This window comes from Pyrgilauda ruficollis, unplaced genomic scaffold (genome assembly GCF_017590135.1).
Source record: "Pyrgilauda ruficollis isolate IOZ18807 unplaced genomic scaffold, ASM1759013v1 scaffold55, whole genome shotgun sequence".
NCBI classification, from domain to species: Eukaryota; Metazoa; Chordata; class Aves; order Passeriformes; family Passeridae; genus Pyrgilauda; species Pyrgilauda ruficollis.
The window spans coordinates 8,209,260-8,280,230 of record NW_024527155.1 but is presented as its reverse complement, the minus strand read 5'-3'; the positions used below and the strand labels follow the sequence as shown (position 1 = coordinate 8,280,230).

The following is a 70,971-nucleotide window of genomic DNA, read 5'->3' as shown; positions in this document are numbered from 1 at the left end:
CAATGGCTGATTCGACCCTGACCTCCATGGTAGTGGAACCAGGCCAACACTGTATGCTCCAGCAAATCCTCCCCTCAGGCTCTGTAAATCCTGTGCTATTGTCCTGCTTCTGGGGCACTGAGAGAACACCCTATGTCACTCATGCACTGAGAGCAAACTATGCAGTAAGGGTGGTGACAGTGCTTTAAACTGCTGCACTCAGTGTGCAGGGATGGAGCTGGATCCCTAATTTTGGACTATCAATAGCCAGACCACTGCCAGTGAGACTTGTCTGCTTTGACATTTGCGGAAGTGCATGTGCCACGCTATCTGCTGAACATGAGGCTGTGGAAAAGAGAGGCCTCCTGAGCTGTGAATCAGAAATAGAGCAGCTGACACCACGGACTGCCCATATTCCCAGCTGGAAGTACTATTTGCTGCAGTTCAAACTGAACACAGCCTCCCAGCCCTTCCTGCTCTGTCTCTCCTCTGCTCTTACAGTCAGCATGTACAAACCTTTTTGTTACAAACTGAGACGCTGTGTGAGAACACAATGTCTCCACCCAGAGCAGAAAGGCAAAGTCTCTTTGCAAAGACTTCCACTTATGATGGACATCAGAAACACTGGTCCTGTAGCCATGTTTGAAAGCTGTTGTTTCTCCTATTTCTACCACTTTCCTGCCTTTCAGCTGTTCTGGAAAGGGATAAAGACTGGGTGAGTTAGCAAGAGACAACAGAGAAGGTGAGTGGCATTTGCATGAAAGATGATAACAGGAGAAGGGGGGAGGAGGTAGAAAGAATGGAACAAGCACAGAGGTAAGAGTAACCTTGGCAGGAGAGAATAACAGACAGTGATGGCCCAGGAGAAGGAAGGGCAACAGACAGTAGAAAGGGGAGACCTTGGACAGATTAACGAGACTCAACTGTGCTGAGGCGGAGGGACATTGCACTGAGATTTCCAGGCAACTGTGCAACCATTTTCTCATGCAGTGAAAGACATAAACAATCACACCATGTGGTAGAAAGCAGAAATACAAGAGTAAGGGATTTTTCTGTTTCCTCTCCCAATTTGGTGGAAAATTTTGCCCTTTCTCTAGAATTGGGTTTTCTTCTAGAAGCCATTTCTTCAGAAGACATGATCAATTTTGCAGTTCCCCAGAGTCTGGATTTTAACTATACATACAGTATAATGCCTTTGTTTGAAGAAGTGTCGTGCACAAACAGAAATCTGAGATTTTATGACTGGTAGACCGATAATGATTTAAAGGAAATTCCTCTCTCTGTACAAGTTAAGACATGTCAAATTAACTCCTCCTCTAACATTTGTGGCACCATCCATACAAACTAGTCTGAGCAGGTAACATTTTTCATCTTCTTTGAAGTTCTAGTCAGTGGCAGACCCACTGAGAGACTGAGTGAAATACTGTCCTACCAACTCCACCACCCACTCGGCAAGTTCAACAAAGCCTGTAGTGTGGATGTCAGTGCAGTGTTGAGTTAATAAAACCTTGAAGCTGCCCTAATTTTGCTGATGTAACTCTCTCTTGGGCCCCAGAAGTGGTATGCAAGAGCTCAGGTGGCTGTTTTTTACCTTTATCTTCAAGTTCATTCCAGTGTGCATGGAGGACAGGCCCTACTTTCCCTTTAGCTATCTAGGCAGGGCCCCATTACTCAGCTTTGTTTCAGGAGAAAGTTGAGGATGGATTCTCTTGCCTACAGGAGTACAAAATGAACAGGAAGCACCCCACTGGGCGCTGCCCATCCTGTTGCAGTTCAGAGCTTCTCTAGATGTGTCCTTGGCAGATGGATTTCTCCCTTTGCTCAGGATTTGTGTGTGACATTTTGTCCCAGAGGAGTAGCTGCAGCACAGCAGTGGTGTTCTCTGTGCAGGGCATGCTCTGTACAGTTTGTCTCTGGGTACAGCATTTGGGAAACCTGGCCAAGGCAGCTTGCCTGGCACATTACAGTCCTGGACGTTCCTCAGCAGTGCTGGGGCTGCAGCTTCGGTAGCCAGGCTCCTCGGCTCAGGACTGCAGCTCTGTCCGCCTCTAACTGCCACGCTGGAGGATCCCCAGCCCAATGGCTTTGGCAGAGCCCCCTTCCTGCTGAGCCTCAGGCAGCAGCAGCTTGTCTCAGGATTGGTTTCATGATACTGAAATGGAGGCACCCTATCCAACAAGCCTTTCCAAATGCCCTCCATGCCTGGGAAGGATTGAGCTGCCCTCTGCCAGTGCTATAGATCAACAATGACAATGAACGGGTTGAACATTGGAGGCATCTCTCCTTTGAACATCAAGATTATTGCATTTTAGTAGATTTCCAGCATAGAGAAAATTAGAGTTAAATTAATTGATTTCTTCCTTCCTCTCATATTTATACGTTCAATTAATATTTTATATTCAGCAAGTCAATTAACTGTGCCTGTAACTGTGTATGAAACACTGAAATTTGCTTTAATTCTTCTTTCAGAAGACTCTGCACATCCTGCCTGTGTACAAGGTATGTACCTACAGCTTACTTAGGAGACCCACGTTTGCACAGGGTGAGTAAAAGGTATTTTGGAATAGCTGGTTCAGTTGTCCATGGTCGTGTCCTCCTAACACAAGTCTCATGAATGGGACAGATGGTGGTATAGAACCTCAAGTGTTTGATTTGGTTGATGGCATCTTGTTTCAAGTAATACAAGTGAACCTGGAGACAAGCAAGGAGATGTTATTGACTGGTGTTTTTCCAAAGGTTTGCACTGCTAAGTTGGCAACTAGCCCTGCTTTCATTTCCCCTCAAATTGACATCTCTACCCTTCCTGTCAATTTAAGTGCCAGCTACAGTGATTTACATTCTTCCCTTCTAGAAGTGAAGTTTCTTAACCAATTATAAATGAGCGAAAGATGTTTCTTGACTGTCATTTTATCTGTCCAGAAATTATAAGAATTAATCCAAAGGACAGGATATTTCACAGTTAGAATAGTTCTGGAAGTGCTTTGAGGATGTATTAAAGAGGGCTCCATACTGTATCTCCTTTCCCACAACAGCCCTAGATACTGGAGAGCAAGTCCTTGATATGCTGAGCTGGTGATTAGTGTGGTAGGGACAAAGGTCTTTTACCAAGTACTGGTTTGCAGATGTGGGAAGTTTAAAAGATACAGGAGATCAGAGAAGTGCTCATCAGAAAATTTAACTCAGAGTGTCTGCAAGGTGTTTCAGTGTTGGATAGGTAGGGGAAGATGGAGACAGCATAAGAAAGAATATTACAAAAGCAGAGATGGTCTTTAATACTATGATAGCTTTTCTTGCCTGAAACAGGCAGATGAGCAACTTCTTTTTCTGGCTGTTGGAAGCTGTTGAATTGATGGGTTGCAAGCATTTGGTCCCACAGCTATGGAGGGGATCATTCTCTAAAACCAGCCTGCCCTCCAAGGTTGTATCCAGACCCACAGCATGTTTAGAAAGACATTGGTATGTTGCTGATCTGTGGAATTTTCATTTCCCATGGTGATTTTGCCTCACAAAGGGGAGCTGGGGTTAACACTGGAGCTGGAGAGAAAATTTTTTATTTGCGTGGGGCTTGGAGGGGAGAAGAGGGAGCCCACTGTTACTGTCTCAGAGGGGCAGTGGGCTGGGGAACTACTTCTTTGAGAAGTGCAGGCATTTTCTAGAGAAGGATCTCTGAAGTACCTGCTGACTGAAACATTCCAGGCATTCCTGCACTGTGCTGCTAAGCTCCCACAGCAGCAGCTCATGCTGCTCAGGCTGCAGTAGCCTGGCCTCAGCAAGTGTGTCCTGGTCAGGGACTGACATACAAATCTCATTATTATCAAATTCGCTGTGTGGAGTAGCACTGTAAGCTGTGAATTTGCAGCTGCAAGAGAAGATGGATGTGATTGTAGTGTGCTGCTGTTGTGAACAGACCTGCCAGGAGCAGGTGAAGGGCTTGCAGTGGGCTACCAACCACGGTGTTTCCTCCAAAGATTTCCTGGGTGCTTTGTGCACAGGCTGGAAACTGTACTTTTCTGTAGCCCTTACCCCTCCTATAGCTGCTCTTTCAAGTTGTGTTTGCATCTACTGCAAGGGGCAGAAACTCACACCATCTCAGTGTCAACAAGCTTGTAAATCATCTACTTAATAGTCACAGGTGAGATAACATATTAAATACTAAAGGCACTAAAAAATCTTTCCCACCTCACTCACCCTCCCCTCCAAGTACTGAATCTTGTCCAAAGCTGCACAAACAGGATTCTAAGATAAAGACCTTGGGTAAGAATTACTAAAACAAACAGAGCGTGGCACGGTTTGTTAAGGGACTGGCTTCTCAAGGCCAGAGGGTGGGTGTGGAAGAGCACACCACACACCTCACAGAGAGGAAAGCTAAGAACATTTTAAAAGTACATCTTGGAATGAAGCCCTCCTCAGAAGTCTGTAATATTTTAAATAAGTTGATATAGCATTGGAGGAGAATCATACAAGTACAAGGCAAGATATATGGTCTGTGATTTCAGTAACTAGCAGCACAAAATCTTTCTAAAAAGTAGAGGGATTTTATGCTGCTTAGCATGCTGCAGTGCAGTGGAGTTATTCAGAGTTAATGCATTTCTAGCAAGGAAACTACATGCTCCAAGCTACATTTCTGTCTTTAAGAATGCTTTAAAAGAATTTACCATTCAGCTACAAACTACCTGATTCTGAACATAAATAAAAGAGCAGAAATTTCCCAGCTTACTTCTTCCCTGCCCTGCCATGTGCAGGAAACCTCTCCATAGCAGGACAGCTCCTGGGGGCATGTTAGTTCAGTCACCATGCTGTGCCTGTCTATTGATGGCTGGCTCAATGTCAGGGTTTCTTTCCTATTTTTGTTGTTGCACTGATGAAATCCACTGCTAGAGTATTATCTGCTATTGACAGGGGATACATTCTGAGCTAAAGGCAAAAAACTTTGTCTGTGATCTTGCTAGCCTGTGACCAGCACCTAGGGGAGATATTTGAAGGTGGAACATGATGAGCCACAGGACTACAGTTTTAAGTGAGTAACACCTCAAGACTTGTTCCTTTTGCAGGTTGATTTTTTCCCCAGAAGAATACGTGGTCTATAGCTTTAGTCAGTGCCTAGGGGTAATCTCTACATCCCCTTGACTCAAGGCTTGTTTAACTTTCCTATGCTGCTGCAGAGCTATTGTTAATTTGCAGATAAGGAAATTTTATCATTTTAGCACAGTCTAAGAGAAAAGGATAGGAGGGAGCTATTAGATTCTCTCCTGTGTTACTCTCTCTCTGGTGGCAAGATTGTCCTTCACACTGATCTCTCAAATGTGGTAATAATAACAGTAAAGTTTTATTTTTACTGGTTATCAGCCAAAAGCAACAACTAGGCTAAACCAGAAAATACCATCCTTTCTGTCTTTGCAGCATGTGTGCTCAATCTTTGTGCTGATGCTGATACTTCTCTAGCTCTTTTCTGAACAAACAAGGAAACACAGACACTTTCATCCCTCCCCAAACAACCTGGTCTACCTAATCCTGGCCATCATCTAAAAACAGGCCCTCTGCCCTCTTCCCAGCAGGCCAACACACCCTCCCAGTGCAAATCTGCAACAGCTCCCTTCTGTCCTAGCTTGCTTCTGCCATTAAGACATGGTAGATTTTTCACCATGGTAGACTTTTCAGTTTGAAACCAAGGAAGACAAATGATGTGTCTGACCAAAAAGCCCCTGTAAGGGCCAGAACTAGGAAAACACATGGACTGATCCTTGTGCGAGCACTTTGCATCCCTCTGCAGTGCAAATGCTCTTTAAGGACATAACAGAGACTGTCTTGTGTCTGTTGAGGACTATACAGAATTTAGGTGGCTCTAAACTTGTATGTTTCTCCTTTAAAAGAAAGAAATCTTGCTGCAAAGGTTACAAACCAAAAGGAAGCCTGGCCCTCCTGCTGGAAAAAAAGAGCATTCTCCTGGCACGCTTAGCTTTCCCTTCATTTGTGTGAACAGTGAGAATATAATCAGGAGAGTAAATCCTGTTCAGAAAGAATTCAGAGTCACTTTCCATGGTGTATATCATCATTCTAGATATCTGCAAAGTAGAGGTGTACACCAAGCTAGCCAGTCAAAGTTCTTTTAATAGCCAAAGGAAAGAAACTAGCAGTTGTTTGAAGAATTTTCAGGGTTAAGTGAATCTTGCCCTTGGTGCTGTTGACTGCCCCAGGAGTTTGGGCTGAGCCAAGACACAGGTGCCTGTGATGAAATCCCACCCTTGGTGTAATAAAATCCCAGGGGATTTTTTATGACCCAAGTCATTCTGCACTGTGAAAGGAAGATGCTGATCACAATAAAAGTGTGAATGAAAAATCTATTAAGAAAAAAAAAAATTCTTTTTAAGTTGTGACTCTACCAACTTTACATGAAGATGGATGGTTTTTCAATAGGGAAAAATGGGTGTAACAGACCCCTGTAGGCTTCAGTGTGGGGGACAAAACATTGCAGGCAGCAAGTCATCCATTTCAGGGCCAGCTTGCTGCACTGTGTAGTCTTACAAAACTGAAGCTCCTCTGAGACTTGCCAGTAGGTGCAAATGATGGAAACTGGATTTTCTAGGAAGGCAGGTGATGACTGCAGAGTGCTTCTATTTTTGTTTTTTGAGGTCACCCTATTTGTTTTGAAGTCATTCTAATCCAGGACAGGAAGGGACCAGGAGTTGTTTTCTTTGGCTACAAATTCAGTTTGAACTTTAACTGAGCAGTGTCTTACTGTGGCATGCAGCCATGCAGCCACGAGGAGTGATTTTGAAGGGCAGTAAGAGGCAGGATTGGCAGCATCTCTCAGGCTGCATTGACAGACTGGTCATGCACAAGTGCCAGAATGGCCTGACCCAACCTGGTGCCATCACTGCTGGACCTCTGCCTCTCACCTCCTTGGGATAACAGGACTGCTGGGGCTGTGCCAGGGAACAGCAATGGCCAGGCAGGTAAGGGAACACTGGTGTCCTTCTAAAGACAAATATAGGATGTCCCAGGCCAAATAGGTTAATAACAGGGAAGAGGTGGCCTGGTTCTGCTCTTGTGTTGACACACTATGTGGCTTTTGTCATCATGTTCTCAACAATAAACCTCCAGGAGGAGCGGAATTGTCCTCTTGTACAATCTTCTAGTCACAAGACAAGAGGATAGCTGCACAGTTCAAACATTCTGCATGGAGAGTATCTTACTGACATCCTGCACACCCTGTCAGTGTGCTAAGCAACTTATCCATCCCTGAATCAAGCCTTCTTAGCAATAGCCTTGGCAGCCATAGCCTTGGCGTGCACACATGAAAGAAGGAAAACTCTTACAAAGGTTTAAATAGGCTTTTTCATTATTCCATGAGGGAAAAAAAAAAAAAACAACTTATCCACTAGCTCTTCATTTAGCATAAATGCAGGTTTCAAAGAGCCTTGCAAAACAATGTGTGGCAAAATCTATGTGCAGGAATAAGAAAACAAATTTAGGACTTATGTTTGGAAGGGCTTATTCTTATTTGAATGCTCTGTAAGACACTCCTAAAACCTCCAAGTGACAAGAATCTTACAGATATTGTTCTTGGAGTCAAAATTAAGTAGGACTTTCTCCTGTTCTTGTGCAAACCTGGAATGACAACAATTTTTGATTAAATGGTTGATGAGCTAGAATTATTTCTCATAGCAGAGCCAATTGCTGAGATAGAGTATTTTGATACTTTGCATGCCCAGAAAGCACACTACTCTTATATGCTGTTGTTGAGAAGCTGAGAGAAAATCCTCTACATAAAGTAATGGCTGTGTCACTGGTACAAAACTGCCCACTTGAACCCAGCACTAGAGAAGAGGGGAGAGGAAATGACACAACAATCAATCACACCTTGCTTACAATACTTTCTCTGCTCCCATGTGGTGCCGAGAACTGCAAAGTAGCTCAGGAAATCTTTTGTTTTTCTCAGCAGAAAAGGTGCACATTGGATCCAGAGCAGCACTTCTTGAAGTTAGTTCCTAAATTAGTTGTTTCAGCATATGTCTAATGTAGCTGTGATTCTGTTGGGTACCACACAGCTTTGGTTCTCCAAGCTGCCACTGAATCTGCTGCTGGCATTTCTCCAAATGGCAGCACAAGCTTTCCCAGGCCACTGGGGCACAGATCCCACAATGATATGCAGAGGAATGAGTGTGTGGTCACTCTCATGCTCCTGCCCAGATGCAGCAATGAATCACTCTGTGCATCATCAGATGTCTGGCTGTGAGGCATGACATGCTGTGATGAGCTATATAGCTGAGATCCCTGATGTCCTACTGGAATTCACAACAGAGAGGTCCCATATGCTGCTGCTGGAGGTCCTTTGCTCTTCCAAGGCGGTGGATTTGCTAGGCCCATGTCAGAGTTTGAAGAGAAGCTAAGGCAGACCTCCACCTGGCCAAATCCTGTCCCAAAAAGGAAGCTCATTTTGAAGAGGACTGGCAAACTGAATTCCTGCAACTGCTATAGGGGAAAAAATACGGCTACAACAAGCTGGGAACCACCATGTTTGTTTCGGCTGCAGAAGCTGGATTGCAACAGCAAAAATTATCCTTAACACCTCACTAGTTCGTCAACCAGTGGACAAAGGAACCGATTGTGCAATTCAGAGCAATCTGCTAACTACATTTGTAAGGAAGGGGTTTAAAATTGCACAACATGCTGAGGAATGATACATGTAGGCATTTTGGCTTACAGCTATTGGCAATTAGAAGGAATGGAGGGATAACTGAATTTGCTCTGTTCTTCATTCCATGGACCATAGGGAGGCTCAACCACAGCAGATACTGCAGGACAAAAGTATTCAGTTCGGAGTGCATGGGATGTGTCCATGGCAAGGAGAGTTTGCACAGAGTTCAAGGAACAATTTTCTCCTATGTGCCATGGCATTGTGGAAAGCATATCACAGTAAAGATGCCACCTAAGAGAGTATTTTGTTGGGCTAGTTAGATATTAGAAAAAAGTTCTTGACTGAAGGGGTGCTCAAGCACTGGAACAGGCTTCCCAGAGAAGTGGTCATGGCACCAAGCCTGTCACTACTCAAGAAGCATTTGAGTAGTTAGATTGTTCAGCCTTTTTTAAGGTTGCTCTGCATGCAGTCAGAAGCTGGATTTTATGAGTCTCATGGGTCCCTTCCAGCTCAGGATGTTCTATTATTTTAATTAGTCTGAATTCAGTGACTAGTTAGGTATTATTTACTTCCAAATTTTATGATTTACATCATGCCTCATGTGGTGCAATGCTCTAAGCATTGATTCCAACAGAGTTGTTGCAAATATTATTAAGAAAACGGTATTAGTCTGAAAGCCAAGATAATGCAGAGATTTATTTTCTGTGCCTTTAAATAATAGAAACAATGAGCTATTCTAAGAGATAGAAGTAGGCCAGGTTCAGCTGTTTTTATGTAAATGTACTTATCTTAAATTGCACAAAAGAGGATCTTTATTTTTGTGGTATAAACCCTTTTCTTAGCAACTTATTTAGTCAATACTGCAATTACAGAGCCACTCTTAAAAAGAGCATCTACAACACATGAAGATTTAGAGCACCTGGCTTATGTTATTCATAGTCCACTGATTCAGACTGGTTTGAATGGAATATACATGCTCTTTTCTCTAACTGCTGTCTAAGGACTTGCCAAGACAGCAGTGCCCAAGAGACTGGGGAAACTCATTCTCGTTTAGATCTCTAACTGTGAAATGTATTCAGAAGGATCTGTGCTTGTCCTACTCAGAAGAACAGCTGGGATGCAACGCTAAGCGAGGGAAATCACTATATTGCAATGGAAGAGCAGATTGCCTGTGTAGATGTGGCTCACAATACTGCTTGTTAGAGTAAAAACCAATTGGATGCTGCACTCTTTTACCCTTCCAACTCCTTGGAGCTTGGAGCTTCCTCCAAATGATGAGAGACTCCTATTTTCCAAAGTGTTGAAGACAGTTTTTCATTTTGATGTTCAATGTTTCCTTAACTTCACATTCCTTTTTCTGCTTGTTCATTTGTTTTTGTGTAGCAAAATATATAAGCAGGAATCTATAAGCAGGAAAAAGTACTTGCATGTCCCCTTCCCTTCCTGCTTTTAGTGCCCCATAAAGAATAACTTCTTGTGTTTCACTCTCCTCTTCCCAGATGTTACATCTCTCTGGAGTGTAAATAACTGAATAACTTAGTACTTAAACATGATGTGATACCTTTGATTTTAGCATATCAAAACTAGGTTCTGATAGAGAGTGTCAGTATCAAAAGTGAAGGCAAACGCTCTGTTCTCGTGAATTTAAACTGAAGTGAGCATTTTGATGTCGATCTCAAATGAGCACGGAGGGAGCAGACCTCTCTGAAGTGGTTCAGTCAGCACCTGTAACCTCTTCAACTGCAGCCCTATCTCTCATGGGAATCAATATTTGAACCAATATTGACTTAGGACTCAGGCATGATTTATATGGCAGTCTTGGTATTGCAGCAACTGCTGTGTTACTCAATCAGATTCCCAGATGACTGGTTAATACATAACAAACCGGATTTGTAAATTCAGTCGGCACGTGTTATCATCAGAATGGAAGGGGGAAATTAATTCTGTCAGGTTGCATTTAATTCATAAATCTGTTAAATACCTGTAACAGACTACTATGTGTTCTGCTTAAAGAGGCAGTGGGTTCCATTCTGTTTTCAGAGAGTTTCTAATCTGGATTATTTCTTGGTGACCAGTATTTTATAGTTATCATGAGTAATTGTTATCATGAGCGTTTCAAAATGGAAACAAATTAGGATTAAATTAGTTACTTACAAAATTTCACATTAAAAAGCTCTGTAGTGTACAGCACTATTCTGGTAATAATTAACAGTCAGGTTAATTCTGGGGTCAAAAGCCAGTCTACAGCTGTTACGTTTAGGTAGTTTAGGCATATCACAATATCACTCTGGCTGTCTATAAAGTTACCCTCACCTCCCAGGCATTATCAGTGACTGTTTCTGAAGGAAGGCCATTCATCTGGATGATTCTGAGCGTTTCACACAAAATCCACTCCACTCATTTTATGCCAATATAGCAGTTAAAAGATTATTGAAAGTCTAAAGAACTGTACAATAACAAGATATTGTTAGTCAAAGATACTAGGTCAGAGGACTGATTTTAAAAATGTTATTTGATCTTTTGAGAGAATGTAAACATATATATATCTATAAGATAAATGAGCACAGAAAATTTAGAGTCGTGTATTTCCTCCTATAAATAGCAATATGACTTAAATCTCATCAGATAGGCTAAGAAATTGTCAGTGTCTATGTAAAACAGACAAGACCTAGTTTTCTAGGTTTCAGGCTAGAGCACTTGAAAATCAGTGTGTGCATGTGTGTGAGGAAGAACACGGGCAGCCCCTGAAATACTCAATCCTCTTTGTTCTGGTGACCCTCCTGTGTTTACCTTGTCTGCACTCCATGTGTGTGCTCCAAGTCCAGTGACCACAGTCAGTTTACCATGAATAATCACACTGTGTCTATTTGGAATCATTTTCTAAGTCAATGACCTTTCTTTAACCTCAGACTGCTAATTGGTATCACTGGCAAGGAACAAATGGGTCTGAGTGAGGGGAATAGGTGAAGCTCTTGCCTAGAACATGTGTCTTGCCCCAGGCAGAGTTCCACTGCTACCATTGCTGCAAGCTTGGCTCCCTAAAGATTCCAAAACTTCCCCCTACCACCTCCTTATGCTGACTGTTAGACATTTAATGGCCCATGAGGAAATAACCAGCTAGAAACCATTATTTGTCTTAAATTGGAAACTGCCAGGATGCCATAAAAGTGATGCCAATTGCTCAAGTATAATCAGCACCTGAGTCAAAACTATGGTGTCTGGAAACCATATCTGGAATCCACCTTTTTACATCCTAACATAGGGGCAAACTGCACCATGCTTGAATAACCAGCAGTACTGGAGTTGCAAGTTCCATCACAAATCAGTTATTTCAGCTTGCTATTAGTCCATTGCTCTGCATGCTTAGCATAGTGAATTGTTGCATAACAAGGAAAAACAGAGTGAAAAAAAAAGGTATTTTAGAAGTTCAAATCATTCTAAGATTAGTCAGTGACCTACCTCATTATTTGGATCAATAATATATTTTAAAATGTTTTAGAAATGTATGCACATTTCTATTTTACTACTGGCTGTTGTTCAAGCAACATATTGATGTGGGTGTGTTCTGAAATCTTTTTATTGCATTGTACTTAAATATAGACCATTTACTATCATGGTAATTGCAGCTACATGAACATAAGAACGAAGTCTTCTAGTTGGCTTGCTCCTGCCTAGTCTGTCCCAGTGTCCAGTCAATGCTTTTGGGTCCTTCAGAGCACACAGACTCTGAGCATTTAACACAAGCAGTGACAGTGCCTGTGCCTTGTTACAGTGCACTACCTGCTCTGTCCTACATGATTCTCTGCAGCCTTTTAGTAGTGGCATAACTACATCTACAGTAGTTAATGCTGTGGCTTTTTTCTCCCTCCCTATTCACCACATTATACCCTTCTGAGTCCTCTTGCTGTCAGGGAAACACGCCTCACTTTGTGCAGGCAATTTGTCCATGTCATTATACCCTTCTGAGTCCTCTTGCTGTCAGGGAAACACACCTCTTTGCACTTTGTGCAGGCAATTTGTCCATGCTGCACAGGTAGAACTAGAAGTGGGTCTGGAATGTTATTCCTTACAGCAGGTTTGTTTGGCTCCCAGCTATACACTTCCACAATGGAATTCATAATACAGAAGACTATTAATCTAATGCCTAGCCACAGCAGACATATTGGAAAAGATACAATTTAGCACAGTTTAGAATTTTCTCAGTGTCTTCTGGTAATTTTTAACCCTAGGAAGAGTTGCAAAAATGTGCTATCAAAGAAAAGAAACTATATTCAGTTTCTTTTTCCACTGAAATTTATCCCAGTGAGGCTGCAAAAGACATGTAAGGAAGGCTACAGATGGCAAGTGGAAGGTCTGTTCTTGGACAAGAGAGCAGTGGGGTTCCACCACAAGCTGGGGCAGGAAGGGGAAGCAAAGTGCCTGTCTCTCTGCAGCTCATGTGACTTTGTCACAAAAGCACTGTGCTGGCAACCCTCACACAAGACATTCTTCAGCAGGCAGAGTTAGCAAGCAACAACCACCTGATGGGTGAGGACCCCCTGCCCCCTCCAGTGCCTTCCACACATTCCTCCAGCCTGCAGAACCAAGCACAGCCCTGACCTGACGAGCTGCTTCTCGCTCAGAACTAATAAAACCAGAGATTAAGAGGGTAGAGAGAGCCAATTCCGTGCAGGTAGAGAACTGGTTACTATAGCAACTCTTCTTTGAGCATAGGCTGGGAGGGACTCCCTCGCAAGGGGATTTCTGTGCAGTCCCCAGGCTGGGGAGGGAGGTTCTACAAGATCTCCTTTGACAAAGGTTTCGTGGCTGCACTCTTGAACTCTGTTGGGATCATGGGGCGGTGGGGCGGTGCTGGGATAGGGCTGTGAAAGAGTTTGACTCTTGTCCAAAAGTAAAGCAGATGTTGGAGAGCCTGTATTTAAAAGTGATACTCACGTCACAGTGTATTGTTCTGTGGGTTGCAGCTACATCTGAAGCTGGTGTTGTACCACAGTACATGTCACGACCAGGAGTTTCAAGGCTACAGTTGTTAAAAGATGTAAGAGAATATTTAGCTTATTACTATTGGATTTTTAAATCTGAGGTCCTAAGAAAGTTTCCCAGATATATTTCTTCAATAAGCCCAAATTAGTGCAGAGTAAGAAATTAAGTATCTTGTAATACAATAAAGGCTTGGTTGATTTGACTCTGGGAAAAGTAATTCTCTGGGACTAGGGCCAGGTAATGTTATCTGAGTGTACAGCTTGGAGTACCTGGCACTGTACAAGCTCTAGGTCTCTGTGGTTACCTTAGACCAACATAGCAAATGAATGAGCATATTATCCTTTGCTAGGGCTGCTTTCTGGTGGAACACACCCCTTGCATTCACAGGAGACGAAAATACCAAGCAGTGCCTAGGGTAAATCCCTCCCCTTTACCCTCCCTTAACCCTGTGTGTTCTGGCAGGTATACTTCAAGGGCCAAACTTGCACCTCAGTTTTTTGCTAGTATTTGGTGCTGGAAACTAAAAAACACAGCAGGAAAATAAAACAACCTATGATTGTCTCAAATTTAGTCCTGAAGTTCTCTGTCTCACAGCGTCAAAGCACAGAAGATACAAATTCTTTTGGGAAGGGACAAGCAAAGGGGGCTTTGGGTGAAATATTATGCTCCCCTATTCCCCCTAGACTTCTTATTGTCTATTTTTCCATGCAGTATTTTTGCTGGAGACACAGATCTAGGAGAACGTTGTCTGCCATGATCCCACCACCCTTGCTACCACTGAGGAAGAGGAAAGGGGGACAGCGGTGCAGCCTCTGTCTTGCAGCTGCAGCTTGCCTAGGTGTCTAACACGACTGCAAACCTTCTGAATCCCTGTCCTTCAAAGTAGCATTTTTTTGGCCGTTGATGCAGGGAATAAGAAACAGCAGCCTTCATTTTTGTTTAAAATTCAGCAAGTGTTTTACCAGATGTAGAACCAAGGAATTGAAAAACAAAAGCAGGCTCCCTGCTCCAAGTGCAACCTGAATGCAGGACTAGTCTGGGAGTACTTTGCTATGGCAAAATCCTCCCCTCTAAGCAGTGCACTGAGGAGGTAAGCCAAGAGGCAGAGGGACTCAAGGACAGCCCCAAACTCTCACCCAGACTGGAACAACTGCACAGTTGCTATGTCTAAGTCTCGGGATCAGCCTAGTTTCAGAAAGGGGATTCAAAAACTCAGTATCAACCTGCTACTGGTCCATAAAGAATCAACAATTTATCATCAACTACTATTATGATGTCTGCAAGCTTTTCAGCTGAAAGAAGTATCTGCACTCCATCATTCTCTCTATGCCATGTGGCAGATCTGGCCTTAGATGGCATTTGATCTTGCCAGTAAAATCTGCTGCTGCTTGGAATAAAGAGAGACTTGTGAAAGAAAGTTGAGTGCTTTATGAGTCAGAATTGTAGACTTAGCTTTTTTGTGAGCAATAAGAAATATCTGCTGTAACAATACCATTGGTGTGAATAAAGTCACAAAAAATTGCATCAATCCCACAGCAGTTTCCTTTGCTGCAGGTATATAAGTTTTACAGAAAAATGGGAAAAATATCCCAATAAGCTTTCCTGAATTCCACAAATTAATAAATTAACAAAAGGCTCATATTACAGTGTCATAGACAAGAGACAAGATTGACTATTCCCTGATTGAATATATGATTAAGGCCACATTCACAGGCAATGAAAAATAGAAATTTCCTTCAAGACTTGCAGAAGTGTCTCCATTACTTCAAAGGACGTAGTGGATTCAGTGATGATTATATTCTGGTCAGCCACTGAAGTAACAGATTACATGCTCATGGTATGGAGTTGAAGGCAAAGTAAATTACAGAGGCAAAAAATGTGTTTTACTGTCTGAAAGGAAGGAGATTTCTGTGATGAGCAGTTTTGTCTCCCTCCATGCTGACAGCAGAGGTCATACAAAGTCTCAAGGCTCTGCTCACACAAGAAGAGGGGAGCTTAGTCCAGCTTGTACTTTGCTTACAGCAGAATTAGTCATTATGTGTTTGTCTGTAGCCTAACTTTCCTTATCTCAGTTACTTCCTTCACAGGCTTTAAAGCCAGGTAATCCAAGGGATACAGGCAGCTGAGGAATTATTCTCTCAATAGGTCTCATTTATTAGATGCTACAGCAAATTAACCTATGAAATTGAGGTAGAAGTTGAACATAAATACAGAACACACGTCTGCTGCACAAGTGTGCTAATGCAGCTTGGTTGCTATGGTGTAAAATGCAACATAAGGATCATGAGGACATGTTTGCCTTTTCCCGTTACTGAAGAAGATGGCTGGGTGGTTGACTAATCCATGGGATAGGATATTGCATTGGTCCTAACAACAATGTGCTTCTACATGGAAACAGACATCAGCTGCTGCTGAGAATGTAGGTAATCAGGCTTTGCCAACCCAAGTTCAGTACTTTAATTAGTCAGTCAGTCTTGGAGCTTCTGAGCCACTAATTCAGTACTTCATTCTCTTCTTTAAGGTTTTGGTTTTTTTCTGATACCTTTTAGGTTTCAACACATTCTGAAGTTAGCAGAAGCCTTAGTTTTGTTAAATTTGATTACAAGCATTACCCAAGTGTAACTGATTACTCCTCAGGAGCAGAAAAATATTGCACATATAAGTAGAAGAAATGGTTTTGTTTTCTTTTTTTGTAACTGTTTCATTTGAATGTGGACTTAAAACTGATGACAAGTGCATCTCAGTAGCTCTTTAAGGAGAGTATCTCACTCTGTTTATCTGTTTAATGCATACTGCATGAAGAAGAGCAGCATAAATTTCTGATGCATTGCTCCTCCTGAATGCTATGAGCCAAACTGGGGAAGTTCTTAGATAACAGCAGAAAATTTTCCTGGATAAAAGCAGATTTCATTTCCTATCTTTCCACATACTCTGCTGAGTTTTGAATCATGCTTTCAGACCATGGACTTCATACCTCTGTCACTGCTGCCTAGGATTTCAGTCAGAACAAGCTTGTGCCACAGCTGCCACAGTGCTTCCTGCCCACTCCAGCCAACCACACTTGAAATGCACAATGCAGGGTACCGTGGCTTAAAGAACTCCTACCCACAATGTAAACATGAGCATAATCTTAAGCAATAACCAATATTTACTTTTAGGCATAATGAAATAAAAATAATTTTGGCAAGTAACATATCTATTTGCCTTCATATCAACTAAAGCCGCAGTCCCTTGTGATTATCCACCTTATGCATATCACAGGTTCTCTTTGGAGTATTTTGTTCTTGTCTTTATTGTGCTGTCCACTCATGGCTCCCCAGGAGAGAGACCATGTTTGCTGGAAAACACAGTGAACTGTTTTCAAGTGAGTTACATCCTTTTGTAAAATCAACAATGAATGGCTGTGAGTTGCTCACTGCTAAGAAAACGTGAAACCAATAAACGGTGTCATGAGCAGAGCAAATGTCTGAAGGGAACACGCATGTGGCCCTCACATGGATCCAGGGTACTTATCAAAATGGAAGTCATTAAAGGACTGAAACCTGAGCTAAACTCACACTAAGAAAGGGTGTGTTGTAATAAAAAGGTTGTAAAAAAATAGTTCATCATTTTCTTATCTCCTTTTAAATTCTCTGATATATTGGAAGAGATTAATGGAGGTTTTGAAGCAAAGCTTTTGGACAACTGTCAGTGAAATGGCAGTAGCAACAAGATGGAGTTTTCTTATCTAATAAAAGTGGGTCGATTTCTCTATATCCAGGAAAAACAAATGTTTCTTTTCTCTGATTTCACTGATAGCAATCTAGAAAAAAAAAAATTAGTCAAATAACTCTAATTAGGAAAAACCCCAAGTCCTGCTATTCATGCTATCATGACAAACCAGTGTGAAGCTCAAGCACTTGGAAACAGAAGGGCCTGTGCGGAACAAAGCAAATTTTTTTGCTATTTTCACCACTTCTTCCCACATGTTTTTTTTTTCTGTTTAGCTATTTAACATCAGTAATGTTGACAGGTACTTGAACAGAAAAGAAAGGACTCTGAACTGAAAAAGAAAGGACTCTGCAGTCCTGAGTAGCCATCTCCAGCAGTAACTGCATGTCTCCTCTGCAGCATCCTAATCTGTGCCTGAGTTAAAGGATTTTATTTCATAAATGAAGAGCTGAGGTATAAAGACAAAAGAAATCTCTGTCTCTTCTGTCCCACTTTGGCATCCCTAACTCATACATCACTCTTCCTCTTAACTAGGGTGCGGTATGCCCCAGCCAAAACAGCTTTGGTTCTGCTGAAGCTGCTTTGCCAGCACAAAGCCTGTTCCAAAGCCAGTTCTGGAGCTTTCCTGCCACTTCCTAAAAAATCCTTGGGGGTTTTCCAGCACTAGAGTGCCGAAGTGAAGCATACAACAAAATGAGAGAGCAGTCCATGAGGTGAACTAGTTTGGGGAAGGATGAGGGAAGGAGCCTATCAGGAGCTCCCTCACAACCAGTAATCCCTAGCTTTAACAATGATCACCACAATAACGGCAACTTTTTTACAAAAGGCCACAAGTGTCTCATGTACAGAAAAACACCATCAAGGGTGAACAGCCAAAGAAGAAAAAAAAGAAATCAGGGAAGTGCAGAGGTAGTTCAAGGCATGAAGTGATTTATTGCTTTACTGCTCATTTATGACGAGGTGCTGTATGATATTAGGGGACAACCCCACCCGCTGAAGGGGCGGGAAAGCCGCGGTTGCTCCAGCGGGCTCTGACATCACCGCTCCCACACTCGGTGCTGCGGGGGAAGGACCGTGAGGCAGGTGCTGGCGTTCCCCAAAACAGGAAACCGTATTTCCAATGCCAAAACTATAAGAAACTCAGCTCGAAAGCACTGCGTGTTAATATTATTCTCGCTCCCGTAGCTTTACCCTTCGGTTCGGGTGCGATCCTCTCCCGAGCCACGAGAGACCAGTTTACCATGCGGGCAGGAGCCAGCCCTCACACTGTAACTAACTCGGTAACTTGCAGTAAGGAGCGGACTTTAAATAAGAGTATTGCTGGTTGCCGCGACCCACTTCGCACCGTGCGGAGTTTATTTTACACCGGAGTATTTCGGTGTCACGTCATGGAGTGAATAACACCGGCGCCCTAAGCAAGGCCAGCCCGGCCTGAGGGGGGAGTGCAGGCTCCATCCAGCACCGCATCACCGCGGACCCAGCGGCGGCAGCTCCACGGCACAGAGCACCGTGAGGTGTCCCCTCTCTCCTTCCCTCCTTTTTTTCTTTCCTTCCCTCCCTCCTTCCCTCTCTCTCACCTTCCCTCAGCGCTCCCCTCAGGCTCAGCCCCCGCCCCGCGGGCGAGCGCCTCGTGCTCCCCTCGCGCGCGCGCACCAATCACAGACGCCTGGAGGGTCCGCGAGCCGGGTGCGCGCGCCCGCCCTCTCCCTTTCCTACCCACCCCCGCTCCAAGGGCGGAACCGAGAGCCGGCTCCGGCCAATCACAGGCAAACGGGCGTGAAGCGTGAGGCGCGAGCGGGCCCGCGTGCGGAGACGCCGTATAAAAAGGGGGCCGGGCGCGAGCGCCGGGCTCACTCGCCGCCGGCGCTGACGGCGGAGGGACGCGCGCGAGCTGCCGCCCCCACCCGCCGCCCCAACGGCCGCCGCGCCCCCCCCACGCCGCGCCATGAAAACCAAGTTCTGCAACGGCGACGCCGACCCGTCCCCGCTCGGGCTCCTCCTTGGCCGCGGGTCTGCCGCGACCGGGCAGCCGCCCTCCCCGCTGGCTCACCCCGACCCCGAGGGGAAGGACCCCACCGTGGCGGGCAGAGGTGTTGGTGTCGCGACCCCGCCCCCGGCGCTGCCTCCGCCGCCCGAGGAGGAGTCGCCGCCGCTCGACCCCCGGACGCGGCGCCGGGCGTATCTGTGGTGCAAGGAGTTCCTGCCGGGGGCCTGGCGGGGGCTGCGGGAGGAGCAGCTGCGCATCAGCCCCATCAGGTCAGCGCGGAGGGGGAGGTGGCCCATCCAGGGGGCGGGGACGGGGGCGCGCCGCGGGTCCGAGCCGACACCGGCGGGGGAGGCGAGGGGCTCGGTCCTCAATTGAATTTTATTCTTTTAAATCCCTCCCGAATTCGGTTTAGTGGGCGGCGGGAGCGGGCTGGTGGGCGCGGGGGCGGTGCGGGGGTCCCGGGGGCGGTGCCGGCCCGGAGCGGGTGGCGGTGCGGGGAGGCGGCGGCTGCTGCTGCTGCATCGCGACGGCCCCGGATCGGCCCCGCGCCGGGGGAGGGGCCCCGCGCCCGGCCGGGAGAGGGATGGGGCCGGCTTCGGAAACCGCTGCACCGCGCCCCGAGCTCCCTGCCGGGGAAAGGGCCCCGATGGGCTGGCCCTGGCTGCTCCGCGCTGAGAAGTCATCAGGTAAACGCGGTGTACCGGCGATGTGAGTCATCTTTTACAGCACACAGTAACGAGAGCTTGTGACTCAGCACGTTGGCAGCAGAAATATGTAAATTGGGGACGTTCTGGAAGCCATATGATGTAATGTGTTGGAGGTCTTTGCCTTCTTTGCAGAATTAAGTAGCATCTTTATTTTGCTCTAACTAAACCGATGTCAGTTCAGTTTCCCCTTTACACACTGCTTGTCTCACATCTTCCAGACTTATCGTTCTACCTGATCAAACATGGAGTTGAGGACATGTTACTGTTATCAGTTTGCTTTCCCTATCTTTCTACTTTTGTCCTACACAAATCATGCACACATCTACCCTAGGTACCTAAAGGAGCATACACAGTTGACAAAGCTCTGGTGTGTAAAAGTGTGGTTAAAACACATCCTGCTCATTTCTAAATTTATTTTAAAAGCCTTATTGAAAAAATTAGCAACTCACTGAGACCCAGTGCAGGTAGTATGTGTTTTTCTAGATTCTCTTCACTTGACAGGCTCATAAGGAGTTACTGAAGGGAGAGAATTTTTACAAAACCAATACAATTCCTAAACAGTAGACTAGTCTGATATGTCTAGTTTGAGTTGCTTAATTAAATTTTCATCTGTATTAGTGTGTGTTGCTGACTTTGGTTCTTACTTTCTAAAGCCTTACATTTTAGCACAGTTATCTTTGCATTTCTTGGAAACCTCTCATGTGAGGCAACATTTCAGAATGGTTTGGTGGTTTCCAAATTTGGCAGAAGAGAGGATGAGCTGAAACTCAAGAATGTATAAAGCCATGCTAATTGGTAGTTGAGGTTTTTTTGGCACAAGTCTTCTCACCACTTTCATGTCTGGAAGATGCATTATATTGGTTTGCTGATTTTGGTTTCAGTCAGTGTGCATTCTCCAGTGTGTTCATTAACATTGCAAAATCATGTTCTTGTACAGCTGTCAGTTAAGTAGCTGGTAGCTGTATCTGTATGAGTGAGATGTGCCCTTTTGACCTTTAAGCAAGCTGTTGAGTCGACTGACCTTTCAGAAGAACAGTGCCTTTTATTATGCTCCTATATGGATTTCCTTGATAACTTTTCCAGGTAACCTTTGAAGTCTTAAATGCTATAGTGAACTTAAACTACAATGAAACTTCTATTGTATGGAGTTCAGCATCACTAAGGCACTCCGCTTTAGGTTGTCTGGTATAAAAAAAAAAGAAGAATTTCTGTGCTTTCACACGCTGTGCAAGCTGAGCATTTGTTTTAGTCATGTAACTATCATGAGCTTTAGTCCAGTATTTCTTGTAAAGTGTTTTTCAGTGTGCTTAATTCTTCTATTTAATTATTGATGTTTTCATTAAAGTTTTTGTCAGAGGCTTAGAAAAGGCGGCAGATGTTTTGGGTTTTTTTTCCACAAAAATCTGTCTAGCACAGTTCAGATAAAGCCAGAAGTGTAGTTAGTATAACTAACCAATTTTTGGATTGTCTTTGAGTACTGACTCTGCTCTTCCTTTGATATCCTTTCCATCTGTCTCTTGGGTTTTTTTCCAACCTGTTCACCTTCATGGTTCAAAGTTACTTCATATCTTGTCTCTAAACATCCTTTTTTGGGTGCCTGCCAAGCCACCTGGTTCTTTTCTGTCTCCTTTCTTAAGCATATTGTGCAGCTGCTGTTTTACCCTGTTTTCTTGAGATTTCTTTTTTTCTTCTCAGTTGTTGACTTTGGATATGTGGGCCAGCCACTGTCTCCTTCTTGGTAGCCTTTTTTTCCAGAAAGTCTTTTCTGCTTCCCCACTGTGCTGAAAGAGAGCCCAGAAGAATATTTGAAAAAGCATTGAAAGGAATGTCAGGTTAGGACTGAGAACTGCGTTTTAGCCACTACATTTTGGATCTGCTGTGGATTCTTGTAATTCAGGGTCACTGCGAGGTATTACATGTTATAGGCAAAATCACTTGCAGAATGAAAATATGAAAATTTCATTCATGAACATAAGGATAATGATAAGATTGCAGAAAGGCAAAGCAAAAGGTAAAGAAAATGTGGGTTGAGTTGATGGGTGTTCTTAAGAGCTACAAGAACCTCAAGAAACTTAGCATCTCATCAAGATAGACACAAACTAGGGAAATCTGTGCTTCAGTCATTCTGATGATACACAAATACACTGGGTTTTTAACATAACTACAGTTTAACAACAGTAGTTTTACAGGAAAAAGGTACAGCATTTATTTTGTTTTCCACAGCTTTGTTGATCTAGATGGATACTAGATCAGAGAAACTGTGATTTTACATTTGACAAATACATGAGCAGCTTATTTCAAATAAAGAACCGCTTTAACTGTAAAATTCAAAATTGAAAATGCATCCCTAAGAAAGACAGCAGAATTGAGACTTCCATCAGCATTGCTGTAGCACAGGTATTTAGGTTAAATCTTTATAGCTGAATTTTGTAGCTGCCAATCCCAGTGATAGCAGCTCTTAATTCAAATTTGGAGTTCTATATTTGCTGCATGGTTTTAAACTTTTTCTGCCATTGTTTTGCTTGTGCAGCCAAGTATATCTGACAAGACTCCAGCATCACTGAAAATAATTTACTTAGCTCTACATGGTTGTTTGTTGCCTTTTACATCCATTTGTTAATAGCTTGAGCTGTAATTTGGATCAATAGCTCTGGGTGGTGAACTGTACACTAAGAAGCACCAAGCTGCCATTTTTTTATTGAAGCCTCATATGAGTTATTGGTACTGTTGGAAAACTTCCTTGTTAGAGTAGACCAATTAATCACACCAAAAGGATGCTTACTCACTTCAAATCTGTTGGAAACAAAAGGTGTGCTTTTCCAAGTTAGCTAATCAATGTATTTCTGTCTCCAGAGGTGGTCTCAGCAACATGCTGTTCCAGTGCTCGCTGCCTGACACCATTGAGACAGTTGCAGATGAGCCACGGACAGTTCTCCTGCGTGTATACGGTGCCATCCTGCAGATGGTGAGTACATACAGTGCTTTGGGAGTGGGAGGGTTTCTGTAGCTTCACTCTAATGTTTGGAGATCTTCATTTGTGACACTATGCAGCTTTATCCTTTAGGGAATGTTTCTGTGGTGGGGGTAGATTGCAAGCTGAAAGCAGTTTTCTTTATGGTTTGTTATTGTCTGGAACTTACACTCCTTTCTACACAGATCCCGACTGGCGTGAATTAGCTGACGGCTCATTTGCTGTTTGTTTGGGCACTAATGTTTTGTTTATGGTCTTAAGTTTGGACTGTGGTGTTTCAGAAAAATTTGCTTCTGTACAGAATGTAGGACTTTTGACATAACTAGCTAGATTGCAAGGGACTAAATTGTTTAATTTTAATCTTGATAGCACTTGCAAATCTTGGAGATTAGTTGAAGGTTTTGTCAAGCTTATACACTACTCAAGCATTTTATTAGATATTATGGGTACTTGTGCTGCTAGAAAATTTGATCTATAGTTTTAGACTAAGAATGAACATCAATACTGTACAGTCATCTCATTCCAAAACATGCTTTTCTGAATGTGTGAAATGCATTATAGCTGGCACAGAAACTTAACCAGATGTTTTGTCGAACTCTTTTAATGTTACTTTTATTTGGTTAGTAAAATGTAAATAGTGTTGAAATTTGTCACACCTTAAGTGAAGTGGTTGGCAAATTTGTTTCAAATAGTAACATTTAAAAGCAAGACTATTTTGTAGTCTTCTAAAGCTGACAGAAAGTTACTCTAGCACTGTACAGCAGATCTCTTATCCATCTCTGCTACATACTTGATTATAATGTAAATATGCAATCATAACGTGTTTAACCTTATGAAAAATTGCATCTTCATAACATTACATCTGTGTGTTGGCAATTGTTTCTGTTTGACTTAGAGGGTCTGTTTTTTTATCCATTAATTTTATATTTTCCAGTACTCAGTCACATGCTTTGAACAACTGATCCAATATCTGCAGAAGATTTTCTGTTCCTGAGATTTCAGCCCATTCTTCCTGCTTCTGCTGTCTTGACCAAACTTAATATTAAAAGTCTCATTAGATACTGTTGCTTTACTGACTTTGAAGTGCTCCTTTATTATATTATGTGAGTTGTTAACTTTCCCGTGGTAACAAACTTTACCAGAAATATGTAAGATACCCCAGTGGTTTGGAATAGCATGAATTGCTTGGCTACAGCACTATATGTGTGTTGGGAAAGTTCAACAAGAAAAGTGTGTACAAGTTCAGTAATTCAAGCTTAAATAGTTTTTAGTTTCACTCTCACTAAAAGCAGAGTGAAACAAAGGGGGGTGTGAAACTTTGTTTTCAAAATGATTCCTAGGATTGATGCTAAGTTTGGGTTATTTTTAAGAATTATTACTGGTTTCAATGTAATGCTGAGCTAATATGTAGAAAGCTTGAGTAGGAACATGGGCTGTCAAGTTATTGTAGTGGTAGAGCTTCTGTTTCCCAAGAGCTGTAAAGAAATATGGCCTTTCCCTTATTTTTCAAAGGAAAAATAAAGTGGACTCTAGAATTTGGCTGCCCTCTTCTTCCCTCAGGGTATTTTTTTAACTTGCCTCTTCTCTGCCCCTATCCACTGAAGAAATCAAAATAAATTTTTGGGCTCTAAAATCAGAACTAATTTGGTTTGAAAATTGAAAGTGTGTTCATAACTTTCTAACCTTTCTGCTCTTGGTGTTGAAGGATCTTTTGAGATGTCTAACTTCCTTTATTTCCATAGTGGCAGTGAAATGACTGCTCTTGTTGGTGCAGTTCACTAATGGTTAAGTAAGCAGAGAAAGTCCCAAGGTAAAACTTTGATTGCATTGAGGTTCACAATTTTTGTCAACAAACATTTGTCTCTTCCAGCCCCTATACCTTAAATGCAAGTTAAAATATAAGCAAACTGTTTTATTGGGTATTTTGAAAACCTCACATAGGATTTCTGAGTTTCTGGGTGGCATAAGCAGAATGTTGTGACAAGCCTGTTAAGTGGGAGTAATTTGACATTTGTAGTAAAGTTGCTTAAGTTAAAAACTCTGTAGGAATTAAGGAACACTGCTTAAGTTGAGTTTCGAGTCCTTATGCTAAAATCACAACTTTATTCTCAATGACTTAATTGTAACTGCCACTGGGTATTAGTAGTTACCACTTGTTTGTTTGAGCCTTTGTAGCATGTCTTAACTCTTGTCCATTTTACCTTCTGTTGGAACTGGAGCACAAACTAGTGATATCAGTTCTTTATACCTTTACTGTAAGTACTGTGTATCTATGGCAACCTGCACCAAATTATTGTACATACAGAAGACAAGTTTAAGTTAAAATTTTGAATACAAGTGAAAAATGGATCTCTCATTACTAACTTAAGAATGAATGATACTGGCACCATAATTCTTTGAGCCACCTTTTAAAGGAACCTTTTTTGCAGTTTGAAAATAGCTCCAGTTTGCTTATTATGACTCTTGGAAGACACAAATGTCAGTACATGAAACTCATCCAATATAAACCATGCCAGCTGGTTGAAGCTGCCACACAGGGAAGGCTTTGTGCCTTCCTCTCTCATAGCTGATATGTTTAAGCCAATTTTTTGTGTGCATGACTGTTTTGGGGGGAGCTGGGTGGAGATGAACTGTGCTGGCTCGGCCATTATTATGAATGGTCGCACTGGCATGGATGTTTATAAATCAAGGACTTCTCTTGAGTATATCCTTGAGCAGAACTTTTTTTTAAGACAAGTATTGTACTTGTGACAGGTTAAAGTACTAACCACATTAAAACTCCAATGTTTGAGGCACAATGCAGATATGTCCTACACTGAAAAAAGGGAAATGTCTTACTCTGCTTCACTTATTCTTGCTCCAGCTTAGTTGCTAAATTTAAAGAGGAGCATTGTAAAACTTGTGGCAAAATGTCTTTAACTGTTGGTTGTATCAGTGTAAACAACTGAAACTAAAGGTTATCCAACAATATGCCATTTAATGTCCAGACTTTAAAATTGGATTTTATATTCACATCACTATAGTGTTTCTATTTAAATTCAAAATAGCATCTTGAAAATGCTAATAGGATTTCAACATAAGGTGGCACCAACCCAAAATAAGCTCAAATCAAGGTGAAATTTAAGTTCACCTATCAAAAGGTAACTCGGATTGATTCCCATTCTTTTACACGTGTTAAAAGAACCTTGAGCTCTGACTCAGTGGGACTCTGTTACCTTTACAACAGGCAAAACAAAATCTTGTATGCAAATGAGGAAAAACAAACCAGGATACCTAATAGTCCTTCCTGGTCTCTCAGTTTCTATGTGAGCAGATGCAAAATGAGTATAAATGGTTGCCACAATTCTGTGGTAAATCTTTTTCCATACCTGCCTTGCTGCCTTTTATTTTGTCTAACTAAATAAAATGCAGACTGCTGTGTAACTGTAATTATCAACGTCTTCTGTGGTTGTTGGTGTCCATGTCTGTTTGTAGCATGGAGTAACTACAAATCCCTGGCACTGGCAGACGGCTTGAAAGAAACCAAGCACCTCTTACGGGGATATATTTGTGTTGGGTGGCATTAAGGGTGTTCTGGGGGTAATGTACCACTTTAGTTGTATATGCATGTGTTCTCTGCTGCAGGCTTGCCCATGCGATCGTGCCTAGAGCACTCTGGTTTCCAGGTGACAGACACGATTCACGGTATAGTATGAGATCTCTGAAGTGGAGCATTCTCTACAGCTTTCATTTTCTTTAGTACTGGATTTCATTGTTTAAAAGTAAGCTTTAAGTAGCACCAGCTACTGTCTGTGCATCTGAATGTTTACAGCAATAACAAAATATCAAAAAACTGTCCCTTCCTTTTCTCTGCTCCCTCATAACAGAATGGTAACTTGAAATGTGGAGGATTGGAGTTGTGGCTTTTGTAGAGCTTGAATTGGGAATTCTTCACATGCTAGATTTTTAGGACTTCAGCAAATTAGTATCAGTTCCTTCAGGTCTGACAGGGAAAAGTGATCAATGGCAGATCTTTAGAAGTAGAAATGGTTATCACTAAATCTAAAGCTGGCTTTGTTCCCTACACTAAAGCTCAAGTTGACATCCGCCAACAGCTTCTGGAAAAGTTTCTCCTGCTCAGGTCACCTCTAACCTCTGAGGCAATTCATGGTAATGTTGTGATTTAAGATTTGAATTCCAGGGATTTATCTAATTTATTTATTCTAGGGATTTATCTAATTCAAAATATTGCAGTATTGTGAAGTATTGAAAACTAAAGCTGAGTAAGCTCAGAAAAATTGAGTTATATTTTATTTAAGTTTGTGAGCAGAGCTCAAAGTTAGGTATGAAAAAAGAGATACAAGTTCCTTCTCTGTACAGAATTTTCTGGTCAAGCATCATTTGGGTTTTTTGATAAGAGACTTGATCTTTCAGCTACAGAAGAAATAAATTGGGGTCATTAGGAAGAAAATGTTGAACTCAATTTTCTGTATCAAATTGCCAGATTTATAAACACTATGCTCATCTGAGCAAAGATCAATGTGTCCTATTTCCCATTCAATTTACATGATAAATTAGATTCTAAACAACTTCTATTGAATATAGTTGTCCTCCCGTATTAAAACTGTAGTGAACCTTCTCAGGGCTTTGAGAATAAAGCTCTGAACAAATATTTGAAGAAATCTTGAAGCTGTAGAACACATGTCCTTTTCTAGTTAGTTTCCACATAGAGAGTGCAATTAAAAAGCTCTAGCAGTTAGTTACTCAGTGATTCTCTTTTTCAGGTAATTAAAATCGCCTAATTTCTGTTGATGTAAATAGCTCCCAGAATTGGACTTTAGTTGGAGTGGGCTATTAAGAGTTATGGAAAAAGTGAAATTGATTGATTTCGCCAAGAACAAGTGAGCTAAATAGGCTGATCAAATTATGAGATGCCTTATTTTGAACCACTGTTCTCAGAGGTGAGTGTGGAATCAGGAAATAATCAAATTCTACTACTTTAATCTGTTAAATTCTTAAACTTCTGGTACATAATAGTGCATCCTGCAAACTTTGTTCTCCTTACCCATGTATAGTGAAGAATTTCCTAATCCTAGGCTGAGTACATGGCCGCTTGTGAAGACTGATCCTCTCCAAGCTCCCATTCATATTCGCAAGTTATTTACAAATTTGTATTCATTTTCTTCTGGAAACTAGTGTTTCCTGCTGAGGGAACAGAAAAGAGGGATGGGATGTTGCAGAAGTCTTGTGATGACTGCAGTAAAGCCCTAACTGTCCCTTTCTAATGGCACAGTAGATGCCATTAGGCTGTCTCCAACACCAATTTGAGTGGACTTTTGGAACTGGCTAGCTCTTTATACAGTATGACCTCTGGAAAGCAGATGCCAGTTCAGGTTTTAGGGAAAAGTCTAATGTGCTTACCTTCTGATTGAACTGAACCATTCTGAGAGCACCATTTATCAGGAAAGACTCCTGAATGGTGAGTAACTTTCTGACTGTTCAAGAAAAATCTGAGTGGTATTGATGTAGACCATGCTTGTTCAGAGAAGCCCTCTGTAAATTATTTTAATGTATTGAGTAGTTGCACATTTAGCTGTAGTAAATATGTTTGGACTTTATTAATTTCCTTGAAAGTAATATAAAGTAATAGTAGTTTCCATATTGTCTTGTTTTAAACTTATACAGTAGTGTTATGTGAAGTACTTGCTGAAAGACCATCGATTGTTGTTAACTATCCTTCTTCTATAGCTTCTGAAATACTGTAACTGCAGAGCTTGTTGTACTGTACTTAAGGCAGCTGGTGTTGCTTAACTGTATTCCATTAAGTTCATATTTCCACCCTTGTTTTGGACATGTTAGAGCTTTGGAACAGGAAGGTATGCACATGGTTCTGTGATTGCAATGTTTGTGTTCAGAAGGTGGAGATGCAGGCTGCCTTTATGGGCCTCTAAAGCTAGTCTGGTTTAAACAGTCAATGGTGGAATTGCAACATAAATAGCAGCCACAAACTGTCACTAATTCTAAGCAGATATTTGCTTTCTCTTCTCCTTACCTTCAACCCCTTTAAAGGACAAGGTTTTTAATACATCTTGTATTTTTAAATGCGCAGTTCTATTAAAAGCATGTGCCATTGAGGGTTCAGTTGCTGAGGGTATGGTTTAATATTCTGAAACTGCTTTATAATGACTCTTAATAACCCTAGAACAATATGTTGTGCATGGAACTTGTTAAAGTTTGGCTAGTATACTGCGCAAAGGTGTTTCTACTGAGACACCTTTAGCTTACATGGGCAATTCATTCTAAGAACAATCTTGGATTTGCACAGCCAGTGGTACACTGGCTATACAGCCAAGACAGCACACTCTAAATAAGCAAATTCTAGCCACAAGACATTTGGAAAATAAGGTAATAAGCAAAAAAAGTGCTTTGCAACCTTCTTAACATGACTCTTCCAATAGTCCTTGTAAGGCTTTTATGTAATCTCTGTAATGCGTCTCAAGTGCTTTGGCTGGAAGAATCTCATCCCAGATGTCGTGCAGAGGGACTTCATTTTCTCTTAATTAAAAACATTCCTCTGAGCTTATGGTGTATTGAAATCTTGTTTGAAAGACTGGGAAACAAGAAAAATAAGTGAAAATCAGGTATTTACACGAGTGGCTTGGTCTCAGTGGCACATCCTTTTGAAAGATTTTGGAATTGTTGGAAGTGTGGTGGTCAGAGGTCAGATGGATACTAGTGCTGTAGCTGTCACAGATCTGAGACAGTGTTGAGACTTTTAGTTAACTGTAGCTGGTACTTCTACTCCCTTTGTTCTGGTGGTTGCAGGTTAATAACTTTAAATTTCATCTTCTCATTGTGTTTGCTTTTTCTCATTCATAGAGGTCGTGTAATAAGGGGGAGTCTGTACAGTCTCAGAAGGAAAATGACTTGCAAGTGAGTAACTAAATTTGCTTATTTCATGGAATTTTGTAGATTATAGGGAAATGTGGTGATCCTGCTTGTTTTAAACCAGTAGTTATTCCACCTGGACTGTGTCTAGAAAATGTAAAAAGTAATGAATAAAAGAAATTTTTTTGCTCACAGAAGCAACCTTATGTGAGTGTCTGGACATAGTTTGGAAAGATTCAAGCATCCCACATTATGAAGCATCCCCAATTCTACCCCAAACCTAAATGGTTTCTTATAATTTTGAATATTGGTATCAGTTCTGCTATTTCTAGTATTAGACTCTTCTTGACTAGATGAACATTAGTTCTCTGCTTTACCTAATTCCTAATTTTTTAATACATTGATAACTCCTCTGAGAAAAGTACATGGAGCTGGAGAGAACTTGCTCTTGAACATTAAGTGTTCCTGATTAGCACTGTGCTTGGATCATCTCTGCTCTGCAAACTTTCAAGTTCTTGCATTCGGAATAATTTCTTCTCCTGCAGCATAATGTTTAGCTGATTGTATCTTTTCCTAAAGTAATCTGAGCAGGATTTGGTGATTTAGATTTCTACCCTGGCAGTATTTTTTCATTAAGGGATAACATTGCAGCATGCTAGCCAGATGCCTTGGTTGTTATGTACTGGTTTCAGCTCATAATGATTTTGGCAGTGACTAGGGATTTTACTCAATTGATAAGTGCTGCTTTTCTCTCCTTGTATTTTTGCCTTCTGGGAATGCCATCTGAAATGTTTTCAAGCATTTGTTTGGTTTTGGTTTTCTTTTTCCTAGTGAGTTGAAACTGGTTTTAAATTTCTTAGTTGCTGAATGACTGCTTTTGAAGTTTTGTTGAACTTTGTTTAGCTTACTGGAATGGCTTCAATCAGTTGAACCAAGACTGAACTGAAAAATGTACTGGTTTTCTACCTCAGTTTTTTTCAAAGATGAAAAATTGAGGTGGCTTGATTTCTCGTCTACCACAATCATGTAAAAAAAGAGTTAAAGCTATAATAAGTCCCCAAAAGTCCAAACAAGCCCCACCCTGGTGACAGAAGTTCATAGAAGTTTTGAAGTACAGGAAACAAGGTTTTGAACTTCAGAATTTCATTTGTGGTATTTGTTGCTTGAAAATACTCGTTCTCTGCTGATAGGTTGTCTGCTATTAATCTCATAGTGCTGAAATTTCACTGTTGAATCAGTGTTTTCAAGAATTACTGTCAGGATGGATTTGTTCATTTTCTTGTGTCTAGGTTATGAGAGGAGATTATATTCTTTAGAGAGAATAAAATTCTCTGTGTTCACTAACAAAGTCATTGTAGCCTCTGAGCTGCCTGGTGTGTGACAATTGTGTCTAGACATTGGATAGTCTTCTGTCAGCTCATAAGGGTTTTTAACAGGGAATTTTTTGGTTTACTTTAGTTTTGCTGTAATTTGCAGTAGTTTTCCTTAATATGACTGCTTTATATATTTTACAGTGAAATTTTTGTTAAAGCAGGAAAAAAGCAGAAGCTTCAGTTCCAGCTGAAGTGTATAAAGGCTTCTGATCTCTCCTTGCCTGTATGGGAGTTGCATCCTGGGAAAGTCTTGTAAAAATGTGTATAATTGCTAGGTTGAAATAAAACATTGATCTCTAAGTATTCATTTAAAAACATGAGTGGTCCCATCTTCTCTAGAAATCTAAATACAAGTGCTTATGGATGAATCTCTGAAACTGGTCAAAATTGAGAGCTTTATATCTTAAAATGTTGTCTTGGCAGCGTAAGTATATTGCAAAGTGTTTCAATGCATTGAGGTACATAATGTCCTTGGCTACAATGCTTGGTCCTTTGAAGTTATCAGGTGAACATTAATCTGAAGAGTCTGATACCTAGATTTGTTCAGTGTCCATATGAAGTATGCTATAGAATTTGTTTCATGTCCTTTAGTAGTTCATTTCCACACCTCTCCTGTGTTTGACAGTAGTGTATGGAATGGAGACTTGGTAAAAGGTTTCTTGGGTATTATGAAGGAGAAGCCTTTGTACCTTTGTGAGATTACATGGATGGTATTGTTCCAAAACTCATATTGGACTTGTGTTCAAATCACCATTTGGTTTCAGTAGAGGAAACTTCTTCTAGTTCTTGTCACTTCTGATGCATGAAGAGATGTTTTAATGAATAACAGGGGTTTTTTGTACTCTGTTATCCAAGAATAGGGAGTTGCTTTCCAGTAAGATATGGAAATAAGGAACTAATACCTTAATGGGAACAGACTTAAAAACATGCGGTGCTGTACCAGGTGCAGTTGAAGTCAGTGTTGGTTAATAATAGAGTGGACATCCAGTAGCTTGTAACCAATTTCCTTCTTGGTGCTTGGCATTAGGTTTCAGAACTGAATGGAAAGAGTTCAGACCTGTGATGGTGAGGACATGTGAAATAATTAAAAACATATTTTTGGTGTGCTAGTGGATAAAGTGTTTGGTGCTTTGAGGAACTGGGATGAAAAAATGGTGGAGAACGTAGATGCAATACATTCATATGTGAATTGTCTTAAAGTCTCAGTGCTGCAGAACACAGTTACACGAGTCTTTACTACACTTCAGTATGAAACACTAGAATTTATTGAAGATCTCAGAATAATGTGTAGGACAATAATAAAACTAATTTATCAACAGTGCTGCCTGGAGTTACTCAAGAGTCGAACTTGTATAGAGTTATATACTGTCTGATACTGTGTTGACTGCAATAATGCAAAAGGATCTGTGGTCAAAAATACCTGAGAGGTTTCTTAATGTTGTGCTCTTCATTCTCATACTTTTAAGTGTTATGGATCTGACTTTGAGATGAGCTGCTCAAAAGTAGGCAGATGCTTGGCAGATCTTCAGGATTTGAGTAAAGCTGGATTCTGGTGAACATAATTGCTAGAAGTAGATATTTATAATGTGACCTCTGTGCTTACAGTTAATCTTACCCATCCAGAAAGCTACACCTCAGTGATTTTTAACTGTGTTTTTGAGACTAAATATTTCATATTTCTATTAACTTTTAAATTCATATTAAAAAGTTGTCTGCTTGTTGTTGTTATGAACCAAGCCTATTGCTGTATGAAAACATTAGAAAAAAGTTACTGAAACTTGAGGTATGTTTGGTGGTACAAAGGGAAGAACATTTATTCACACACACATTCCTTAGCAGAAGCTTAAATTTCTTCCTCACTTCAAAAAAAGAACCCCAAAAAACTTAGGATTTCCTTCCATTAAGCACATTCTAAGTTGTTCTTCTAAATGAAAAGTGTTGTTCAGTTTGTTCACTTGTGTTGCTAAAAATGTTCTTTTGAGAGGTAGTGCTCTGAAGAGTATTAAAATAGTTGATATAGGATAATATTTGTAGTTCCTGCATTGTGGTTCAGTGGGATGAGCTCCTCCAGCGCATGAATTTGCAGAGTTCCCACAGGTTAGAGAGGAGAGGGTGTTTTAGTTTTTGCAGTTTTCCATTGACCTGGCCCACCAAAGTTAAGTAACACAGATTTTCTTCCCCAGCTTTAAACTTGAAAGCAAAATACTTGTATTGCGCCCATGCTGACTAAAAGTTATTAGTCAAGAAACTTTGATTAGCAGAATATTGAGTCTTTTCAAAGTTAGCCCTAAAATTTTTCACTTGGTAACAGTTCAGCTGCTGCGCACACCCACGTTAATTTCTGTGCAAGCACCAACTAATGCTTTCATTTCTTTGGTAGGGAGCAGAAGCCATGGTTCTGGAAAGTGTTATGTTTGCCATTCTTGCAGAGAGAGCGCTCGGCCCTAAGCTGTATGGAATCTTCCCACAAGGGCGACTGGAGGAATTCATTCCCGTAAGTCCTGCTCATAATTAGTTAGTGGGCTGCTGGAAGCTGTTTTAATTGATCATGACAAGGTCTCTGGACTGCCCAGAAAAGCAGGGATGTGGGAATGGGATACTTGGCCGCCTGTAGTAATTGCTGTCTGTAATTTGATACAGTTAGAGTGGGTGTTGGAGAGCCCCATTGTAGCTTTTGCCAGGGGGAGATCTCTAAAATTCTTCAACTTTAGCAGAGGCTAATAAATGAAGATAAAAAGCCTATTAGATACCAAACATAGCAAGGGGAAGCTGTGGAGTAACACTTCCCTTTAACAGCAACAAGAGCAGATGCTTTTGATGTTCTTAAATATTTATACTTGATCTGCTTTGAAGGTATTCTTAGTGTGAGATGTGATACTCCCCAGGTCTTGAATCTAGAAGTGAATTGATTAAGTTGTTAGTAGGGCTGGCTAACAACTTTGCAAAGGCAGCAACTTTGTAAGTTCATCTGTGAGCAAAAAAGAGTATTGCTTGAGTACTACACTAGTATTCCACACTATACTGCATGGAGCCTAATGCTTTATAACTAATCACAATTCTGTAACTCATCAATTAACTGCATTGTAAGAATACTGTATTTTATTACAGAGCAGGAAACTGAGCACTGAAGAACTTAGCTTACCTGACATATCTGCTGAAATAGCTGAGAAGATGGCCAGATTTCATGGCATGAAAATGCCATTCAATAAGGAACCTAAGTGGCTTTTTGGAACAATGGAAAAGTAAGTTACGCAATACTTCATGGGGAAAAAAGGTGACCCGTTGTAATTTTGATAAGCAGATCATTCTTCCTGAATACCTGAGAACACAAGCTTTCACTGTACCCAGAAACTATTGCATGAAGGACTTCAGTTACCTTGAAGAACAGCAATGTTTTCTTTAGTAACTCTTTCAAACTTCTTGATTTTAGTTTAAATGGTATCATAGTATAGGAAGAATAATATGCTCATTGTTACAAATCCTTTATTATTGTCTCTTCTTTTCTTACCAGGTATCTAAATCAAGTGCTGAGAATTAAATTCACCAGAGAATCCCAAACCAGAAAACTGAACAAACTTCTCAGTTACAATCTCCCCCAGGAAATGAAAAATCTAAGGTAGGCTTATTTTGTCTACCACTATCTTCTAATCTCCACCGTTTCTGGATGGATTTTTGTATACTTTTTCAGATATGTTATACAGTATAACACTTTATCTTCATCTTACTTTGCAAGGTGGGGATTCTTTTTGGTTCTGTGACCAACCTGAGTCTCATACAAATACAAAATTCTATAATGAAATAGCTGATCTGACTTACTGATCATGAAGTCAAACTTTATTGTGCTGATGTTTTGTCCTAATTACGAAAATAGGCTGCTGCTGGGAGGGAATAGTGTTTCTAGTTCTTACAACAAAATTACCTGGAAGTGGAAATGAGCTGAGTGATTTGTTACTTAAAAGATGCTCTGTTACTTTTTTTCTAGAGCTACGCTTGAAGCTACTTCTTCACCAGTTGTGTTTTGCCACAATGATTGTCAAGAGGGTAAGCTGCTAATATTTCTGTGTTTGTCAGTGATGTACTGTTGAGCCTTTTCTGGTGACTTGTTTGCTCTCTGAGAGGTAGCCATGTTGTGGAGGTACTGCCCTGACTGGTGTGCTACAGTACCAAAGAAAAGTATGGGCTTCTGCAGCCCTTGAGGCTTTTTCGGAGAACTCTGGTGTCGTGACTGGGTCAAGCCAAGAGTGTACTCATGCTCTGTTAGTACAGATCAGTTGATGATGGGAGCCTTGTGTTTTCTGTTTAGCCCATACCTGGCTGCCATATATGTGATCAGAGTAGGATATACTGGAGTCATTCTAAAAGAAAGCTGGCTAAGAAGTGCAGTGAGTGGAGAGTTGACGTGGCAGTTTTTAATTTGTACTGGTAAGAAACATTAGGAAAACATTATCCACCTTTTTTTAGTGTTGTCTGGGAGGCATGGAAGGAATAACAATTTTCCTGAGCCAGTTACTGAAAAAGATGAGGAGGAAGCAAGGCTGAAGGTGTGTTGGGTATGCTGTGTCACCTGAACAGTGGGTAAGCTGGGCTGAGCTGGAAGGATGCTCTAGTGGGACTGTGTGCAGGGCTGTTTTGTTGTCGCTGGTCCCAGCTTTGTCAGCTATGGCAGAGGAACTGCCCAGGATGGTAGGCACAAGGATAGGCAGCACAAGGGGGAAAGGCCACTAACCTGAGATGTCAGTAGTGGTGGAGTTTGAGGTCTCCTTGCTGATGTGGCAAGGTGCACTACTGCAGGTGTCAGAGCATAATAGGGCTGAGGCAAGATGGGGAGCCTAAAGCTCCAAGGGGTTTGAGGGATGTCTGTGAAATACTGTGCTGCTTTTTCTGTTGGTGCAAGAGTGTGGCATGGAGAACAGATGCACCTGCAGAGTCACACTACTGCAGAACTTGACATTGCTCTACATTTATTTACTAACTGCTACTTGGCAGAGGCAGGCTTGATGTCTTTTAGATTAATTATAGTGACTGTGTGACTTGAAAGACACATAAGCAATTGCCTAAACTTTCTGTATAGGTACTGGTTGTGCCACATATTAGAACAGTGGAGTGCTCAGACTGACTTTCAGGCTGCTGAAAAGAATTTCTGTCCCAAGTGCTGTATGATCAGTGGTACTGCTATGCTGATATGAGAGATGCTGTGAAATTTATAGGTCTCAAGCTGTGCAAAGAAACAAGGAGCAGGGACTGCTAAGACTGACAGAGCTACCTGAGCCAGCTGCAAGCTAAATTGGGGAAAGAGGATCCTTGGGAGAGCAAATCTGCCTCTCCCTGTGCAGAAAAAACTTCCTTGCTTTCAGCTTTACAAGGTAAAGCTATATATCTCAACTTCCAGAGAGCTGGTGAACAGCAGTGCAACTTGGCTTTAACTAAACCCAGCTGGCAGCTCAACCCCACACAGCCACTCAGTCTTCCCAGTGAGATTGGGAAGAGTATTGGATGGGTAAAAGTGAGAACCCACAGGCTGAGATAAAGGCAGTTAATTACGGAAAGCAAAAGCTGCTCACACAAGCAAAGTAAACAAAGAAATTAATTCACTGCTGCCCTCAGGCAGGCAGGTGTTTAGCCATCCCCAGGAGAGCAGGGCCCCATCACACACAACAGGGACTTGGGAAGACAAACACCATCACTCCAAACATCCTCTCTTCCTCCTTCTTCTCACTCTATATAGTGAGCAAATTGTATGGAATATTTCTTTGGTCAGCTGTTCAGCTGTATCTCCTCTCAACTCTGCCTGCATGCTGGTCCCTTTTTGGGCTGGGCTGTGAAGCAGAAAAGACCTTGACTCTACAGAAGCACTCCGCAACAACAAAAACATCCCTATGTTATCAACACCACAAATCCAAACATAGCCCTGTGCCAGCTACTATGAAGAAAGTTAACTACCCCTGCCAAAACCAGCACACCTATAATTTTTCAGTGCAGATATAAGGGATAACTAGGATTAGCTGAACAATGTTCCTTGAGATACACAGTATTGCCTTTTCCTGATTTTCCTGCATTATTAAATATGCAGTATTATCTTAATTTTCAGGTAATATCTTACTTCTGGAAGGCAAAGAGAGTTCAGAAAACCAAAAGCTGATGCTCATTGACTTTGAATACAGCAGCTATAATTACCGGTAAACACTTTATTTTCTCTTCAGCATGGGAGTGTGTTCCTTTCTGCATGCTGCAGGGAGGCCAAGTGCTGCATTACTGATTGTTTGTCTGCTTTGATAGTGGTGGTTAGCAAATATAACAAATCAAAACAGTTCTGATGCTGTTGAGTTTAGGCATACAGCAAAGTTGTTGTGGCTTCTTGATTGTTCAGACTAGAGTGTTTGTTATGCACAAATGGCTTCTTGCTTGCATGTCAAAATTGCTTTCTAGTGGGAAGCTGAGGAAAAGGGTAGATTTTGTGTGAATGTGTGTGTAAGGCAGCTTTGCTTTTGTGTTTTTTCTTTCTGTCCTTTCTAATGACTTTTTGATCTATGCAGATGAGAATACAAGTTTTTCACTACATGGTTATGCAACATGCTTGTTTTTCTTCCCTCAGCTATTTAGTTAAGTGTTTTTAAGGATGATCTAAGTGTATATAGTCACTGGGATTAAACGCCACCATAGCTGGAACAGAGTAAAACAGTGAATTCCAATAATGTAAAAGTGCAATATGTTAAAAACCTTGAATATGATCTCTTTGCCTGCAAGAATGCCAGTATTAGAGATGTCTGACTTCACACTGATACTCAAGTATTTTTACTATCTCCATTGGTATATAGTTTGGTAGCAAAGTCTAATATTTTCATGTAGCTGGTAGTTTTCATCCTTAACTGCCCCTCTTTACTGTTTTACAATAACTTGCAAAAAGTTGTTTGCTGGTTATCAATTCTCTACCTCCAGCAAAACTGCAGTAAATTCTGAGTAGCACAGTGCTTTTAAACTTGATTTTGGGTTTGCTTAAAAAAAACCCAGACTGCTAGTTTGCAAATATTGAGCTACTTTGTCTTTATTTCTTTTTCAGAGGATTTGACATTGGAAATCACTTCTGTGAATGGATGTATGATTACTCATATGAGAAGTACCCATTCTTCAAAGCCAGTTTTCTTAAATATCCTTCGAAGAAACAGCAGGTAGACACAAAAGACAGTTAAATGCCAGTGTCCAGTCTTCATATCTTAACTCTTTTTCCATTCCCTTTTAGACTTACTGTGTCCCAAGATATTTCCTCCATGACTTCAAGTGTAATACTTCATCTAATCCTGACCACCTTTGCTTTAAAAATCATAGTAACTTAATAGCTATTTAGGATAGAATATTTACTGTGTGCGGTGTAGCCATCTGCCACAAAAAGTCCAGTAATGGTAGACTCCAACTATAAATTAGTTGATGGTAGCAGTATGTTGCCTGTGCTAATATTATAACTTTTCTTAAACCAGACTTTCAAGCAATTGTTAGAAGCACCATTCATCTTAAAGCTAACTCCAACACTGTTGATGGTTGGAAAAAAATAAATGCCAACTTATTAGAAGGTCTGCCTAGGCCTGAAAGAAACAAATATATCTTGAGATGAAATGATGTAACTCAGTTGTTTACTTGCCTTCTAGCTTCATTTCCTCTCCAATTACCTGTCTGCATTCCATGATGGCTTTGAAAATCTGAGCGATGAAGAGAAGTCTGAACTAGAAGAAGAAGTGTTGGTAGAAGTTAACAGGTAACTTGCCTTGTACAACTGTATCTTCAGACTTCCACTGTGGTACCTATACTTGTGCATATCTCACTGGTGAGGAACTTGAGCCAAGAGAGATTGAAAGGTGTTTGCGTGTGATGAAGAATGATCTGTCCACTGTAACAGTAGATATGTGATATACACTAAGAGTGGAGTAAACAGAATACTACTCAATGGGGCATTATTTTTGTAGTATCATAGTTGAAAAAAAGGTGTGGACATTCCCAAACTAGGGAATACTGTTCTAAGAGGACATGGAATTAAGGTGTTGTGACTTAGCTGGGTATTTATTTCAATAACATAGCCTTGTAATTTCAGGTTTGCCCTTGCATCACACTTCTTCTGGGGTCTGTGGTCTATTATACAAGCGAAGATCTCATCCATTGAGTTTGGGTACCTGGTGAGTTTTATAACTGCAGTTTTACACAACTGAAAGTGAATAACCTAAATTACCTGTGGTACATTATTGAAAATGCAATGGAATGGCCTCTCACAGCACCTAGTATCTTCTAAGTGGTGTAAAGCTTTAAAAATCCATTTGTTGCTAGTTTGTGCTCTTTCCTTAAGAATGTAAACAACATCTAAGATCATAAAAACTTCTGAAATTGTTCCCATGGTTACGTAGAGAGTGTATAGCCTTGTGTCTGGCTACATTGCAGCATTATTCTGCAATAAGACATCCCAGGCAAGAGAGATGCCAACATGCAATGAGAATTTCAAACTAAGTGCAAACTTAAAGTGCATGTGTTGTCCCATGGTGATGTTCAGTGTGCAGCAATATCTGTGCCAGGTAGCAGCCCCTACTTGAGAAACTGATCAGTCCAGCTCTTGGTCTGTGCTCAGTGTACTGTAAAGTGATAGGACTGGCAGGTTTATGGGATATCTTACTGGAAGTGTTGCAGGAGCCAGTCTTTTCAGTCAAGTCCTGGCCTTTTTAATAGCTGTTTTTCTGACATTTTGGCAGCAGCTAATTGTGTTAGAGTTGAAACAAAACTGGAGGGAATTTTAAGAAGCCAGAACACCTCTGGAGAGATTATCCTTCTGAAGAGAGCTAATTAGTGCATTGAGATGATGGATTAGGAAAGTAACACAGTTAATACCTCATTATGTTTCCCTATCCCAAAAAAGAAAACAGCTGTTTACTGCATTGAATACTGAATGTCCCTTATTTCTCCAGGAATATGCGTTATCCAGATTTGATGCCTACTTTGATCAGAAGAGGAAGCTGAAGGTGTGAATGTGGGAGGAGTGGCCTGTTGGTTACTGTATGAAGAGGGCAGCTGAACAGAACTTTCACTGTGCTTAGGCTACTGTATCTCTAATGAAGGTGTCACTGAATTCCAGTTCCTGGGAATGCAGGTGTACAGTACTGAGGACTACAAAAATTACTTGTTTACAGTTCCATAAATAGTTGGAATGAGATTGGGAGGCAAAAGTAAAATACGACCATGCAATATCTTTAAATCTTTTCAATCTAGGAGCTATTTTGTATTATGGGAGAAGCTTAAAATTAGGTGTCAATACCACATGCATCAGAGTAAACTTGCTGTGGGTACATTTTTGGGGGATGTTGGCATTCTGGTTTGTGTTGTAAGTGGAACAGCTGTAAAAGCTGATTTGTTATAGACACTGCCTCTTAAGGAAAAGCGAAGGAGACAACTGCTAAACTGTGAAGTAGGCTTAAAAACTTACTGTGAGTTTAGGTTCACCATGCCCCAAGAACACTATCTTCAAAGCTGCTGATACCTTACACCACTTTAACCAGAAGCAACTAAACACATGGAAGCAGTGTGCTTTAAAGTGTGAGTGACACACACAAGAATGTCTCTCTTAGGCTGGTGTGCCTGGGAAATGAAGTACAAATGAGCTTTGAACTGGACATTCTGAAGGAGTTTGTTTTGAACTGTTTGTTCCATGTCATTCAAGAACATGCTTTGGCCCAGCCTGGTTCTCTTAAAATGCTGTGTCCTGCACAGGGGGTTCTGTGGGCTGGCAGCACTGGGAAGAGTGCCTTGAATTGCTCTAGCAGCTCCCCAGATAACTGGATTGGCATTGACAGTACTGGTAATTGAGGCCCATCTCTCTTGTGTTGCCACAGTATATGGCTGTAATAAATAGAGCCAAAGACTGTGGAGAGCACTTCGGGAAATTGCTGTTCTGCCTATCCAGTTCTTACGTGGCTTGAGAGGTGCTTTTCTTGCGCCCTCAATTCTCATCATGTTCCAAGAATCCAGTAAAGTTGAGCATCTTGTGGGGAACAATAACATGTATATTGAAACTTGAGTATAATCTGTGTACATGCCATCTAAAGACTTCTTTTGATTTTTGGGAGCTTGTTTATTTTGAATGTTATTTGTTTGTGCTTTCTAACACACTGTATTATAAACAAACTTCTAAGTTTACCCTTTTTGACTTGTATAGCAAATACTGTTTCAAGCGGCTGAAAAAACGTGCAGCATTTCATGTACTGTAAAGCAGAACTTGTAAAAGCTTGTTACTCTCTTGTACAGAGAATCATTTTCCATACATTCAGTTATTAATACTTTATAATAGATATAAAGCACTTAAAAACACTGTTGTTGATATTCTTGAGTCTCTGTTACAGCTGCAGGATAAAACAGATGCCATTTCTGCCTTAATCTCTGAGTCCTTGCAAAGGCAGACTGAGATACAGGCTTAGTACTCTGGGATATATCTTCTACTTATATGTGTCTTCAGCATTTATTGTATAATTGAATTCTAATAGAAAGAAAGGTGTTTAAAGCAAGCAATGAAAAGCAGACTGGACATCAGTTTCTAAATCTATGGCTTTAGAGATGGGAAGAGTTTTAGTTGAAGCACTTGACTCTATCTGCCCTGTTGACTACCCTCAAAGCAAAGTTAAAAGGTACCAGCACACATTGAATTTTACCACAAACACTTCATGTGGTGTGCCAGTGTGAACAGTCAGGTCTTTTCTCTAGGCTGCTGAAGGCTTCATTTACAGTATTGTTGCACACAGCAAGCCCAGTGGAAATGGCAGTATAGAGAAAGGGTTGGGAACAAACAGTTCAGAATGAGGCTTTGCAGATAGTTAAAAATATAATTGATATGTAATAGGTGTCTGGAATCTTGGAAAGTATTCCAAGGGCAAATTCAAGTTCTTGAGAAACCACCCATGGATACTGACTCATCACTTCACGTTTCTCAGAACCAAACAGGGAAGTCATAGTAGTGCTAGCTGTAACAAAATGTGTGATTGGAGGTGATTTCCTTCAAGGGAGTTGCAGTGCCTCTTAAATTCAGAGAGGGAACTGAAATTCTCTAGTGAGATGCTTTGGGTAAGTCTCAGAACTGCAGTTGTACACCAGCACTTCTACTGTGATCTCTCAGGGTGAGAAAAGACCTTGAAGGAAAGCAAAGCATGCTCCAGCATGTGCCTTCTGTGATGTAAATTGGTTTTTAAAAGGATGGGATGCCCCTGAGTGCAGTGTGGTACACTTGGTGGGGACATAGGGAAGTCAACACTTGTGAGAAGAGACAATGCTTAGTTACTTCCTAGTATTTTTTTCAGTCTTGCCTATTGATGGCAAGTTCCTTCTGTTTTTTTGGAGAACTTGGGGTAGACAAAGGAACTGGAGTAAAACCTTCTCTTACTCATAGTCACTGAATGTTAAAGCTGATCTATAGGCTGATAAAGCAGCTATTTAAATGTGTTGACACTTCATAAGACTTAGTATAAAGGTAGTTAAGCATTTCTTTGTTTTTGACCTCAAAATGTTATGGTCAAGCTGATTTGCTTTTCAGAAAGGCAATTTAAAAACTACTGATTGATCTTCCTTTCAGTTGATTTGTAAAAACAATTTGTGCTTGAGCTCTTGCTTGAAACTGCTGGGTTTCATCTCCACTTTGTGAATTCTTGTCTCTGGACCTGCTATTAACTGGTAAAAATGTGACTTTTGGTATAAGAGTTAAAAGAAGAACATTTGCTGCTTCTAAAGGAAGCTATTGCTTCTCTAGCCAGACAGCTCATCTCAGCCATTACTTGGAGGTAACTCAGTGGGTGACTGGCCTAGTTTAGTGTGTACCCCATCACTCCTACAACTACTTATATGTTCAAAGTGCCTCACTATATCTCATTAAGGATTTTCCCTGCACAGTCAGAGGGCCTTCTCTTTAACTGCAAAAGTAGGTATTTCTGGGCTGAATTGCATACAATCAATTAGTAAATTAAATGATAGAAGTGACACTATTTTTGGAGTTGCTGTTCTCCACAGAATTTATTAGGGAAGGAGTTTATTTCCAGCCCTTCCTCAGGGTACATACTCAGCAAGGAGAAACTGGCAAAAAGCAACAGCAGCTTTTGCTCTCTGTGACTCTGGGCCTTTCCACCAAATGCAAAGGTACTTGGCATAGTGGGAAGGAGCTGAGATTTACCAGTATTCTGATCTCTTACTGTTTGAGCACTGCTGTGTTTTCACTGCTAGGCTTTGTCACTTAAGGGTCAGAAGTTACTTTGGAAAATCCCTGTTCCACAGCACTGAACATACTTCTGGGAAAATTGCACTGGGATTGTTTGGTGTATTTCTTCACAGCAGCTTGGAAAAGTGATAAGTGTTCTGAAAAACATGGAAATGTGCAAATCAACTCTATTTCACTGAAAATTTGCTACTATCAATAAGAATTTCTACTTTTTCCTGCATATTGATTTGGCTGAGGTTGCACTGCAGCTTAAATAGAACCACCTGGGTTTCAGTCCTCCAGGTGGATGTAATTATTTCTCCTCAGTGATTATGGCTGTGGAAGCCCCTCAAAGGCATGGGGCTTGCAGGTGTTGTTCAGGAACCTAGTATGTCCTGCAGTTTTGTTAGACATGTTGATGGGAAGGCAGGAACCTGGTTTAATTCTGCAAGAGTCCCTAGGACTTGGAACTGAAGAATAAATCCTCTGATTTGCAATAGAAAATGAGAAAGCAAATTCCCAGAATAAAGAAAGATGACTGTCCTTAGCCCAAGTGCCAGCACCTCAGCTTTATGTATTCTGTTTTCCAGCTGCAGTGCTGTGAGTTCCTGAGGTTCAGCTGATGAGTGAGGCTGTGTTAAGTCACACTGAATCTGCTGGTGCCTCAAGACACCAGCCTTGTCTTGTCTGCAGACTACATCAGCCAGTCATCACAGCTTTTCCAGGCTGGTAAAATCCCAAGTCCAGCAGTCTCTGCTGCTGTTTCTCCACCCCAGTTCAGCTATCCCACTTGATACAGCCAGCAGCTGCTGGGCAGCACAGCCTTGCATTCTTTCAGTGGCTCACAGAAAAGCAGGTAGGTGAAGGATCACTGTTTTCTGGGCCTTACCAAGACAATAAGGCTTTTGAGAGCTCAAATCCTTCCTTGAAAGATCCTGGAGGCAACCTTGGGCGAGTTCCCTCACCAGGCAGGGAGGATTGTTCCTGATGCCAGCCTGGGTCTATGCGAAGCAAAAAATGGAGCACTTCTCTGGAGATGGATAAATGGCCACAATGGCTCCGGACTGAAACGAAATACAGCATACTCTCACAGGCTCCTGGCAAGAAGCAAAAAGGAGCTTCTGTACTTGGTACCCAGGCAACAAAGCTGATCACTAAAAAACAGGCTACTTGATTTTTCCTAATGCAAGATTCACTTTCTGTGGCTTTCATTTTCAAAGTATGCAGAGCTCCTATTACCTCAGCATTAAGTGCTATTGTATTATAATGCACAAACAAGGCTATGTGTGTGTGTGTGTGTATACACGACTTCTTAGCAGTCTCATTAAATAGGGATTAGCTAATAAAGTCTGAATGCAGTCCAGTCTGCCTTGCATGAATACACTGAGTCCTGCCTTTGGAGAAAACATCCTGAGCAGAAGCTGTTTGAGATATGGTACAGGCACTGGAGTGCTTGTCTGAGGAATGGTGCTAGAAAAGGCAGCAGAGCAAGCAGAGGTGAGGGGGTTTGTTATAGGTCACAGGCATGCTCTGGCAGAGCCAGGAACAGCACACAGCACTTGAATTCCAGGCCAGCTTGCTGGACTAAATATCTTCTCAGAAAGCCTTACAGATGCTGCCTCTGTTGCCTTGAGAATCAGCCATCCTTCCTATTTTCAAAGTTGAAACAATTCTGAAGGTCCTTTAAAGCCAGGGCTGGCAATTGCTGTCTAAAGAGCTCTGACGTTGTGTGAGGGCATCCATAAGAAGCTCCCAGCTCCCATCAAGTGAGAAAAAGCAGAGCCAAAAGGCACAGCCTTGAAGAGAGTTGAAGCATTACCAGCTGCCTGTGACCTGCCTCAAGATAGAGATCTCCTCCCCAGCAGGACACTCAGCCTTTGGCTGGGCAGAGGAAAAGCACTGCCTGCAGTCATCTCAAACATTTGCTGACCTCTGCTCTGGTGTTTGCCATCTGGAAACTCTCAGAGTTTCCTCTCTACATGTGCTTTTTTCTCCCTGCCGCTGCACTTCCTCCTACAGCCTGTGAGGCAGCTGTGTTTTTTATGTGTATTGAAAGCAAAGGGTATTGCAGTTTCTGTGTTAAAAACCTAAATCTTTCATGCTGAATAATCCCTCCAAGCCTGTGTCCCTCGCTCCTTGCTGCATCTTACTGAAGAATAATACACTGGAAAGTAGCAGAGACTTTGGCCCTAGGAACCCAATGCAAATATACATAAAGAGAACAAGGAATGGAAAGGAGGAAAGAAGCCTGCTGTAATTACCCAACACAAAGAACACTAAATAATACAATCATTTCCTCAGGAAGAGATTATAGAGGATTGTGTGTAATGTCTCAGGTCTGAAGGGTTTAAAAATTCACCTTAGAATGAAAGTCTAATTAGGAGGCTACAGCTGCAAAGACAAATGGTTATTTCACAAATCCCTCACTGGAGTTGTTTGGAAAAATACTAGTTTGTCTTTAGAAATAAGATTAATCATTTTCCATTCTTTAATCATAATTCATTTACATTGAATTATGTTTTGGATGAAGGCTCAAGACAAACTTCAGGTTTTTTAAATTCTCTGAGGTCTTTTCACTCCAGTCTGAAAGCATGAGCAATGTAAAGTAAAATGGAAGTTCTTCCTAATGTCTTCATTCATTTTCCTTTCTGGCCTCTGCCAACTAGTTTTGATTTTTTTATATATTTTTGCTCAGTTTAATTAGAAATATGCAGGCCTTTGTAAAATATTCATATTAAAAGTATTTGTATACCTACAAAAGTATTGAGTAACTGACTGGTAGTGATGCTTTCTGAGGAGCAAGTAGATCTCATGCTTATGATCCCTTCTACTGTTCGATTTAATCAAGATAAGACAAAATAAGAACTAATAAGTCATACTTAAGCAGAAGTTTCCATGGCTGAATGCTCCAGCTGTGTTATATGTGAAAACACACTTTGTGTCACAATTTTTGTTCTCACTTCCCAAGAAAGTAAAGACAAATAAAAGAGGAAGGGATGGAAAAGAAAGAAAAACTGGAGAGGTTGTAAATAGCAGTTTTAAAATGCCCTTGTTGCACAAGTCACTGGTTTTCACTGGGCATCCTCAGGGCCTTGCTCTGCCAAGGTCCCTGCAGGTCACCGTGAGTTGATGCTCTGCACCAGAGCAAGGTGGCAACACAGAAGCATGGATCTTTCAGGAAAGGGGCTTCCCAATCCAGCTCATGCTGCTTCTGCTTTTGCCTGGCTCTTCATGGCTCACAGCCTCTCAGGCTGTGAGCCTAGCACTGTGCCAAGAGCTGCCAACAGAAGAGAGTGTCTTCAAATGAACCTGGGATGCTGGAGTGGGGATGTTTAGCAAAGGTCCTCCAGGCAGGAATGCCCTGAGGAAGGGAATGCCAGCATCCTCACCATCTTCAGACACTCAAACTAGGCCTCTTGCTTTCACTTGCTGCTCAATGTAAGAATGTGGCATCCAGAGCTGCAGTCTCCCACTGAAATATTTATGTATTGCAAAGAGTTTCTGTCTCAGATGTCAGACTTCCTGGTAATGTTCCACGTTTATCTTCACCTGTGGGAGACCCAGGCTCTCAGAATTCAGCTGTAAATTAAGTCTCTGGACACAGCTTTTTCAGTTGGACTCTTCCAGTATAGGTTTGCATCAGATACATTTTAGCACTCCTGCCTTTGGCATAACAAGCAAGTTCACACTGCCTTGAGAACCTTATGTTCTTCTGTCAAGTCTTGGACTCCTCATGTCAAGTTTAAGTTATCACTGAACAGTGCAGTGGACTAGAAATCTTGGCAGGGATCTGACCAAATCTGTAAGTTAATTACTTGCTGTTCTCACAGAATATTTTGCTCCAGGACTAACCCTACCTCCAGTACTTGGTGTCACGGGTTGCTTCAGTGGTAGTGCAAGGCTGGCATTGTGCATCTACTGAACAATTTTTGTTTTGGAAAGCTGCTGGCATTGCATCACAGGCTCTGGCAAAACTGGATGCTCTGTGAGTACAAGCTTGCTGACCTCTGAAAAGTGTAACAGGATGATGTGTTTGGCTCAATAAACACATGTAAAATTGCAAAGGCACTGGACAGGAGATGCAGGAAATGGGGCTTTAAAAGCTCATCTCCCCTGGGTCACACCAGAGATGATCCTGTGGATCTTGGTATGCTGCCAGATGAAGCAGCAGTAGGTGACAATTCTTAAAGAAGCTACTTTAAAAGCTCTAAGTGGTGTTCACCAGAACCTGACCTGAGGGAGCAGGACTCAGGGTCTAGTGGAGCTCAGTGGAGCTTCCTACTTGGTTTATCCTCTTCTTGTAGAGGGAGTTCAGTGGGTCAACAGCTTATTTACACATTTTTGACCCAGAAATTGCAACATTACTTTGCCTATCCTGACTCTGATCATTCCCCATGGGAAGCTTTAGTCATAAGCTTCTCCTGCAGTTCCCTGTGGCTTTCAGGTCACTGGGAGTGAACTCTTTGGTCTTTCCTGCACCCTCCCTGAAGAAAGAGGGGTTCCCTGAAAAAACAGGACCAGGCAATTGATGTAAGGCCAACTGCCTTTTGAGTAGTATTTCTAATCCTACAGAAGGATAATACAGAAGATAAGGATGTCACTCAGAAGAGGAAAGGTTATTTTAATAGTGCTTTCTCCTCAAGCCCTATGTAAATTACAGATTTCTTGGCTTAACTGTTACCTGCCACCAATACAGAGCAGAAGACTGGTCACTGCCCTTGTCACCAATGCATCCATATTTTTATTACATCAAGATTTCTGTGAACAGTGCAAGCAATGATGAGTTACTGAAAAGTTGTTAGCCCTGTCTCCTCTTTCTAGGACAAAGCTGTTTGGATGCTGCATTAAGGTATAGGGAAAGGACTGCACAAGCTCTGTAAGCGTACGATAAAATAGAACACTTCTGGCCCAATAACCTGAATCTGTTCTTCATCCAGCTCCTGTGTGCCTGGCAATGGCTGCAGATTTTGCTTTCTCTTTTTCCATGCCAGTTTCCCCCTCCTGTTGCCGGAAGCCCTGGGAACCTTCAGTTGATGGCACCAGTTTGTTTACAAAGCGTGTCCCGTGTACACACATATTAAAATAAACCAACTCTCTCTTTCCAGGCCATTCAGTACCTGGATGTCCTTTTCAGCAACTGATTTTGGCTTCAGTATTTGAAAGCAAATACTCTGTGGAGTAAGCATGACCGACTGGACTCAGAGTTTGTGGGGCAGCTGATAAAGATGCTGGGCTGACAAAGGGAGGCAATCAGCCTCCCTGGGGCAGCTTCCATGCAAGGCAAACCACCAGTCTGACTTCTGTGCCTCCAGCTCGCAGTGGCTCCCCTGTCCTCAGCCTTAAGAAAATCAAAGCAAACTCTGCCTTCCAAGGTCACACCTGGGTTTCACTTGTTTCACACAGTGCAGCTTCCCTGCACTCGCACAAGGCTATTGGAATATCTGACTACACAACAAAAACAAACAAACACCAAAACATTCCCCCCACACCAACAAATTAGCTTGGGGATGCCTTGATTAAAAACTTTTTGAGTTTTTGTGAGCCTAGTGTCTCCTTTTGGGGTTGACCTGAACTCTCCCTCCTGCATGCTAGAGGGCAGATGATAAAACCACTGAACTTGAGAACAGCTCAGCAATGTCTGGATGCTTTTGATTAAAATGGGATGATAGGAGGAATCCAGGGGAGAGACCTCTTTTTAAGCTGTGAAGAGACCAAACTAAAGGCCTCCTGGGATGTATATCGGAGCTCAGTCCTTGCCTGCTGCAGTGACTGGGGGGGAACATCTTCAGTCGATGGAAGCAATAATACAGCATGGGCTGTGAGTGGTCCCTGCTCAGTGCCCTCCCAGGCACTGGAGCTGGGATGTTTCCTGATGGCCCTTAACGAGATCTCCATCTAAACCCCTCCCCTCTCAGCTGCAGGGAGATTGTGCAGTTTATGGTTAATGATTAAGATGTTCTTCTGGGAGCCGTGACTCTGCTTGGAGGCACTGGTTTGTTCATTAACACACGTTTAAAAACAGATGTCAAGGACATTCCCCAGAAGGCACACGTTTAGTGTGGTTTTGACCTAAAGACACAAGTCTCTATTTCTCTTAGGGAAGGAATAGTTTCACTTCCAGTGAGTGAGAATAGTAAATTTTCAGACTGCATGTTGAGGGTATTTTCTCAAATTCCCACAATGCATCTCTTAGGAAAATGGCTCAGTACAACACAGGGCTACAGAGGAGATGAGAATGATGAGAGGGACATCTCCAAAATGTCAGCCCTGAACACTCCTGAGTCCCCATGCAGAAAGCCTTTTAAAAAAGGCAAAAAGGTACCATTTCCCTATTAAACAACGTGGAGACTGGGATGATAGGGCCTAATCTTAAGTAAACAAAGATAAACTATTGCACAAATTGGGCAACAAACAATCTGGGGCACCAGCACCATATTTATTTCTAAAAAATTTTATTTCTAAATGCTGTGTGCACACAGGGCATGCTGCAGTCTGTAACACCCAAATTCATTTCAGGACTCCTCTTATTTATAGTTTTCAGTGCTCATTGAAATGTGAGCATTTCCAACTGCCAGTCTTACTTTACTAGAATTAAAAAAAAACCTGTTCAGTTACTGCCCTTGAAAATAAGGGTGCAAGAAACATTTGCAGGCTTCTTTTGAGTGAAAGTAAGGAAAATTCAACATACAGTCAGATGCACAAACATGCCACTCTGGTGAGCCTTGAGTTTTCCAAGATGTACTCAAATTTCATAAGGAATTAGTGGCCTTATGATGGGATCTTTAACTGCTGGGGCACCAAAAAACACTCAACAGATTTAATTTTTTCTCTCACCCTTGCCCAGCTGTCTTTGGATGGCAAACCTTCCCTGTAGGAGTAGAGCTGGCTCCAGGAAAGGGCAACAGAAGAGTTTGTTGCCAAAGCTCTTTGGGCCATGGTCTGAGTGAATCTGTGATTTTATCCCTCTTCAAAGAAGAACAGTGAAGTCAGTGCTTGGCTGGATCCCTGGCACATGAAGAAGCCCTCTCCCTGCAGACTCATTTGGCTCACCATAGCATTTCCTCCTTTTGCTTACATTGCTTCTTCCTCTCCCCATCTCAGCCCCTACATATGTCTTTTTTTCCAGTGTAGTATTTCCTGCCACGTTGTTATCCCCATCGGGACCACAGCAAGATATTTCTTGAGCCAGGAGCTGAATGGTGTGTGCACCCCATTGAGAAATTCCTTCCCTTTGGCCAGAGGAGATGTTGCACTTGTTGTCCGAGCTCCACCGTGCTCACTGCAGCCAGGGGTGCCAGCAGGGCTGTCTGGAGGGGTGGGTGCTGGGCTTCCCCTGCATCGGCAGGAAGAGGAAGCTGCGGGAGTCAGCGTGAGATCTTTGCATCGGCTGCGGCAGAAAGCCAGGCTCAGCTCACCGGGGATGGGCACAGTGGGGCACCGGTGGCTCCTCTGCAAGGAAAAGCTGAGCCTCGGCTCTCCTCAGCTTTGACAGGCAGGTGTGCAGGGAGACAGGGCTACAGACTAAGCAACGTGGGCCAAACATGCTGCCTTTGATCCCTGTGCCAAATCCTAGAGGCATAAGGAACTCAGACTTCTGTTTCTCCAACCTGTTATCCCCCTGCCACTTTCCCAACCTCCTGGGCTATTTTTAAAAACCCCTCCTTTTAACCCAGTATTGGAAACGTTATGCTACTACCAGGTAGCACCTTTCATCTTCTCATTTCTGCCCCAGCCACAGGGTGGTTGGATGAAATGGTTTCCTAGCAGGGTCTTTGGTGAGAAATGGTTTGTAGGGAGATCAGCTGCACTCCCACATGGAGTAAAGATTCTGCCTGCAGCTAATGAGAGATACCAGAGCTCCACAGGTTTAAATTCTCTTCCTTCTTTATAACAAGCTTTCTGGTGAGTTCAATCAATGTGCCCTTATCTCTCGCATGAAATAATACTCACCTCCCAGCTAGTTTGTTGTAAAAGGTAAATCAGTCATGAAGCCTCTTAGCTTCAGTGAGGAGAGCCTTGCAAAAGGAGATAAGTGCTGTGTGGGGAAGCAGATGTTTATCTAGAGCCAAGCAGACCTTAGAGGCTGCCAGGTCAGGCTGCTGCTGTGTTCTCCAGGGGAACCGACTGCTCCTCCTTTGAAAGGTTGTTGTCTTGGTGATGCTGCCGTAGGCCCTGCAAGAGCTGACACCGTGACACAGACATGACACCTGGTCCCCTGCCAGCTTCCTGCAGTTTGTTTTTTTAAACACGTATTTGCATTTTGTTTCTGTGGGGTAAATACAGAAGGAGGCACAAATTCTGACTGCTGGCTGTCAGAACAACTCCCTGCTTTGCTTGCCTGGGTGGGGCCGTGGGCCACCACCACCTGATGAGACTGGGTGAGGAACATATGGCAGTGGTGTGACATCACACAAGGAAGCAGACACAGAGCTGTCCCAAGCACACACTGCTTCTGTCCTGGCAAGCACAGAAAGAATCTTAAAACACACAGAGAAGCTCCCAGAGGGATCATATCCCTATGCAGAGTGTGTGAGCGGTGTATGGGGGGACACAGCTGCATGGGGGCAGGCACAGCTCAGGGTGCCTCCTGACTCCCTGGTTTTGACCTCTCATTGCATGTGATGGTTTACTCTTGTCTGGGGCTCCAGTTTGAGTGGGAGATGTTGCCCAGCATCAGGCCCTGTGTGTCAAAGGCAAAGTTTGGCATTTCTGGAGGAGTAGGGTGCTATATTCATAAAAAATACTTCTGAAGGAATATGGGTGCAGCTGAGAACAGTTTTCAGGGACAGCAGCTTCTGTCCAAGGTCATCAGGAACATCCTGATGAGGGATTGTTCTTATCAGGACTGCTTTGGCTAGGTCGGATTAGAAACAATCACATGCTTGTTATTTCCAGAGAAGATGCATCGCTGGTTTTCCCAGCAGCAGCCACTAGCATGCAGGGATGGTGGGGGAATGCTGGGGACAAGCAAGTGGGCTGCTCCACCTCACCAGCAAACAGCACTGTACCATCACTGTCATGATGCTCATCCAGGCGGGTAAGAAGCATCCTGGATTTGATTTTTCAAGTCAACAGCAAGGGATAAACAGCACCCAGATCTGGTTTGGTCCTCAGGAGGTTTCACTGGCTCCTGAAGATGCCCACCCGTGCCAGGGAGGGTAGCAGAAGGTACACAGGCAGGCAAGCAGGGCAAATCTCAGCACTTTTGACTCCTTCCCACGACAGCCCATTACAAACTGGCACTTTGAAAGATCCCCACTCCCCAATCCAGCAGCTGCCACTGTCCCCAAGGACAGCTGCACAGGCCAGGAGGAGGGGACCCCAGCAGGGGACAGGGGAGGGAGCTGCCAGCCTGGCTGCTGCAGGCAGGGGAGGGAGGACTCACATTTGGCAGAGATTTTGGGTGGCTTTTGTTTACCCAAAGGGCCCATGTGGGGCATGAGAAGCACAGTCAGGAATGACTTCAGGGTCATGGTGGGAGGGCTGCCAAAGGCCCAGCGGTACAGAGAGCATGGGAATGGTGGGGGAGATGCACGGCCCATGATCTGGGCAGCTGCCTTTTGTCTCTTCCTTTCAGCTGAGGAGACACGTCTGGAGAGCAGGACTTGCACTGCACAATGACTGGGCTGGCAGGGACGGGGAGAGCCAGGGCTCCACTCCCTCCCTTGCCATGGAAAGCAGGTGCTTAGAGAGGAGGAGGGAGGGAAGGGATATGGGAGGTTTGCCAGGCACCAAAGCAGCTGGGAGATCTGGGGAGGAGACATGTGGCACGTGTGAGCAGATTAACAAGTTGAGCCGATCAAAGGCTGCTCAATCCTCCATCCATGTGCCTGGGCTGGCTGCCAGCACCTCTGAAATTATTTTTCCTGGCCAGCATCTGAAGGAAGGTGCCATTCAATGTGGCAAATCCATAATCATTTTGTTTATACCAGCCAAGCCTTGTCTGAAGACTCTCCTGGCTGGGACCAAGTCTTGGATGCCAGATCTCTCAAAGTGTTCAGTGACACCTCCTGGCTACCTTCGGAGTTCCCTGCAGGCAGCACAGCACAGGACACTGTGGCTTAGTGGACTTGTAACTAAATGCTGAACTGGTTTGACCCCAAAATTTGTCTCAAGAGATGAATCTCAGATTTACCACAGTCTGAGGAGATCTAACATGAATGTAGAACAAAAGGGATCTATGAACTTTGGTGGCTGGGTGTGCTTGAACTGGACATGTTGCTTCAAGTCCACTTACATGGTGCTTTACCAGTGCTACATAAACATTAAATAAAGAAGGTCCCTTCAGGCCTGTTTTTAACAGAAAAGCGAAGTGTGTGACACTTTTGTTCCTCAGGCAACTACAGGAACTCAAGGTGAGAAATCCCCCTCCTTCAGCCCCTCCCTCCCAGCCATTTGTAGGGAAGAGCTTGTCTTTATTGCAATGCATTAAGTCTGTGGAGAGAAGCCCTGGTGATGCTGGGGGCTTCTGCTGGCCCCCACTGAACTTGCACTGGGCCCTTGGAGCTGGATCCTGGCTCCAGAAAAGCAGCTGTGCATTGAGCTCATGCAATTCTGCTGTACCTGCATGAGAGCCCAGCACTACAAAGCCGAGCTTGGAGAAGGAAGCACAAACCCTGGAAAACACAAGGAATAATCCCAGGTAACAAAGGCCTCTTGCTGAAGCTACTCAGACCAAAGGGCAAAGCCTTCATATCTCTATTCTGTGCTGCTTTCAGATGGTTCCCAGCTCCTGTGTGGTTCTTGGGACTCTCCAGTGCACCACCAAAACTTTTTTTGCTACTTCAGTAGGGCATTCTGCTTTATAACCCCAAGAACATCATTGCCTGTAGTTACTACAGGCAGGCAGGAGAAGCTGTGTAAGGACTGAGCCTGCAGCTCACTGCCAGAGCTATCCCAGGCACCCCCAAACCAGTCGAACACAGCCAGGACAGGCAATTGTACAGGAATGAACCTCCAATTCACGTTAATAGCTCCAAACCTAAAATTGCCACAGGCTAAATATGGAAACTTTGAGGAGTAAAATTATCTTAATAATTTAACTGTGTAAACACACTGACTCATTATATTGAGGGTGGAATAACAGTCTCCTGAGCAGTGTTTTCACCTGTGAGCCAGAAGCTGGCTTCTCCACACCTTTGCCTTGAGATAGGGAAATCTGCATGAGGAAGAAAGGAAAGTTATGGCTCTGTGGTTAGTACTTTGCTCCAGTGATATTTCCCTGGTAGGTTTTACAGAGCTATTTGCCCAACTGTCCGTACTTCTGCACAAATTTAATTAAATATTTTTTTATTACATAATAACATATATTTATATAGAAATACCATGTATTTAGTTATAAGCCTCTTTTTTCATCCTCAACTCAGCATCCCCTGGCTGCATCTGGAATCACACCTGTTATCCATTCACGCTCATGTGAAGGCAGCACAGCACCAGACCTGGTGAACTTCAAGTGAAATCTAATATATTGTGTTTGGGAGAGAAAAATCGCCTACCGTAGAACACCTGAGCAAGTGGATGTCTTGGGGTGATTAATGATGACGATCTATTCCATGATGTGCCGCTTTGTGCTCCGAAGTGGCTGTCGTACCTTTAAGGTGTGTGACCGGGGGAGGGGGTAGCCTTGAGCTCTCTGGCGGCTTTTTCTGAGCCTCACTCCCCAAAAACAAAGTTCGGTGCAGCCTGCTTTTGCTTGGCTAGCTTGGTTTGGTTAGCTCAGGCAAGAAGCTTTTCCCTTCCCTGGCCCTGGAGAAGCTGCAGCAGCAATCCTTCAGCTGTCTTTGAGGCGAGCTGGACAGCCCGTCAGTCCGAGACTGGACACGGCACCTGTGGCACAGCGGCCGCTCCGTTCCGGCCCCACACCTCGGGAAGCAGAGCCGGGGAGAGAAATGAAACCAAGAGGCTCCAGCCCAGCTGTTTCCTCTGCTGTGGAGAGGAGGTCGCTGTCAGAGAGTCCCCAGGTTTTCATCTGTTGCCCGAACTGCTGCGAGAAGCTCCTGTTTGTTTTGGGGCTTTTCCCTGAGGGAGACGCCGGCGCCATCTTGTACCGCGGCTCACATGCTGAGCAGGTATTTTCCCTCGCATTTCGGGGTTTTGTTCCGGTGTGTGGGCGGGGGATGAGATGTGACACTTTAATATCTAGCATTTATTTACTTTCTTTTTTCCCTCGCCTTATAGACATTCTGATTGTTAATAAACTGTTGGGTTGTGGTTTTGTTGGGTTTTTTTCCCCCCACTTTCATCCATTAGTATTAAGTTCCTATTGGTGGAAAGGGATTGTTGGAACCTTTTAGAGAGACGACTCGTTCGAGAATGTCTTCTCCTAAACTTGTCTCTAAGCCCAGACAGTGGTACATCCTCACAGAGGCCAGAGAAAGCCACTGCCCAGAGTGGCAGTCAGGGTGGCAGGCATCAGAGTGCTCCTGCTGTGTGTGGAAATTTGGAGATTGAACCCTAGAAGGGCTGAAATGGTCATGGATGAAAGGAGGAAGACCCCAGAGACAATCAAATTACATTTGGCCTCTGCAGGAAGTGGTGGACAGAGGGTGACATAAAAAGAGTTCTTACTTTCTGTTTTCTCCTTGCAGCACTAAAATCTTGTTTACCTGGAGAGCTTCCACCACCCAGGAGCCAACCTCCTGCAAGCAACCCTGAGCTGTCACCCACTGCCATGGCCCTGCCTGGCCTTTGCACCTTGGAGAGCTGGACACTGGGGACACCTCAGCTCCAGTGCAGAGAGCTGGACACTGGCCTCTGGGGACACCCCATCCCAGCTCACACACCCCCTCCAGCCTGCAGTGCATCACAGCCTTCCTCTGCTCTTCCTCCTCCAAGCTTCCTTCTTCCTGCCTGCACAGGACCCGGGAGCCAGGCCTGTGCTGCCACCCAAAGACATTCTGCAGGGCAAGCAAACACGAGAGGAACTCTGCAAAGATGGGGATGGCTGCAGGGTCACCCATTTCAACTCAGTAGGTCCCCTTCCCTCCCCTTTTCTGTTGGCCTCCTTTCACTTGCTTTCCACACCAATGTAAGCCTCTGTGACCTTACTCTTTTATTTTTGTGATGCTCTATGCAAAACCCATCCACGCATTTAACAGATTTCTCAAAATCCATCCACACATTTTACAGATTTCTTGGGATGTGAAACCTTGTATGTCTTGTGACTTGGGCATAGTGGCAGGATTTTTAAGCAGTTCTACTAAGAAAAAATGCAAAACAAAGGAAGGCTGGCATTCCAACCCACACCTGCCTGTAGGCAAGTCAGAGGATGGTTCTTTTATGAGGGAATCTGCCACTTTGAAAGACTGGGAAATCAGTCACAAGACAGGTTGGAAATATAGAAAATGATAAATGGGTCTCTCTTATCACATCATGACAGTGAAACAGGTGAAAGAAAATTTTAAGCTGTGAAAATCTATTTTTCTTTAATTTATTTTCCCCTATGACTTGCAATGAGCATGCCCAGAAATTCCCAAGGGCAAAAATACATCAAGATTCAGAGAAAGACTAAATCGATATGGACAGCAAGAATATCAGGATTCATTAGAATTAATGTCAGTAAAAATGTCATCAGGTATATTAAGCTCCCTGCTTCAGGGTGCAGAAAACATTTGAGCCATTAGATCCAGTTGGAGTGGGGAGAAGGGTGGGGAGGCAGATCGAGCTTCAGCCCTCCCTGAGGATCCATCACAGGTTCCTGCAGCAGGAGGATGATGTGAGATAGGCACGTGTGTCTCACACTGGTGTTCCTTGGACACGGAGACAGGGCAGGGCCCCACAGCCACGGCCACCTCGGTGCTGCCAGGTTCTTGCCCTGCCAGTGCAGGGTGCTCGATGCTGGGAGCAGCTTCCTTCCCTGGAAAAATTGCTTCTGCACGGAGGTCAGAGATGAGCTATGACCCTTATGTCTGCAGCACAGGAGAGGTGCCCGCGCTCAGTTTGGGGATGGCTGTACTGCCATGGAAAGCCTCTGTCTGTATCTCAGAGTAGAGGGGTGGAGGATACATTCCCATTACCAGCCTGTTCTGTGCAAGCACAGTAGGGCTCACACCAAGACAGTTTCACTTCAATATCTCCAAAGCCTCTGTTTTCACCCTTACTGTAACAAATTTGGAAGTCCTAATAAGCCTGGAGAGGATCTCAATGCAAATTCAAGCTCCCAGCTACATTTCTTGAGATTAGACGAATCAACTTTTAGTATCTTTTTATCTTCTAATTGTGCATCCGTATGGTTCACAGCTGAACTCATTCAAGGGATGCTACCTGTCTTTAGGGCCTGTGTTCATGTGTTTCTGTTCACAGTCATGGGCTTTTGGGGAAGTCAGGATTGGGCTCTTATGCTAGCAAAGGGGTTGGTGTCAAGGAGGGAAATTCAGGTGCTGTCTTTCGGTGGTATCACCCTAAAAACCTCTTCTGCTATGGTTCCACCCAGGTAATGACCTAGTGCTCTTGAACGTCAAGTGGCATTTAGTCACCCTGTCCCCTTTCTCAGACAGCCTTGACCAGGCTGTGTGGAGGCCATGACCCCTCTGACCTTGCTGAGTCCTGCCCTTCCTCCATGCAAGGTTTGCCAGGGCCCTGTGGAGGGCTGGGAATACTGGAATCCTCTTGCACAAGGACACAAACTCTGCCAGCTGCCCATAATTGCTCCATGGTGGCTTGTGGCTGTCACTGCATGTGCTCACACATGGCTTCAGCCCTCAGTCACCTCTTTGTGTCCCCCCTCCACAGCTGTTTCTCCAGCATACAGCCATTTCCCACATCCAGTCCAAGCTCCTGTGGGTTTCTGCTTGCTACCCTAGGAAAACTTAGGGGCCAAATCAAAGGGGCATTGAAATAATGTGTAACTGAACACTTGTCAAGGAACTTGATATCTGTAGCAACAAGTGGGAACTGCCACTCAGGCTCAGAGCCTAAAGCCATCTAGTCCAGCAGTGCTTTTAGGAGCAGCAATTGCTCCAAAATTGCCAGCAATTGCTGGCTGCTCCTGCGAGGAGCAAACATGCCTAAGACCTGAAAAGGATTATGTGGCCCCAGGAAAGCCATCAATCCTTGGCTGGTTACAGCCCTAGCTAACACCTGGAGAACTGTGAGCTTGCACCAGCTCTGTAGTACCGGCTTGTCTTTATCCTGCTGGTGGTGCAACTCCAGATTTCTGGGTGACCCCCTTCTCTCTACCTTCAGCTGTGCTCCTGGGCACCCTGGCATAATGTGGAAAGGCGTTCAAAGTACAAAGCCTTCAGTTTCTTGGGCTTTCTTGCTGCCAGCCCATGGTGTCTGCAGATCGTGTGCAGGGAATAATTGATTAAAAAATGAAACACAGATTTTGGGGAGATCAGTTCCCCCCACTACATCAGTAATGCAGAACCCAAAAATCAAATGTCCAGGAAGAGCTAAAATGTTTTGCGGGTTCTGGGCTATCTGATTGGTTCTGAGCCTTCGGATTGCTGATGGCAATTTTGGGGTCTTATTCATGTTGCAAAGGGCCAGCCTCTCATCTGGCTGTACCATGAGGCCTGGTGACTGCCTCACTCTGTTCCTCAAAGGGGTAAGAGAAGGAGTCATCTCCAGAAGCCACTACACATTTCTTCTCTGGGCAAGGCGCCCTTTTTTATGGATACTGAGCTCACACCCTGTCTCACTTCCCACTTCAGAGTGTTTTTCTTTGTCTTATCATCCTGCAGGGAACAGAGTGATCCCAAAGACTGGTCTGCTGCAGTTCATCAGCACCCATTTTTGCCCTCCTGGACCACACACTGGAGTCTGGGGATGTGAGATGAGACCTGCCTCAGCAGCTGGATCCAGATGGGAAGGCAGGAAGGAAGGTAGGAAGGGAGGCAGGAAAGGTGGGCTTCTTCTGGTAGTAGGACAGGAGTCCTGAATTCATGCTGCTGAGGTTCTTGTTCCTGTTGGAGGAGGAGATGGAGCATGGCTTGTTCAGCTCAATTTGTAACAACTACACCTAAGGAAAATGAAGACGAGGAAAAGAGAGGTATGGATCGCACAGGAGCTGCATGCTAGCTCAGGCTGGAGAGTGAATAAAATGCACAGCCCAGCCTGTGCTGCAAGAGGGAGAATAAGCATCAGCTACTTCCCTCACCCCTGGCCATGCAGGACAGGCTCTTTCAGATTTTAATCCCCCTCTTGCCGTGCTTTTCTTTCTGCCCCTGTCTCTTAATCAGAGAGGAGCAGCTGCAACCCTCTAATAGCCTCTAATAGTTCGTTCTTAGCAGCTGTCAGTGGTATTTTGGTGCTGCCTCCTCTCTCCTGTTGCTGAGGTGGCTATTTCCCCACTGCAGAGCTGCCTGCCTGGGCTTTCTCCTCCCCACTGAGCCATGGCCAGCTGCAGGAAGGTCACTGGGGACTTGAGGAATTGATTTTACTGGAAATCACATCCAGTAACTGAGACACAGTCTGGAGTGGGAGAAGAAACTAGATCTGTGTGGTCATATGGGAAGAAAAAAGTGTGGGAAAGATTTGCAATTGCTTTTTTTCAATGAAAATTTAAGAGATGGATAAAGGAGACAGAAGTAAATTAAAACTGTTGATCAGGTGAGAGGAGTGATTTTGCAAGTTTCCCCAGGACCTTGTCTGCCAGTGTTTTCACTTCTCTTAGTGTCGTACTTCAGAAGTTCTGGAGCTCCCTTTAATGCACAAGGAAACAAACCAAGGTCCTTGTCCCACACTGTGATACCGCTCCACCATGTTTTGCTTGCATCCCAAAGAGCTCATCTCCTCACTTCCCTATTGTGCATCTCTCTGACTGGTCTAGTGCTGGCCCTGTGCACACATGGGAAGAGCTTCTGTTGGAATGAAAAAACAAGATTTTCTGATACTTGGATATAAATGGAAGTTCAATGTTGCATGTAAAATATCTCTTGTGTTTTGCTCCATTCTGTTCTAGGTAGTTCTGTTCTACTTTGCATCTCTAGTATTTTTGGACTCTGTTGCACATGTGGTGCACATGGGGAAACCTTCTGCTGGAGTGAAAGGGGAATATTTTCTATTACTATGATATAAATGGAATGTAGGAAGGGTTTATGTTTGAGGGAAAGAGCAGGATTTGATATTACTGGGATAGAAATGGAAGTGAAATGTTCTGTGGAAAATATGTTGTCTTGGGTTCCTCTCTCTTTTGAGAATAAATTCCAGACAAGGCCTGTCATTTGACTGTGTGCCAAATAAGATGAGAACTATTGGGTTGTGATAAGGCAGTTTAGTAAAGCATAAAAAGGGAAACAAAAGTTTTCTTGTATCTAAGCAAAGGGAAACATTAATCTCTAATTCCCATCAGTAAAGATGCTCTGGAAGGCAAACACTGTAGAATAAGAAATGCTCCCTATTCCTTCTCCCTCCGTTAGCTTTTATATCTGAGCTGATGTTGTATAGGTATGGAATGTCCCTTTGGTTGCTTTGGGTCAGCTGGCCTGGATATGTCCTCTCCCAGGACCTTGCCCACTCCCAGGCCCTTCATGGGGGAGAAGGAATGCCACAGGGACAGCACTGCTCAGCAGTAGCCAAAATGCAAGTTTTGTTAACTCCCACCTCCCATAGCCTCTTTCATTCTCTTGTAATTCATATGGTGGTGCTTCTCGGGGACAAGTGAACTTCTCAGGAACTGTTCCAAAACCTCTGCCTTCTGGCCAGCTCATAATTTCTTCTAGGATTCCTAGGAAATAGGGTTTTCCCATTTGGGCTCATTGTGTGATCAATGCTACCCACTTACTCCATCTAGCGCTGGTTATGTGATGTGTTGAAGGGATGTTTCCTTGGAACATCCAGTGTAGAACAGGCAACTGTGGTGCCAAAAGGAGATGCTTCTGTCCCAGCAGCTCCTGAGGTGGCTTGAACTCCCTCATAGGCTGCTAATTTCTCTTTTTCAGTGGGAGTATAGTGGGCTGCTGGTCCTCAATAATTCCAGCTCCAAAACTATAATGGTTGACCTTGGGTTTCTCCTTTGCCAGAGGCTCCAGGTAAGCCCCTGCTCCCTGGCTGCAGTGTAGGGTGTATTTTACACCTCTCCATCTCCACAGCAGACACTCGTTCCAAACAACTCATTAACTCACTGTCGTTCACCAAAGAGAAATCACTCAGCAAGGTGGGAGCCAGTATTGGCGAAGCCAGGTCACAACAGGGCAAACATGGAGAAGGAACAAGGTGGAGAGGCTGCTGCTTCATTAGTCCTCCAGCATAACTCTGGAAGACTGGAGTTTTGGGTGCCTGCTTGGAAAATCCAGCTGTTGGAGTCACAATGAGAGCTGCTCCATACCTGCTCCCTTGCAGGTCCTGGGAGAAGCCCAGCAAGGACCAGGCAGGACATCAAGGAAAAGGCTGAACTCTTGAGGGGCTTGCAGGAGAGGAATTCTAACCCCTTGCTGGACTTGGTGACACAATCCATGTTGGCTTGTGAAATCCTTCCAGTGCTGCACGCCCTTCATGGGCACAGCAAAAATGAATAGTCCAAGAGTATGTGCTTTCCACCTGCTTTTGCTTTGCAGTTGTTTTAAATCTGCTTTCTCTATCCAAAGCAGTAGGATTTTTTTTTTTTTTTGACGAACATATCCTGTAGCAGCTTGATGCCAGCAGTGAATACTCTTTAATCTTTGCACACACACTTCTGGAGCTGGATCCATAGTCTCAGAAGCACCAAAGCCATCCCATATCCTTTCAGTTCTGCCAGGCCTAAAATCCAGGAACCTAGAAGGGCTTGAAACACTTAGCAGCAACCAGCCATCTGAAAAGCAGGAGTGGTTCTCTCTTTCAGAAGATGATGCTAAATTACATGGAGATTACAGGGCCAAGAACTCTGAAGGGAGGTGAGAAAGGATGGAGAATACCTTCCTCCAGCCCTTTCCTTCCTCCCTCATCTGGTTTTCACTCCTTATCCCACCCAGGCATTTATGAACTTCCCTGAGAAGTCTTGGATCAGTCCCATTTTCTCTCTCCAGCCTTGGAAGCTTGCTTGCTTTCTCTCAAGTGATCCAAATCCAGCCAGATTTCCTCCCCAGAGCATTCATTAGGTGACTAACCAATGTCAGTGGAATTACAGCTATTTTGATCCTGCTGTAGTTAGGAGGCAGGGCTGTATGCCATGTAGTGTGTCTAATTTAGATTTGCTTTGCATCCTGTGGCACTGAGCAGGGAATGGATCCCCTGGGAGCCGGATGTGTAGAAAGCAACAAGTCCCCACTGAAGTCAGAGATGAACAAAACAGTTTTCTTTTCCCTCTTTGTGGGAAGTGCCATGGAGCAAACTCTTTGGTGCTTTATATTCTGATTATCTCTGAGTGCAGCCTCGTGCCTTGGTTTGCAGTTGTGGCACGTGAGAGGTGAGCTGGCACGTCTAACCTGACTAGGAGGAGCTGGTTCAGCTGAGCTGCACCCAGAAGTGATGGAGACAGGCAACACTTCCCAGACAATCCCAATATGGCCTGCAGAGCACTTCTGTACCCAGGAGCAAAGAGGTGCTTTAATCATCTGCCAAGCATAATTGGGGTCTGAAAGAAGTGTTTCTGTGACGTGTAGGCAAGGCAGAAGCAGCACAGAGGGGATGTAAAGAAGCTGGGGTGGGCAGTGCTAGGTCTGTGCACTGTCCCAGTGGCACCAGGCCATTCCTGGCATGTGATAATCGCCAGTGAAGTAGGAAATGGAGTAGCAGAGGAGAATTTGCCTGAGCTGCATGTAGGGTGGCTGTGCAAGTGACAGCTGTGCTGATACTTTATTTCCCTCTGCAGATATTATGTGCTGCTGTGCACCAGCCTGAGGGCAGCACAGCCTGGCTTAGGACTTTTCCTGAGTGTTTGCTCTGGAACATCTTCAAGGGCTTGAGGTAGTGCCAATAATTCACCTCTTTCACTGCATACCTGCCTCTAATTGCAAACCAGATAGGCTCTGACATGATATTGGCCAATTGAAGTTTCCATCCCCCCCAGCCACATGGTCCTGCATCCCACATGCCACCGATTTGCCCTCTAGCTTGGAAAGGCTTATCATCTGTGCGGTCATCTGACCCAGCACGTTTCTTCCTCTGGCTGGGGGCTGCATTTCCTCTCGTAGTGGGTGCAGCTGGCTTTAGCTGAGAGAGGCAAGACTAACCTCACATATTCATCAACCTGCCAGTTTGCAAGTCCTTGCCAAGCTGGGAGTGCACTGGACTGGCTGATGTTGATGGTGTGAGTGCCAGAGGAGTGGGCATCACTCAGTCAGGAGGGGGCTGTGATGCTGTGCCCCAAGAGGAGATATGTCCATGGTTCATTTGCAGCTGTGAGGAGGGGAATGGATAAAGTAGATCAAAATTCTTCTCACCTTATGGGGAGAGGAACTTTCCTGCATAGTGGTTTCTTTGGGGTTTTTTCCCCTTGTTTTTTCCCCTTTAGTAAAAGATGAAATAGAAGTGTAGTGGTGGAAGGGACAACTGATGAAATCAGCTCACAGAAAGGAGGAAATATATTGTAAATGATAGATGAAAATCACGATGATCTGTGCAAAAAAGGAATTCAGGCAGCAAGTAAGTCCCTTTTAGACTGTTTTAGTAGAGGTTTGGGAGTGACTCAGATGGCAAGCACTGTTTTCAAAGCAGGGAGCTGTGTGTGGTTAACTCTTCAAACACAGTGGGCTTGACTTCCCCTTTCAGATTTAACTGGAACTCTGTAATTGCTGGTAACATCACTGTTATTTGAAGCTGGTACCTGGGGCCTTCTTGTGCTGGATCTCCTTTCCAAAAGGCCCAGGTACCACGAGAACAGTCAGGGATATCAGGGCAGCCATGAATTGATATTCCAAAGCAAGTAGGAGGTTTGGTTGGGGTGTAAGCTGTGAGGACAGTAATATTTGTTTAACTGCTTCTGGCAATGTTAACTGGAATTCTGTGACCTCCCAGATCAAGATCATATGCTGTGATGAATAAAAAATTACATTTATTGTAGAATCTGAAACTTCTAGCAGAAACCTGAAGTTTTACTGTACCCTAAACCACTGTTGCTGTTACTGAGGTCCAAAATACAGACCTGTTTTCTCTGAATTGAAGACCTCTGGGACATGTCTTTTAAAGTTCTAGTATTTGTTTAAAATGAAAGTCATGCTTGTATTTCTTAATCTTCTATTTTGGCTGCATAATTTTGTCCTAAATCTTCATTATATAAGGTGAAACTCAGTCCTTACTGGTAGAAAGTCAGTACTTGCAAACCACTGAATCAGGGGGTCCAAGCATTTGCCCTGAGATGTGACTAAAATGTCCCACGAACTGCTGAGTTCTCCAGCTGTGATCTTGGTATGAGTAAGGCTTTGCCTGCCAGCCTACTACCTAGTCCACATAAAAGGTTTGTGACTCAGTTCCTGACTACTTTAGTTTAAAATGCTGACTACCCACACATCTGAACTGCAGAGGCAAATTCCTGTGTCTTTCAGCTCTCCCAAGTTCACAGTTGTGACAAGGTTTGTCAGGGAAGTGAGCTGGACCAAGAAATAGATGAATAAAAACAAATGAGTTTTTAGGAATACAAATCCTTGCTTGAGTCTTGTTCATGAGCAAAAGTGTCTCTTGCTAGAGTGGCTTGCTCCTGGATCCTGGGATTTCTACCTGCATTTTAGAGCCAAGCACAGGACTGACGTTGTCTTAAAGCATAGCACAGATTCTGAGTGCACGGATTTATCCTTGTCTTGGGGGAACTATAGAGCTCTACCAGGCTGGCCTGGCCTGAGATGCCCCGAGCTCATGAGGAGGCAAAATATGGCTCTTGTGGTTTTTGCTGTGGCTGGCAGCTGGACACGTGGCATTTGCTGCAGAGACTTTTCCAAATTCTGTCTGCATTCTTGGAGGAAATGCAAAGCCACTCTGGGATCAAAGGCAGGCGTGGACTTCACCCCTGGTGGGAGCAGGCTGTGCCAGCCTGAATGCCCCCGGAATGCAGCCATAGTGGCAGACCCTTCCCAATGCTCATCTGCCCGAGGGGAGGAACACGAGGCATTTCCAGGCATTGCAGCTGCAGTGCAAGAGCAGAGTGCCCCGCCTCGGGTAGCCAGGATAGGGAAAAACTTCTGTTTGTTGCATCTTTTTAGAGGGCGGTTTTTACACCCTCCCAGATGCCTGATTTTTCTGGCTCTTCCTACACATCTCTTTATCCTCTGAAGCCCTGTCTTCTCCCCCAGCATGAAATTAATCTGGGCATCTGTGCATGCCAAATCCAGCAGAGACCATGAACTGAAAAGCCTGTTTATTAGCCGCTTAGAATGGCTGAATTTTTATTCATGGAGAAGACCAAAGCCAAAAGGAGTGGGTTTTTAGCATTTTGGGCAGCTATGAGAGACATGCCTTGAAGAAAAAACCAAATCCTATCCTTCACACCTGCCTGAAGACACAAGTAAACTATTTCTCATGCACCATTTTAGGTTTGTGAAGGCTGCTGTAGAAACTGCTTAGGTCAAATCTTTTAAGACAAAGAAAAGCCAGTTGTGGCCTCTGCAGGATGAATGTGAGCAGCAGGAATCAAAGCCTAGAGAACACCTTTACGTTAGGTGCCACACAGAATGTGCCAGTGAAGGAGACATCAAGTGACCACTTCAGGAAGACACACTGGGGAATGGGATTTTTTTTGGCATTCATCCTGCAAGACCAGCCAAGGACAATGCCAGGCTTGCCTTCTGTATTTTTAAGTCCATATTCATTCTTTTGTGGTTTAGGTGTGCAGCAGTTGCATTTTCTGTTGGAATAAGGGTTTGTTACAACTCTGGGAATGAAACCTCAGTGTCCCCTGAAAACTGAAATGTCTTCTAGGTTTGTTCTTTACCTAAAGCCTTGTCTAAGATCTTCTCCTGGCATGTTTCAGCTAGGGACTTAGCAAAAACAAAGTAAAACAAGGAGTTGGTAGTGTTGCAGTTCACAAATAACTACACTGGTCTTAAAGGAGAAATATACAGATATATTTTATTTTTATAAGTAGAAAAATTAAGTATAAAGTTCCTGTAGAACTACTCTTTGCCAGATCAAACACATCAATCATTTAATCATTTCCCATACTAGCAGAAATGCACACAGCATCTTTTGTTTGTAGGAAAATCACTTTTCAAAGGACATGAATTTTGACATTACACAGCTGAACAGCTGCTCATTTCTTTTTTCTCTAGTGCCTTGGCCACCACTGCTTTTCCAAGAACTCTTTTAGGGAAAGACAGGGGAGAGCTCAATTTTAGATTAAAAACATTTAGGTTTTTTTTAAAGCCTTCCCCAGAGACCTATCAAAAGCACCACCCAGTAACAATACAGTGGGTAGTTCTCTTGCCTTGGGAAAGGAGCTCTCTTCAAAGCCCAACTAATTTGTTAGAAGGGATTAGAGGATTAAAGAGCTCCTAAAGGCTAGAAACCCACTTCTACAAAACAGTAATTGTTTATTTCAAGGATAGTGATGCTGCAGCTTTCATGAGTCTCAGAGTTAGTACATCCAGAGACGCAGAGAAGCTCGATCAGCTCCCCAGACACCCACTCAGGGAATCCACAAATGGTTTTGGTACAAGAAAATTCCCTATTAAGTTAATTAGTTTTATGTACGAAAAGTTCAGATTAAGAAGAGGACATTGCTTTGACGTTGTTCTGCAGGCAGTCACCACTCATGAAATGATCTTCACTTCAGGCTTGGACTCTTCCAAGGCTCTCAGTTCATCATCCACTTCAGAACTCCACAAAATGTCATACAAACTACACCAAAACAAAAAGGCAAGCGAGATTTAGTGAGCATCCTCCTGTTAAGGGAAGAGACAGATGCACAACTGGCCAGTATGGGAAGGTCATATGCCAGGAAGGGCCCCATCTAGCTTTAAGAGCAGCCAGAAATTGGCTTTACAGCCCAGGACCCCCTTAGATCTCACCAGCCTCCCACCCCTGCCAGGGCTACCACCATCTCTCACATTAACTGCTGCACGTTGCAGCTGGGCTTCTTCAAGGCTTCACAGATCTTCCTGATGCCTTCATCTTCCAGAGGGTTGTAGCTCAGGTCCAGCTCAGTGAGGCACTGCTTGGTGGCCATGATAGTGGCGAGGGTGGCACAGCAGCCTGTTGTCAGGTCACAGTTCCCAAGCCTGCAGGGAGAGGAGGGAGAAGCCAGCACAGTGAGCCTGGCTCCAGGAAAACCTGCCCACCCCCGAGCAGCAGGTATGGACATCGCCATCACGGACCAGAGATCCTGGCAAAGATGGCATCTCCAAGGCATCAGCAGGGGCTGGCCTGCGGTCTTGCCACAGAGAAAGCTGCCCTTGTGGTGACTGCTGAACACCTCAAAGGCCTCCCTAAAGCACAACAGCATGTGGCTATGGGCATAGAAGGAACCCATTGAAGTTATTCCCAATTTCATCATCACGCATCATCTTCTCTTACTACTGTATTTGAGACTTGCAACCATCTCTCTAAAGAGGGCAACTGACGTCTCTCAGTTGATCACCAAGTAACTTTAAGTGGTCAAAAGACACTTTCTGGGACAGACTTGCAAGTCTTACTGATGTCTCCCATGACCCATCTGCTTGACTCACTCACTGTGAGTTTAGGCATCAAAGCACAGCTCCAGCTTCTGTCCAACAGCATGGAGAGAACAAGCACGGGGCCCTGAGCATCACACAGCCCAGAGCTGGGCCCAGCTGGAAAGGGAACAGGCTCATGGGGAAGGCAAATCCCACCCCAGGGCTGGAGGTGATGCTCCAGCTGGCTGTCTGCTCCTTCTCGTGAGGCTGGACCAGCAGTTGTGCTGGCACCCATAAGGACCATGGAAGTAGAAGACAAAGGGTGAATTCAGACAGCAAGAGAGAAGACGACTTCTGAGAGTGCACCTTACCATAGGGACTGGATGTTGCAGTTGGGGTGCATCAGCCCTTCACACAGGAGCTCCACACCTGCATCTCCCAGCTTGTTCTCGCCTATGTGGAGTACTTTCAGGTGCTTGTTGGTGCTGAGAGCAGAGCTGACAGCCTTGCAGCAAGCAGTGGTGAGCCCACACTCCCTAACCCTGCAAGGCAAAAGTGAGATGAAATCTAAGTGGGACACCTGGAGACTATCAGGCACCGTTCACTTCTTTACATTTATTTAACAGGAGCCCAGGCAGTAGGAACTGAGGAACCAGGGCTTTCCTGCAATCACTGTATTCCTCTCAATGCCTGTCTGCTCAGTCCTTTCTAGGCAGCATCTCTCCCACTCTTTATGTGGGATGTCTGTCTTGGGAGTGTGCACCTAGGAAAGGCACCTGCCCAAGAAGCACAGAACAAAGAAGGATGAAGTGTGCTGCTCTAACAGTCACTGTTGCCTCCACTGTGCACTCCTGAGGCACCCCATTGATTTCCAGGCCACCAGGGCAAGAACCCAGCTGGGGGCAGGAGCTGAATCAGCATTATAGGAAAATTCAAGTTCTAAGTGAAAGAACAAACTTCCTCTCCTAGACCATCCCAGCCTAAAAGGTAAGACAGTCAACAGGACAGGATGATGAGAAATGTTTAATGTCACTAGAACTTCCTTTGTCTCATCAGTGAGAGGGCTTTGCTCCAGTGGAGAACCTGAGATATCTGATCACAGCACTTATTTTTGTATTTCATCAGGCCTTTCAGACTTCAAAAGTCTCTTAACTGTCATTTGTTGCATGATAAAACAATTAATTAGAAGCTCTGAAAGTGATGCCTGGTCTCGTTTTGGTTGTAACAGGATAACTGTGATGGGGCACATCTTCAAAGTGTCTATGAGTTTAGAAATACAAATCCTTTTAAAGTCTTTAAGTCTAGAAAAGCCCTTTTTAACTATATAAATCCTTCCAGTAACAACCAGCAGGAGCTGCTTATGGAACCATCACAACTGAGGATCTATCTGGGTAGGCATTACTTCACCTTACATCTTTCTTCAGTGAGGCCTCCAAAGAAGGCAGTAGATATGTGAAACTTGACAGCAGCTCACCATAGCTCCTGAAGTTTAGATTTGGGATCCTTGAGTGCCTGACAGAGCATTTCCATCCCTGAGTCTCTCAGGTTATTGTCTATCAGACTGATCTCTGTGAGGGTCTCCTTTGTACTGATGAGTCTGGAGAGATCCTTACAGCTAGCACTTGTGAGATCACAATCCCATAACCTGCAGGAAGAACAAAATGTTATTTTCTCCCAGGAATTACTCAGATTAGAAAAGTCATGTTTTAGTATACTGAATTTCTGGTTACACTGTCTCATTTTCTTGTATCCTTTCACACATCATACCACACAGTTTCCTCCTTTCCTTTCTTTCCACTTGCTGCACCAAAAGCTCTGCTTTTAGCAAACAAAAAAAGACACAGAAATGTGCAATTCTAGTAGACAGCTAACTCAACTGGAAGCCAAGACAATGCCATCATAAACTTCTATTTGCCCTCTCACCAGAATTTGATCCAAGTAATTTCAGTGTGGTCCTATTTGTTCATGGTGTTCTCCACCCAGTTTTTGGGAATTAACTGATTTGCAGCTGAGACTTTTTTTTGACCATAAAGGGTAAATGAGAAATTTCTACTTTGGAGCAAACCAGCAGCACAACCAAAACAGCTCAGAAGCTGCAGAAAGGATATACGAAACCTCTGTCCCCCCCTTACCACAACTTCTGGATTTTGCAGCTAGGATGCATCAGTCCCTGGCACAGCAGAGCCAGACCGGAGTCCCTGATTTTGTTGTCCCCCACAGAAAGATCCATCAGAGATGACTTGTTCCTGAGAACAGCACTGATCTCCATACAGCTATCGCTGGTTATGCCACAGTTCTCCAGGCTGCAGGAAAAAGCATAGTTGGAGTTGCTGCTCCAGACCCACTGTGTTAGATACACCTCAATACCCCAGTTCAGACTGAGAAGGGTCTATGGGCTGGTTCCTTGCTGCAAACCAGTGCAGCTCAGCCAGGCACTGCTACATCCTGCAGGGTTCAGAGAAGACACAGATGGGACTCTGGGTGAGGCAACACACTGCTCCTGCATTTCATGAGGCTGCAGGGCACTTTGACCCAGCCATTGATATGCGTTAATGAAAGGATCATTCTTGCCAAACTTCCCTTTTTATCAGTTATCCTTTTTAAGAGGAACTTTTGGCAGCATCACACAGTGAGTCCCTGCTGAGCCACCCCCTGCTGAACCTCAGGGGCAAGATAAAATTAATTGTGCTTTTCCCAGAAAGCCCTTCATGGGCTTTACCACAGAAATGAGGCCAAACCCAGCACCTTTGTTTTTAGCAAAAAAGGGCTCTGAATAAGTATACTCAACAGGCTGGTAATTCCAGTTTAAGAACTCGAGCCACTGAGGGTGATTGTTCCTCTGCTCTGAGACACAGGTGAGCAGTCTCCCTTAGTAAGTGGTGGTTTAACCTGGAGTGCCAAAAACCCCAAAACTGAAAGCCCCAGACATTTGTGTGCAGTTTCCAGTTACATAAATCTGAACCAGGCAAAAATCTGGCCTATATTTCAAACATTCCTGACAATTTTTCCTGTCCTATGGATGTTGTGACTAGCAGCAGCACTAGTTGCCATTAGAGATGACCAGCTCTTCCTTACTGTAGTAGCTCTAGGTTGCAGCTTGCCTCCACCAG

The 70,971-nt window shown here is 43.4% G+C and overlaps 2 protein-coding genes across 4 annotated transcripts in view; one reads left to right on the top strand and one right to left on the bottom strand.

The window, feature by feature from the left end:
• Nucleotides 1-19,165: 19,165 nt before the first annotated feature.
• CHKA (choline kinase alpha) lies at nt 19,166-41,551 on the top strand. Of its 2 annotated transcripts, XM_041481152.1 has the most exons (12): nt 19,166-19,567; nt 22,859-22,970; nt 29,835-29,888; nt 33,597-33,710; nt 34,325-34,458; nt 34,728-34,832; nt 35,199-35,257; nt 37,305-37,392; nt 38,274-38,382; nt 38,857-38,963; nt 39,297-39,378; nt 40,156-41,551. In XM_041481152.1, the coding sequence occupies exons 1-12, from the start codon at nt 19,257-19,259 to the stop codon at nt 40,213-40,215; spliced, it is 1,335 nt and encodes a 444-aa protein (XP_041337086.1). In that variant the 5' UTR covers nt 19,166-19,256; the 3' UTR covers nt 40,216-41,551. The 2 variants fall into 2 exon arrangements, with proteins under 2 accessions (XP_041337086.1, XP_041337087.1); XM_041481153.1 differs by lacking the exon at nt 29,835-29,888.
• Nucleotides 41,552-66,312: 24,761 nt separating this feature from the next.
• RNH1 (ribonuclease/angiogenin inhibitor 1) overlaps nt 66,313-70,971 on the bottom strand; it is a 12,898-nt gene continuing 8,239 nt past the window's right edge. For both annotated transcript variants that reach the window (XM_041481246.1, XM_041481245.1), the window contains exons 5-10: nt 70,937-70,971; nt 69,994-70,164; nt 69,336-69,506; nt 68,233-68,403; nt 67,316-67,486; nt 66,313-67,106 (exon numbers count right to left, since the gene is read on the bottom strand). The exon at nt 70,937-70,971 is cut by the window's right edge and continues 136 nt beyond it. In XM_041481246.1, coding sequence (XP_041337180.1) covers nt 67,019-67,106; nt 67,316-67,486; nt 68,233-68,403; nt 69,336-69,506; nt 69,994-70,164; nt 70,937-70,971 — 807 coding nt within the window. In that variant the 3' untranslated portion in view covers nt 66,313-67,018. The remainder of the gene's footprint in view (nt 67,107-67,315; nt 67,487-68,232; nt 68,404-69,335; nt 69,507-69,993; nt 70,165-70,936) is intronic.

Excerpts from the sequence above, each read along its gene's own strand:
- CHKA (XM_041481152.1), top strand. The coding sequence starts at position 19,257 with ATGAAAACCAAGTTCTGCAACGGCGACGCCGACCCGTCCCCGCTCGGG. Across the intron at positions 19,568-22,858 it reads CTGCGCATCAGCCCCATCAG|AGGTGGTCTCAGCAACATGC; the intron begins GTCAGCGCGGAG and ends TTCTGTCTCCAG. Across the intron at positions 29,889-33,596 it reads AGAAGGAAAATGACTTGCAA|GGAGCAGAAGCCATGGTTCT; the intron begins GTGAGTAACTAA and ends TTTCTTTGGTAG.